The 72089-nt window shown below is 40.2% G+C and overlaps 1 long non-coding RNA gene across 1 annotated transcript; it reads left to right on the forward strand.

Moving 5' to 3' along the window:
* The first annotated feature begins 15615 nt into the window (after window positions 1-15615).
* On the forward strand, window positions 15616-33692 carry LOC135303934 (uncharacterized). Its single transcript, XR_010365356.1, has 3 exons — window positions 15616-15825; window positions 22254-22319; window positions 32482-33692. It is a non-coding gene; the product is annotated as an uncharacterized LOC135303934 (long non-coding RNA).
* Window positions 33693-72089: the final 38397 nt, after the last annotated feature.

A 72089-nucleotide genomic window follows, 5' to 3' on the forward strand; every position in this document is an offset into this window, starting at 1 on the left:
CTTAAGTAAGATGAAAGCAGGAGGACCTGAAGAAGAGGAAGGGATGAGTGATGTCTCTGTTATCAAATGAGTTGATGTAATACAAAGCAAGTATTTTCAGAATACAAAGGTAAAGAAATAGAAAACAGGTAAACAAAATAAAATGTTTCAAATTGCACTGAAGTTCATAAATGAATTAAATGTCAGACTTAATTCAGCTGTTCATAAAAGTGGTTCATTGTACATTGTCTCTGGGTTTAATTTTCTAAGGCTAAATCATCACTTCTGAGCTCTTGCAAAAAGCAAACCAGTGCCAGCACTGCTCCATGTGTCCAATTTAACTTTCTGATGGTATTATTCCTTTTATTCAGATTCTCCTGCTGAAAGTTTTGTGCTTCACAGTCCAATCACTTCATGGCCACAGGACACCTCATCCTTTTTATTCTGTACCCCTGCAGCCTCCCAGGCCTAACCTTCATAACTCTGTGTTTTGGTTAGTACTCCATCTTCCACGTGACCCAGCCTAGTTTTGCTCCCATCTCAGTCCGCACTCCACACCTGTCAGAACAATTGCTTTGGCCCATGGCATGCTCACCTAACACCCCTCATCTGGCACACACAACCTGCTTGCCTTGACCCTTAACTTAGAATATCCATGCCAAATTAAGTTTATGCTGTCTATTCCATGAAAACCTTTTTGTACACTTGCGCTGCCACCCCCTTGTCACTTTCCTCCTAGCACTGATATGCACAATGCCTCTGTGCAGCTCATTACAGAAAATCCCTAAATCTACCACTTCCTCTTTCTTCAGAGCTTACTTCACAGAGAATGGGAAGGGCAGCTGCTATAAGATAGGATCTCAGTTAATAATCTGCTGTCATTTTTGTAAGTGTCTGCACGTACGTGATGTTCACATCACAAACTCAGGAGAATATATTCTCATGTCTTCACCGATGGATTAATTCCAAACACATCAAAGACCTTCTGTATCAGAACAACAACAACTGAGCTGCTCTGGGACAACCAGGAATCAAAAGCCAAGTGTAAAATATGCAAGAACTGTATGCAAATTCTCTTGAGAGAAGCATGAGCAACAGAGACAGTCTTCTAGAGACGATTAGACAGTTTCTTAAGATTGATTATTTTAGGTATACCCATAAAGCCGCTGCTTTGAGAGACATCTGGCACAGTTCCCTTTTTGGTCAGAACAGCAAACAGAAATGCTTCAATTAGCTGAAATTGAGTTCAGTACAGGCTATGACATCAATACCATTTTTTATATAGGTGACATACAGTCTCCATGATCAGCAGAATAAAAAAAGAGAAGAAAATCTTAATAATAAAAGGGCATGAACTTAACATTACAAACTTTTAGTTTTACTGTCTCTTCAAATGGCTCAAAAATAAGAAATTTCACATAGTCCTGTAGGATTGGAGCAGTAGGCCATAAAAAATGCAGAAAACATCTTCAAGATTTTTGCTATAGAAATTTTGAGCTAGGGTAGCTGCGATGCTAGAACTGCCCCTGTAAGTAAATAAATAGCAAGGACAAGAATTTACACAATTTAAAAACCCCAAAAACCTAAACAACACCACCATCACCACCAAAATTATGCCTGTTATTTGCAGATTAATCTATGCAAGGTTTCCCTAAGTTCTAGGTAATGAAGCAAATTCACATTTATATGATCTAGAAATAAATGAGATCACTGGTTTCAAACCCCTAAAGTGACTTGAAAAGAACAAATTTTATGTGGCAGCTAAATGTGGTAATAAGTTAGAATAGGAGAAGAAATGGAATTCTGCCCTAAAAGAGGGGACAGATTGTGCATTGAAATTTCCTTCCAATCATACTTCTTGTCCTGCATACTATAAAACTGAGGCAGGGAGGGAGACATAGATAAACAGGAGCTAGACACAGAGATCTAAGAGTAGCTGAAAGTGGAAATAATTCCTGATGTAGGATTTGGTTTTCTTAATTTTGCCAACCAAATCCTGCCTCGGGAATCAGGCAAGTTTGATCTTGTTGGGTGTATGGGCAAAATCTCTTCTCTGTGTTCACAAAAAAGGTCACCTGCACACAGCTGAGATGGACTTGTTTCTCAAGCAGAGAAACTGCCCACATTTTGCAGGTAATTTCACATGAAGTAGTTTAGCAGCAAAGGAGCTGACTTTCATTTTTCCCCTTTTTCACACACCGTAAATGCCTGACTCCTGCTTTTGGACAGGATGAAATGCAAAGTTGCTAAAATAAATAAATAAACAATTAAATAAATAACTAAATAAAGTTGTCCCCATCTCCCACCACCCACCCATTCCTGCGGGATGACTGGCGGTTTCATAATCAGGAAATGTGTGAACACTTGGGGGGTGGGGAAAAAACAACATCTCATGAGGTTGCAAACCTTTTCCAAAGACTTAAATACTCTTCAGATAAGAATCTAAAGAGACAGGAGAGTTCCAGACATCTTGAGCTTTACCCTTCACTAGTTTCTGACTCAACTGATTCAGGTGCTCTCTTCAGAAAGACGAAGAGAATGCACCCATGTGGACAACTCTGTTCCATTATGTGCCATGTTTCAGCTTGAAAATGATTTATTTTTTTGCTGCAGAACATCTCAGTTGGCATTTCCCTGCTTCACAAATCTAATTAAAACAACCCTATAGCAAACTACATTTAAGCCAACCCAACTATGTGGGTTTAGAGTTCTGTTAGTATTATTATTTTTCCTCTAAACACACATTTACTTCTTTCATTATTCTGTGCTCTCAGTATCATCTTCTACCTCTTTTTACTGAGTCAGACCCTTCTGCCCTTACTCCAGCAAAACTTTCCTCCATTCCACAGAGAAGAACACTGTTAGAAACTTCTTTCAGAGGTAATTCATTTATATCTCTTTTTGGACAAACTTGAGGTATTCTTTTTTTTTGCTCACACCCCTTGATTGTCTATGTACTGAGGAGTTGTTAGCACAATCCCCACACCAAACTAACATGTATGGACGCTCAATTCTCCCATTTGTCTCCCAACTTGAAGCCCAAGTAATTAAAAAATTAGCATTCTGTTTGCATCATCAAGGAGCAGAAATACTAAGGGGCTACAGCAGCTGGAAAAAAACTGAGCAAATGCAAGAACACAGAGCAAGAGATTTTCCACAAAAGAACTTGCCCAGTAACAAACAGCTGGAAAGGGAGTAATTCAGCTGGGGACCACATGAGATGCATTACCCACCCTTTCTTCCTGACATTTCACGCTCCTAGTATCTGAGCAAGATGCTCATTAATCCGCAGGATCCTGAGTCTGGCAATTTTAGCTGATGGGTGAGTTGCCGTGAAGTTTCCTGTCAGCTGCTGTTTGCAGTGATTGTGCTGTGAGCTTGACATGCATTGCATTGTTCAGGCTGGTTTTGTTCTTTTATTTTGCTTGGGCTGGCTGCCTCCTGGAACCTCCACTCTGCCTACTTCCTGAGGATTAAAGCATGTCTTCTGGGCAAGGAGACGCAGGGACCACCTGCAGATTCTGTTTATATATCCAGCCTTGTAGTCTGATTGATCTCACAATAGGACTGCATAATGTAAACACTTCATTATTCCACCAAAGGATATGTACTCTACCACCTATGGTCCCTCCAACCAAGAGTCAATTTTAGATGGTTAAAATTTGTTAAGCCACACCAAAAGAAGCTAAACAGAGGAAAATCTATGCTAGCAACATGTTTAAGTTTTTAAGTTAGACTAATTAAATGCAATTAAGTTGGAAACTTTAGCCTACCACTTTACTGCAGGATTTTGCCACCAAGCCCCAGCAGTGCTCAGGTCTGATGCACTATTTCAGTGCATCTAAAAACAACCAAAATTCAGGTTATCAACAGGGTTTATTCCCACTCTGGACTTAAGACACCACAAGTTCAGCCTAGGGAACTTCTTTCTTGACCCAGGGGGCTCATGGGAGGCACAGATCCAGCTACAGAGAAATGGGAGCCTGAGGACTCACCTTTCTTTGGCTGTTTTCAACATGGCACCTACTCACTGTGCCGCCTCCAAACCTGACACAGCAGAGGGGCAAGGTGAGAAGGTGGGGAGGACACTTTTCTGTTCATTCCAAAACACAGAAATGAAGAGCATTGATGCTTCTAAGTATTTCTCACAGGAATTTTGTAACAGTATTTCCTTTTGCCAGGTGAGAAACTGAGAAAAAGAGGCCAATGCCCACCTGAAGATTTTGAGAGGGCAGTCATGATCTGTACCAGAACATCGAGCAGGCCTTACTACTTCCTGCACTGAAACTTACACCACTGTGTCCTCTTTGCTCAGGAACAAACACCTCCCCTTTCTTAGAGCCAAAGGACAAGTCAAGGGCAGAGCCATGACCATAACACTGCAGCTCCTGAGCTCGGAGTTCAGCTCTTATGAGCATTTCAACATCGTTCTTGTGGTTTACTTCCCTTTGGGAATTGTTTGTTGGTTGTTTTGTTTATTTAACAGCGTTAATTAAAAACTGAAGGCACACCCAGCTAAAGCAAGGCACAGCAATCTGAGGAACTGCCCAAGTTCCTCAAGAGGGAGGAGAAGTTTACCCTGAATTTATCTAGGTAGATAGAAATAATACAAGAAAAGAGAAATACTGAGTACGTCAAAGTCTGTAATGCACTCTACACGTATCTCAGATTGCTCCCGAAAGCATAAACCAAACTGATACTATTTAATTCAGCTTTAAATAGAACATTTTGATTAGTAAGCAAGGCATGAACACACACAGATTGTCAGGGTGTCTGCTGAACAGGGCATTCACAGCTTCAGCACACAAAACAACCAGAAGGTCTTGACTAAATAACAGACACAAGCAAGGCATGTAACCACTTACTAAGGTCATTTAAAACACATCCACACTTACTTGCTTTACAGAACTAGATCTTAATTGTTCAGCAAATTACAATAGTTTGGTGTTTACATCAGGCACTTTATCAACTTAATTACTTTTTTTTTTATTATTACTTTTCTGTTTTGGATCGCATTGTAAACTTTTAACAAGACCCTCTGTGCAACTTCAGAGAGCTTGAGTCTGGCTGAAAAATTAGTGCCATTACCCTATTGGCTAGTGCTGACCCCTATATTTTATGATGGGCACCTGAATTCACATAGAGATTAGTAAGTAAGAACAGTTTGAACTCTGACAGTTCTCTGAATCCCTGAAATAATCCTAAGAGCATTCCAGACCTAAAAGTAGGTTCTGGTCATTCTAATCTATATTCCTAAGACGAAAAATAAAAGAAACTTAAGAATTGGAGTGGAGACAAGCATAGAACCTTTATAAAAGAACCTATATTTAAGAAGAAAAAATTTTTTTAGATTTGACAGGGAACAGATAAAGCCAAGATTTTAACACTAGCATTGGTCCAGGAAGGATTACTGCTTATAGGCTTTGATAGATAAAGCAGCTTTAAAAAATGCCCTGGGCTAGATTTTTCTCTGAATTTTTCTTAGTAGACTTCATCCTTGGAGGTTTCTTTTCATATTCAAAACTATACAGTTTATCCTATCTTTACCAGCAACTTACTGGAGGAACAACTTCTTGCTGTGCAAATTGTTCCATGATTTCATTTAAGAAAGTCCTTACATAATGAAAAAGAAAGGAAATTGAAGCTGACTCTAAATCCTTCCATATACTGTGCTGCCTTTCCAGTCTTCAAATCAACGGAAGATAAAAACTACTTGAATCAAGAGTAGGATCAATCCCCTATTTTGTAAAAACTCACCATAAAGGGAAAGCTCAACTTCTTCCCAGCTGACAAGCCTTCACACCTGGCCAGGCCAGCTCCTGCCATTGCACACAACTACGCATGCACCCAGCTGTTACTCACCTCTCTTGCTGCAGGAGCAAGCCATTCTCCCCTGAACGTGCCAGCACTGTTCCATCCCAGAGCCAAGAGAGCAGCTCTCCTTGAAAACTTTGCTATCACCACCCTCACACAGCAGAACACGCTTGATGTTTGAAAAGGAGTCTGTGCTGACCCCAAGGAGGAAAGTTGCTGTACAGAGGCCTCAGAGCATTCTGCAGGAGAAGCAGGCTCTCCCCTCCCACCCCAGCAGGGCTCAGCAGATGAACATCATCAAGTTGTTTGAGCTCCCCAGGCCTTGAGCTCTTCATCTGACAGCAGATGGGTAAAGGCCTCAGCACCTGAGAGGAGACTGACAAGACTTTACAAACTTCCTAACACAATGCAAAAATCTCCTGCAAAACAGAAATTCTACTTAGGGAATATGTCTGTAGAGCTTAATATTTATTTTTTTAAGGGTGGCATAGCTATAATTCAATTCATTCTGACTAATGTGTCCAGACTTGTTCCTCGTGGCCTTTTCTTATGCCCAATAGATTTTCTTTTAACTTGCTTTCCCTTTAAAAACTTTCCCACCATTTTAGGACCTGTCTTGCACTCCCTAAGTAGATAAGTTTTGATTTATATTCTCTCCTGAGTTAGGAGTAGCAGAGAGTAAAAAAACGTATTTTCTCTATCAGACAAAGAAATCCTCGTTTATCTCTTTCCCCCCATTTCCCCCAACAGGGAGGGCTGGCAGAGCTGGTCAGCAGAGCTGCTGTTCTCAGCCCACGTGCAACACACAGCAGAAAGAGCAGAGCTGCCAGGTTGGCAGCCTCTGCTGGAACAGCATCTGTCTTACAACAGGCATCTGGAGAAATGGCTGGAAACCCAAATCTGTGGAACATCACTTTTATTAGAGATGAAGCTAAGCTACAGGTTTGGAATCCGAATCTCAATTTGTTTGCAAATTGAAGAACCGGGGACTTGCTTCAATGCTTTATAGAAACAAAAAGCCATGAGGTTTTGATCTGAACCAGAAAAGTCAGGCCTGTTCAGAGCCTGGCTTTTTCTTTGGGACCTGTGCCTAATCACAGCTGAGTGATTACTCAGCACTGCTTGTCCAGTTCGTTCACATCTGTGCTGTTATGTACACTTGGCGTTCTTTAACAGTTATGTCTGTGATCAGGTAAATCAAAATGGTTTTTTGCTTTTGCAGAAAGGAAAAATAATGTTGGAGGGGGAGTTTAGGGGATCACCTGAAACATTTCAGTTTCTGATTTCTGACCTCTACAAAGAGCCACAAGATGTGGGTGTTTTGTGCAAAAGCAGAGGTCTTAAGTTACTTGAAGTGAGCTGCTACTGGTATGTACTATGCAGTTCTCCTTTGTTGGTGCTACCGCTTTATAGTGTTCAAAAATAACCCAAACAGGTTAGGTAGTAACCAAGATATTATCTGAGTAAATTTCACCTCAGGGGATTCATTCAGAGTCAAAAATGTTTTAGTCTGTCTGCACGAATGTGGCTCCAAGGAAGATTTTACAAGCAAACAAGTTGAACGGCATAAAAAAGCAGGCAAATGTAGAAAAGGGGGAAACAAACTGAAAGAATTGCAACACATTTTTTGTACCTATGTTTTTTAATACCTTATTTGTCTGTCTTTGCAAAAAGTAAAAGTACATCTGGGCTTTTGTAAAAATGACAGCTTGCTTGTTTTGGTTTTGTAAGAGGCACAGGCAGGTCCAAACAAAAATCCCAGAACCAAACACCACTTGTGGTAGGAAGAATCAAACTCCCAGAATATAAGCACTCCTTTAATTTGAGTACTTTATAATCCAAATCCTCTTGTGTCTCAGGATTACACTGCTGGGCATTGTCTGACCAAAAGCCAATTTAATTTTCTAGGGCACGGATGATATTTCAGTGCTTTTGAGTCGATCTAGAGAATTTTACATCACTTATTTCTTCGACTGCCAGTTTAATAAGGAAAATAACTTAGGCCAGAGGTGTCTATGTCCCTCGGTAACCTTGATCTGCATATACAGCCTCTTGCGTTTACAGCAGCCTGGTTTAAGTTAGAACAGAGAGATGGAGCTCACTTTCTTCCTGCATTCTGACCCATTCCCTTTCCACATCTGCAGATTCCACCTTCTTCCCATGCCATATGCAAGACCAAAACCTCAGGACACACGCACACATTATATCAGTACTTATTATGTACTTTAGTGTTTGAAATCCAAAGAGACATTATGGAGAATTACCCAGACATGTCTCTTTAAAATAGCAGAACTGAGCAAGAGACCCACCTATAAACCCAGATCCAGTGTCACACCAGCAGATTTGGATTATATACAGGCTATCTAATATGTGCATGGTAGCTACTATTTTCCAGATAGCACAAAATAAAAATTAATAAATATGAACCACATTTTGGCATGATACCCCTCATATCTTCTTTTTTGCATGCATGCTGATATTAATATTCTTTTCTTTACCTGTAACTTTGCACAGGTGATGTAAAGCATACAGGAAGAATAAGAAAATACAAGAAAAATATACAGCTAAAATTTGCACCTGTACATTTGCTCATATACAGGCAGGCAAATAAGTAAGCGCGTGTGTGTCTTTGGTTATAATTACTACCTTGGATTGCATATATATTTTAAATGCCTTCAATATAGGTGTAACATATTTTTATGTAGTTTTCCACAAAAGAATATATGTTTTACTATGTTCAGGCACATGTAAATATGTCATGCTAAAAATATTTTTCCTACTATCTCTTGTACATTACAGAATGTATCAAATCAAAGGGGGAAATGACAGGAAAAGAGTTTTAGCATAAATTCTTCAAAAGTTTTCTAGCCAACCAGGGCAGATGAACAAAGCCGTGGGATTTAAATTACCAGCTATACAGCTCTGGCTGCATTGTTTTCACTGTAAGCTGATGTTGCCAAAAAACTTGCAGTCTCTCCACTAAGTTTAGTATAGTGGATAAGATACACTGTATTTTACAAGCAACTTCTTAACTGAATATGCCATCAACATTAGAGAGACAGCAAGAAAAATCCAGAATATAGTACTATTGGAACTATTTGTGGTTAGGCATTTGCAGATAAAAATTGATTTAAGATATTTGTCATGGTAAGCATTGGGCAGCATGACAAGGCAACCTGCTAGAAATTTTGTTAACTGCATTTCTCCAAATCAGTGATTTCAGCAGGCCCGCACTAAAGCTGGACTGGATTAACATACCTGTGGGTCAAGCTCAAATGAGTTCAGTGAGAGAGTGATAAGTGGCAATGAAGTCAGGGCTGTAGTCAGGGACCAGTCCCAGAGGGTTCTTGAGGGCTGGTGTGAGCCCAAATGAAGCCCAGGAGCAGGTGAAGAGGGGAGCAGCAGGAGTGAGCAGCATCCCAGAGCTCCCTCCCTGACCCCGCTTTGGCCAGCGGCAGTCCCAGCCTGTGAGCAGCACCCTGATCCCTGCACAGCTGGGACATTGGCGCTCTTCTAGGACGCCAGTCCAGGATGTTTGGGGAAGTGCTGTAAATATCCCCATTGCAGAGATGAGGAAATAAAGTCTGCAAGAACAAAATGCTTTGCCATGAGGACAGGAGATGTAAAGATTAAAAAAAAAAGGCCACTTTGTTACCTTAGGTCAAGATTTTCAGGTACTAAGATGATCACTGGGTGACTGATATTAGCAGGAAAGGAATGGACCTTCAGAAGTCTATTAGAAATCATACATGTCAGGTAAGTACTCCATGGTGAGGTAATTTACTGGGTGTACTTCTCTGTACCTGTTCCTAAAGGCCTCAGAATATCTCCCATTGCCAAACCTGTTCAAGGGCATCAGTTCAGTTCTTTTTGGTAGGTGCATTTGCAAATTCTGCATTTACGTCAGTTCCCAGCTTTCTTTCAAAAGGGATATCTCCCTCCAGGGTTTGGTTTTGTATCCCTTCAGAACACAAAAAATAATGAACTTACGAGCAGAAGTAAGAGGGGCCAAAAAGAAGAAAAAAAACTCAGCTGTCTTGAACTACACAAATTAATTTCTTCATTGCCTAAAATGTGCTTGCCCTCTTAATCTTCAATTGCACCCATCAGTCATTCATGTCCCTGAAGAATAATTAGGCTGGGAATTTCTGTATATCAAGGAGAACATGCTTTTGTTGCTTTTCATGATACCTAAAAGGATGGTGAATTCGTGGTTGTTTATCCGAACAGAAATAGAATAGCAAGATCAGAGCAACGAGTGCAGAAAGCAATGTATATGGACCACTATCTATATATTCATTACCCTGCCCTTTTTCAGAGGCAAATATTCTGAGACAAAGCCATTTACCCGAATATGAGTTGCAGACTCATTCCCCAGCAGAACTGAAGCTGCTGTAGGTCTTCATTCAGGGGAACAACGTAAGTTTACAGAAAAGAGGACTCTGATTTCTACCTCCCTTCATCCATGCTACCTGCAAAAGAAACAATGCTAAAACAGAACCATGCTTCCCAGTGTAGGGAGTTCCTTGGTGTGAACTGGAGCTATGCACTCCCAAGGGAAGCAGCCTCACCTGAAAATTAGAGCAGGGCATTGAAATCTGCTGCAAAGCAAAATACCATTGCTCCATCAGAGTGGGAAACTCCAGTGGTGGCTCTACCCTGTTAAGAGAGAAAATGTACAGACATTTTCACTGTCCTGGGCCTTCTCCTTAGAACTGAAGGACCCAGAAAGGATATCTGCATTCCTACTTTGTTCTTCTGTAACAAAGAAACAGCACCTAAAAGTGATTCTAAACCTGGAAAGGCTTCAGGTCCCCTAGGCAGCCCTTGGGAGATGCTCAAATAGAGTTACAACAAAGTTGGCTCCTTTCTTCTTACAAAGACTATCTGTCTGTCAAAAACCTCTTACTTCTGCCTCTCAATTCAAACAAAGCTTTCAGGGACACTGATAGAGGAGCTCCAGTGGCACAGATCCTTCCAGCACCTGCACTGGCCCTCAGACAACAGCGTGCAGAGGCAGCGATGCTCTCAAAATCTCTCTCCCAACTGAGGCTCAACAACAGCCTTCACAGAGACAGAACTTCCTCTGTGATTTGAAATGATCCTCACAATGATTTGAAAAAACACTGGTTTGTTGTCAAGCAGAGCTGTCAGGCAGGAAAATCTGTAGGTGACTGTAGCAAACCCAGGGCCTGCAAGACCTCCTTGGATGCCAGAAGCCTGAGCTAGGAAATGCCAAGTCATGATGACAGGGCCTTGGCAGCCCCTCTTTTCCACCTCTCGGACCCTGCTTATCTCTCTGTAAGCCTATAGGTCACTTTCTCCTGACCCTTTCTATTGGACAATTTCCAAAACCCCTGTAGGGTATAAAAACCCCTAATTCTGCCTGGTTCGGGAGAAGAGCTGTCACTGAGAACCTTCGTGGGGGACACCAATAAAGAATCCTGCGGAACCTCACACAGTTTTTTCTCCTCTCTCTCCCTGCGTCTTCTGCTGCGGCACCTAGCAAGCTAAAGAGCTGAATTCACTGAGAGCTGGTAATCACTGAGAGCTGAAATCACTATAGTTTGCTGAGGCTGCCTGCAGCTGGGAACTGCTTGGGAGTTTGGCTGCTGTGCTGAGCCTCCACTGACTTATCTTGGCCATGGCACCCACTGGGCATAGCCCGGCTGGAAACCGCCGCGATAGGTGACTACTGTATTTTCTGTACTTACAAAGCCTCCTGTGTGAACAGCTTCAATATCCTAAGATAAAGTTAAATAGGTGCTGGCTTCTGTTTGTAAATATGTCCAAGGTGGTTTACCTGAACAGTATTCATGCCAACAGAGTTTGATCACCTTTAAATTGTTTTTGGTTTCATTTGTCAACTCATGAGCCATTCCAGGGAATGTTTATGGTTTACTTAAAGCCCAGTAGTAGTGGGACAAGTGGTATAGCATTGCTCTTTCACATTTCCTTGATCAACTTTATCTATGGCACAGAACCAGGCAGATCTGCCTAGCTTTGAGCAATAGCAAGAGAAAACTCTTTCTCCAGTGTCTGACTGAGACAGCTACAAGGCCAGTAAACACAGCCTTATGCAGTTATTTGAAAATACTTCCAGGTTACTTTTGCAAAAGATGCATCCTGAAAATGTTAGCCTAAATAAATTTACTAGCTCCATCTACAGAGCTGATGTATTTTTGAGCCAAAAATATTTATTGCAAATGGCATTTTGTAGAAAAGATTGAGGAGTTTTTCTCTGTTGTTACTGGACTAAGCTTAAATGTTGTGTTCAACTACAAAATATCTCTGGGAAAGAGCTGATCTCCTGGTCTTCATTTGGCCATCTCTGAAGAGTTCAGCAATGCTCTGAACATTTTTGATTACTAGATAACCTCAACTACAGAGAAATATGAAAATAATATTTCCCAAATATTTCCTACTTCCCCATCCCAACAGGTCTTTTCTTAGTCTTCTCTGCCCCATCCTGTTTTTCAACTTTGTTTGGATGTGAGCTGCAGCAGAAGAAATCCCATTCCATGTGTTCTGCACCAGTAAAGCACTCTTCACCTAGGTAAAAACAAGACTTGGGCCTCTCTTTAGTGCTCCTACCTGTTTTTTATATTCAAAGGCCACCTTAATCCTTCTGGCCATAACACCAGCCTAGGAAGGTCTCTGAAGTCAGCTGCCTGCTGATCTGAAATCCTTGTCTTCCAGACTCTTCATGCCACCCCAAGCCCCCTTTCACATTCCTGGCACAGCACTTCTCTTTCCCAGGTGCATCCATTTCCACTTGTACTCAAGTGCAAGGCTGTTTCACAAGGGGTCTTGGCAACTCTACACACCTTGTCCTCCTCAAAATAAAGCCAAAGTTTCCTGTGTTACACTACACGCTTGCAGATCACACAACAGCTGTCTCATCTTTTTGGAAACAATTAGTTTGTTTTGAATTTAGACTAAATATCTAAGCCAGAATAAGTCACTGGAGCAACAGCTATGATGTACCAAAGAAATCAAGCTGTAGCCTACAATTGTTCTGACTCAGTGAGCAGTAAACACTGGAGTGAATGTTTGTGTGCAGGGAAATGTGTTTGCTACAAATGCAGCCTCTTTTGTACGTCAGGCATATTTTACTAACACATCACTGTGGAACTTGATAGTCTCACACAGTCATTCCCAGTAAACACTGCTCTTTTCTCTCTGGCTTATCTGCACACTCATCTTTTTCTTTTTTTCTTTTTTTTTTTTCAGAGTTTCATTAATAACAGAGAAGGAAGTTTTGGAACACTTCATGTCACAGTGAAAATAAAATTACCTGTTCCTGAACCAAAATTCTGAAATTTTCCAGAATAGTTTAAATAAACACCCTTTCATTTTGAGTAATTTTTCCCCTCTCTTGGAAAATTCCTTGCAAGCTACACCAATTTGGAGGTTACCAGAAAGAAAACATTTCAGTGAGCTTTCTAGTATCTTCTCACTGAAGTATAGGCCAGGCACACTCCAGTTATGGTTAGTGCTTCTCTGTGACAATTGTTCCACACAACAGATCTTAGACAATCCCTTCTTTCTTTGCAGAGCATCTACTTACATCCTTAGGCTGAAAAAAAAACAGATTAAAAGGGATTAGAAAAAGGTTACATGAAGACAAATTTTAGGAATCTCACAAGATTTTTTTTCATAATAGTCTAACTCCATTAAGAAAAAAAAATCCATTTGTAAGTGGTTTTGTCAATGGTGGGAGTTGGCAAGGAAGAAGAGGAGCTCAGCTTTAGCCAGGTTACACAATAACTTGCTACTATTTGTGGCTGGCTCCCAAAGGGCCAAAGAAATTAACTCGTGGTTAGTTAAATAATAGTTTTATTAAAACAATGATCAGATCAAATAACTGGCATGTATGTGCAGGAAGTCTTTCAAAATACTCAGGTCCTGCAAAAGAGTCAGATCAAGAAAATATCTTTTAAATATCTGATCCCTGAAGTAACCGAAACCTGTAAAAACTGGATGCCTTAAGAAGAAAAAGGTTTTTTTAAACCTTAATCCCAACATTCTCTACAAAGAATAACACAGTTCTCTACTTTCAGTGTTTTCTCTTCAGGCAGATGTTTTCATTCCCTTGTTACAGCAGAGAATTTTTTTTTTTCTGTGACCACAGCTCTCTCTTAACATTTTATTTTTAAAAAGAGAAATAAATGAAAGAGATCTAAAGCTGTGTTGTTTCACATCTCCCAGTTGATTTGCCCACTGAAAGGAGCAAGTAACTGGAAAAGAGGCATGCTGACTGAAGAACAAGCCCTCCAGATACCCCACAAGTTGCAGAGAACTGCAGCAGCAGATGAGCAGGTGAGCACCACAGCTCCTGAGGGTACTCAGTCCCATTTTTATGTGAGTTCAGGAGTTGCCTTTGCATATTCCCATCTTTTCAGACCAGAAGAGCAAGTTCAGTTCCAAGATATTGTGCCGCATCTGGATGGTGGGACAGGACAGAGAGCACTGTGGCTCCCTCATACCACGCCTGCTGCAAGAAGCACTGCCCTGGGCTCAGTGGCTGCAGAGTCAAGTCGAGGGTGAAATTGCTCTGAGTGAAGTTACCAGCTCTGGTATGAGAGGATCGCGGCACATGGAGCAGACTGCTCCTGAAAAGGGCCAAATTATCTCACAGGGTTCAAATGGAGTGTGCAAAGGCAGGGTGCCTGCAGGCAGCTTTTGGCCCTATTCTCCGTGCTTCTGATCCATAAGATTACTTTCCCAGTGGAGGCTTTGTGAATTTTGGGGTTTAAGAGAGCAGCTTGAGGTACTGAGAGTGGTTTAAACGATGCACAACACAAATAGATGCTGTCAGCAACGTAACATGTGTTCAAAGAGAACAGCAACAGAGTGTCTGACTTCTTCTGAGTTCTCTTAAGTGTAAACAATGCACACTTTTGTGGCAGATATCCATCTGAAGGTGAATTGCTGCCCCTAATCTGTGCTTGCATCTATCAGTTTGCATTATATTCAGGTAGCGGTGAGCACTGCCTTTTGGGTGGGTGTAGAGTATTTGGTGAGCTTTTTGGATGAAGGGCAGGTAAAAACTTGCTACGTCTTGTATCCAAGATTCGAGTATTTACCTGTTGGAGCCCTGCATATTAAGGCCCACGCGTTTACATTGCAACTCAACATGGAATTTTAATGAATTCACGGACTCTGAAGGCCCCCACCCACCTCTTCTCAAACAACTGAAATCCTCTGCATTCCTCTTAGCTGTACCTGCTCGGCATGCAATGGCAGCCGATCACACTGGGAACAAACAGGCCTGCTACTGAACACCGAGGAGGTGACAGACATTTTCAAGTGCCAACTCAGCCATCTCTCAAAGCACAAAATGTCCCTCCTCTCCCAAAGCACAAGAAGATCAGAAATTAACTCAGAATTCTCCCCTTCCATCATAGGCCTTTTATGGCAGCAAATTATACAGCACCACAAGCCAGACTTGATCCCTTTCATCTTCCTGTTGAAGAAACCACTCTTGCTCAAACACAGTGTTTGTGGTGAACATAATCAATCGCTCACCTAAATTAAAACCAGCAATGGGGCAGATCTTTGCAGAGCCTTGACCAGATTTACCATGCTGCACATCATCCACGTCCAAGGGAAGAAGGGTGCACATGGAAGCTAATTCCCAACATGTGGCAGAATCTGATTTTGCAACTGATCTTGTAAATCTTGAAGTATAAAAGCACTGTTTTAGCCCATGAAAAGGGGCTATGCTGCCAGCAGTTAGAGAGATAGAGGTAGAAAGAATTTCTCTTCCATTATCTCAAAATGTGATGAAACACTCAAAAGATAAACCCTAGATGTGATCAGTCTCTTATTTATCTTGATAGCCATTACTGGAAAGGAAAAAAATTCTGTCCTATGAAGGAGAGAGGAGGAATAGCTACAGAACTAGAGCTGACTTAACTTTATCTACCTCTAACTGGAGCCCAAGGAACTCCCCTCCAATGGCAACAATAGTACATCTTCTCATGCCAAGACATCCTGAGTGAATTGGTCTCACAAATCCCATAACAGGTAAGCGGATTTCAATTAGGATAAGATCTGACATTTCAAAGCAGGCTTCTTAAAAATACAACCTGCCAATGACAGTCTATACCAAATTTTGGATTAAGAAACATTGGACAGGTCTGTGCTCTCCTAAATCCCAGGATCAGCCACAAAGGAGAAGGAAGGGGGTGAGTAATGCATGCAAATGACTGCATTCACATTTGAACACTAATCAGAAATGCCTGTCATTAAAGAAATCCCTCAGCTTGTACCTACCTTAGGATTCAGACTGGATAACACAGTATAACATAGCATAGCAACATTTATACCTGCCAAAATCGAAAATAACCTGCTTGCCACATTCCAGGACCTGAATGGCTGTTGCACTGACACACACAGAGCACTGGAGACATTCACTTGTAGTAGCATTTTCTTCCTCTTCAGGCTATTCCAGACTCGATAACCCCACAGTTACAGACAAAATTCTTTTAACAAGGGCCATGCATTTACTTTTACTTATTATAACTAATCTCAAACCTATTTCTCTCTGCATCTTTCATTTTATGCCTTTTGTTCTCCAGTTATTTAGGCCTTCAACCACATCCCAACTCTGTTGCAACTAGTTTCACTAGCACACTTCTATTTTCTAGGCAGCAGTCTGTAGTAAAATTAGCAAGAAGGACAGAAGACTGGTCCCAAAATCAATCATTAGGAGGAGCTTTCAATAATAACTTCTCTCCAGTCAGAAAGGTCTCTTTTCACTGAAATCTGCCCTTTAGCTTACCTATTAGTCACAATTTTACTGGCATTACTCAGCATCTCTCTCAGTTTCACATACCACACCACACCAGGAGTTAAGCAAGGAGGACTGCATTTCCATTACTAGCAACACCAGTGCTTTTATCAGTGACTAGGTTTACCTAGATCATGCTTGATCTGGCCTCCTGCATTTTCTTTCCTTTTTCTGCTACCTTATGTCCTCTTCTTACTTTTAAAAGAATAGAAGAGTTGCTATGAATAGCCTGCTCTCCAGCAGGGCTGTCCTTGCTTGTCTGTCAAAGACAGACTCACATTCTGCACATGAACAGGGTCTTTTTTCCTCTGTTAAATCTTATTGAAAATAGTCTTCTTAAGCCTACAATTATATGGGTCTTTCCAGATGCCAAGTGGTTTAATCCATCCATTCTCCAATATTTGACTTGAGTTGTTTCTCCTACTTCAGCAGAAGCCATTTCAATTTCCAGGTTTTCATAGCCACTAAAAATCTGCAATGCCTGAATATTCAGAATCAGCATCCTGACTGAAACAGAAACCAAGTATCTGATAAATTGTTGGGCAAACTACTTTTTTCCCCCTTTTATTTATGTGGCTGAAGAACCTTTTGCTATTTGTTTTAATTTCTTTTGCAGAGTCAAACTCAGCTTGTCTCATGCCAATCCTCATTTTACCCATACATTTCCTAACCTCTTACATGAGGCTTTCTTTGCTGACCTGTTCTTTTTTCTATTCCTTATTCAGTCATATCTGATAACTTTTCTTCCATGTTTTTCACTTCACAAGATATGCCATCCATCTGGAGCAGAAAAGTTAAGCTATAGATCCGTACTCTTCATTTTAATTGAAATTGAAATCTCTCAAAGCAAGGTTATTTTCTACTTCATTCTACAACTTAGTGGCAGATCTAAAAAAGTATTACTTCTTGCTGTTTCAGTGACTGCTAAGGAATCCAGAAATATCTGAATTTAGCTATTTGTTCCCCTCTATAATCCAGGAAGTCAAAGCCTCCCATAATGACAGACCTCTAACGAGCAAGATCGGTATCTACCAAATCCAGTTCTTGAGGTCATTGGCAGATATACCACACTTCCTCAGCAATCAGACTTCCCCAGAATGTCTTTGGTTCTATTAGGTTGGTTATTTAACTCATTATCTCTTCTTATTTACCTCATTAAAGGCTTACAGTAACATCAGACTGTTTACTCCTGTCTTTCACAAGTCAGGTATGCTCCAGTACCTGCACTCTAGATATTCCTCCTCTTCCTTGCCTTCTCCTCTGTTTCCAGATATACAAACACACACATAGCCTCCTGCCCTCCTTTGCCATGCCCTTAAACACTCACTTGCACTCCTTCTACCATTTCCAGGTGAAACTGCAGTCCAGTGGTTTACTCTTACGGCACATACTCTCAGTGATACGTCATAGCCAAAAATTTACGTGAAACACCTCCTCAACCAGCAACCATCTTAGCTATATCCACAATTGTTTTGCCCTCTCTGTTGCACTTCAGTACTTATCCTCATCTATTGTTCCTTGACAGAGGTTTTACTAAAAATAATTTTTAAAAAGGAATCCTTCTCCTACCCCTGCCCCACCCCCTTCCAAACTTTTATTCTGGATGCATAGAATCTCTTTCTATTGCTGGCTCTTGGCTATTCAAGCTCATTTCTGATCTAGTATCTCTCTTATTTCTTATCCTTAGCATTCATTTAAGTGTGATGCTGTCCACAGATTGATTCTGCCACAGCAAACTGCAATGAATTTTGGTCAGATTTTATTTCTATTCAATCTACTTATTTTTCACAAAAATATAGGGTACTAGCTATTCATATTGTGTTTGATCTCTGCCTTGGTGCTTTATTGTCCTCCTCCATACTCCCAGGTATTAGCAAAATGAAAAACAAACTGCCCAGAAAAAGAACTTTTGTATTATGACCCAGTAGATGCAGTCCAGGTTGATTGGGATACCTTCCCAGAGGGATAATTTTTTTTACATAATATCCTTAAGAGACAAACTTCCTTATTCCTACTTTAAATCAAATATAAAAGTACTCAACTTTCTTTCTTTAACACAAATAAAATAACTGTGTTTGGCAAGCAGGTTGTCTACTCTCATTCTCTCTGCTGGAATTTCACCTTGCCGGAGCTCATGCAAGCCATTTTTTATTTGCTTTGGTTAATGTAAGTTCAAATAAACTCAACACTTAAAGCCAAACTTTCAAAAGGTGTCATATATTTTGCCTGCTTTGAACTCAAGGATTTTGCAGGCTTTCCCTGTAGATCTGCCAAGGTTAGCAGAGTTCAGAGAACCTAGCCCAAATTGCAAGGCTGCAATAAAACCTGACATGGAGATTCATCTAGTTTGAATGTTTATGACAATTGCTTTGAACAATTACCTCCTTGGTCATTCTGACACCCTGAAGAAAAGCAATGGATTTTCCAGAAATGGATTTTCCAATAATGTCATCTGCAGAAAACTGTGTTGGGACTTTTAAAGAGCTGCATATTACCAACCTGTTGGTGCTGTAGCCATCCCTATTTCTTTTTTACAAGGAACTGCTGCTGTTCAAAATAAGCCACAAGTCAGATTCTGAATTTCAGCTTTTTTAATTCCCATGTGAGTCAGTTTTCATACCTGCTCTAACAATATTGTTTCCAACATAGGTCTGACCACTCCCTCAACTTCCAATGCCATATTGGAACATGGGATTTTGCTCATGTGGCTGGCCTCATGGCATGCTGACATCATCCAGCAGATCAGTCACCTCATATAATCAAATGCTGATCAAATTTTTTCCCCAAACAAGTCTAAATTAATTACACTATTCCTGGACTGCCTGCAGGCTGGAGGTTAAGAAGTGACACATGCTATACACATACACACAAAGAAGAGATTCCCTCAAAGCTCTATACTGAAAAGAGAGTGAAAGATGGAGTTCATTTATAGGTTACATCCCACATCTGACTTAAAGCAAAGAGGAATACAAACCAGAAGGGTTGCTAAGGATGCATGCACACATACAATTGGAATTTCTTCCTTATCCTCACCTTCTTGTATTCTGTACTGGCCATCTTTGCCTACATATTCACGTGGTCTACATCTGCACTGGCTATATTATGTACTTTCATAAATAACAAATTATAAAAGGGCAGAATGAAGAATAAAGTTATTTTATCACTTACTACAAAAATATTACTCCTGGAAATATTAAAAAAAAAAAAGCGGAACCTGAAAGGGTCATAACGTGTGACTGCCTAGATGATTCTGCGAAATACGTGTAGGCATTTCAAACATGCTGTTTCAGGCGTTTAGTCAGAATCACAGAGATTTCCTCTTTACCTTTTGTCTGTTTCCACAAAGTACAGACAGTACAGGCTGACTCTATAAAGTAACATCTTAGCCTCTCAGTCTGCGTATTGTATCCTCAGTAAAACTGAGGCTAGACAGCCTTAAAATTCCCTACGCTATGCTGAGATATCTGTTTCCAGGTGGCATCCCTGCCAGGTTCACTTTGCCCTCTGCACCATTTAACAAGAACAAAACAATGTAAAGAGGACAGGAAACCACCAAGATACTTGGCTGATCAAATGATGGGTCACTGCCACCAATACATTTACTGATCTCTTTAAAACTGAGGTGGGTGAGCAGCAAAAGAAAACAAGGAATAAAGTCTCCTGCTGGAAAGTTGGAACACAGTTTTAGCTTGTTAGCTGCTGTGTGTTGGGAGGAGTCGAGACCCTTAGCTTGGTTCTTAGGTATGGACATATGTGAATTGAGAAAGCATGTAGAAATCCTCTGTTAAGGGTGCACTGACTTTGCCAACCTGCTGACCTCCCGAGTCTTTCTGTAAGACCTACTTGCTCACTCTCGCTTCTCCTCGCAGATTAGCTCTGTCTGCTCCCAGGCGCCTACTCTCTCTTTCTCTAATGTGATTAAATAAGCTCCCTGTCTCTCCAGGCTTGTGCAACCACCTCTCGCTTAGTCACCTAAGCGCTCCACAACACCCCAAAGGAGTGGAGTCAGCTGAAACAGGAGCGTTCCCAGCTCTGACATGTAAAGTACTTGCACTCAGTGCTAAATAAACTTGGAAAAATGTTCACAATGCAGCTGTGTGCACAAGATGCTGCAACCTCAGGGCAAGAATAATTATACACAAACAAGATACTTAGGATTTATGTTCCCCTCAACTAAAAATGTGCACTGCTCATGCCAATCTCAGCACTTCATGGTATGCCTGCAATCCGAGGCAGACGAACAGATTCTCTGTTAGGGTTAAGATATTAGATACCATCGTTGCTTTATTTTCCTATAAACTTTAGAGGCATTGTGGGTGCACATTGATATGCTTCTCACCATATAAGGATGAGGATTCATGGGAGGTCTTTTAAATGCCCTGTTGTGTTAATAGCATTTATTCAGGCAATTTTCTATTGGCATATGTTGATGATTCCTTTTCAGAAGTTACAGGGTTAAAGCTGAAGCCCACAGGAATACCAGACCAAAACAAAACTGAGGAAGTTTCAGAAAAAGAAACAAGTACTCCTAGGCCATTCCAAGCAAAGGTTTATCTAACTTGGTCCTTAAATTCTCTCACGAGGGAGAGCGCCAACCACTTGTGCAAGTAGCCTGTTGCAATGCTTATGCATCTCTCGGTAGATGACTACTTCTCCTCACAACCAATGTCAATTAAATCTGTTGCTAATGAAGTCACTCTCTCCTCTTCTCAGTGAACACGGTAAAAGATTGATCACCGTCTTCTTCATAACGACTTTTTAATCATGGTCATATTTATCTTCTCTTCCTGAGGGGAAAAAAAACCCTAAAGCAAATTCTCTGATATTTTTTTTTTTTTTAAACCTCTCAACACACTCCTTGTCTTTGGATCTGTAACTTTGAATATACCGCATCCATGGGCAATGCCAAAAATAAAATCAAAGAAACCTGTGCTAAGAAGTCTTGTCTGCAATGGGCCTGAGATCTTTCAGGAGTCATTCTCTTGAACCAGACTCAGCAGTGAACACAGGCAGTGATATTTCATTATACTCCCATGCTCTAACAAATCCCACTCTAAAAATCAAGGGAGACTCCCTTGAAGCTGCTGTCATACCTGCTTAGTTCTGCAGTGGAACCTGAAATGGTATGACTTAGAGTTGAAAGGAGACTTTGCAAGCTTTGTTAAAGTTGCTGCAGACAAGGAAAACTCAACAAACAACTTCAGGAGTACTTTAGTAAGCAATTGCTCGTTGGTTGGAATGCAAGTTACACCATGTTAGACCCACTTCATATTTTGCCCCAAGGAACCAGCAAGCTGGGTGGGAGACCAACGGGCATTCCCAGCAGCCTGTCAGGCTGGACAAGCTGCAAGAACAAGCAGTCAGTCTGATATATTTGCTTTCCTTTCTTGACCTCAACTATAGAGAAAAAAAAGTTAATGCAGGCTTCAACCTTTGTATTTAGGTCAAGTTCTGTTAAAATTGCAAGGGAAAAAGGTTCAGGAGTTCACAATTTTCATAGCCAAATGAGTACAGAATTTACATTCCACTGCTTAAAAGACTTACACAAGGCTACGCAAGTGATACGTGAACAGTAACTGGCTCTTTGCAGGAATACTCTGGAATCAAAGGAGAGAAGCATATCACTAACAGTTCTATCTCATTTTTAATATTCTGTCTGCAGGTGGCCACTATTTCCATGATCCAGCCCTGTTCCTCTGCTACTTAAAAAAATACAAAGAAAAAATAGGTAAGAAGAATAAGTAAGAAGAAAGAAAAAAATAAGTATATTAAAGTTTATTAACCAGGCATGAAAAAAAGATGGTAGCCCCAAAACCCATGGCATGGAAGAAAATGTTATTTTTTGCTGCTGGCAATTTTCTTTGGGTTGGCAGAACATGTCATTTTGACTATGAAAAGGAGCACATGTACTGAGCTCTGTGAGCTCATCATGGTATCCTTGCCAGTGCCAACTAGTAGCAATTCAGAGCTCAACTAGCTATTGAAAATGAATCCATTACAGTTTTCAAGTACCAGTCAATTTAAACCCTACTGAGAACTGGTCAGAAATTGAGTGACTTTAGACACTAAAACATTTTTGCTTGTTTCAGAGGCTCAAATGGGCACGTGGAAAAGATACCGTCTTTCAGTAGCCCATTTTGCAATTGATTAGAAATTAGATCCTTTGTGCTTGAAACAGGGTGGGGAAAATATTTTGAGACTGCAGTTTGATCTGAGTGTTGCTTTTACTTGTGGTTTGGCAAAAGACTCTGAAATGCTGTTAAATCAAAAAGGCAAAGAAAACCTGCAATTGCCGTGTCTCTGCTTATAAAAAAACATTTTAAAATAACCACATGCATCATTCACTATACAGATGCCACATTCTTCCCTACCCTTATTTAATAGCTAGCTGTCAATCTACGTTGAAGAGCAGTTACCTGACATTACCATAATAATGCTTCAAAGCTTCATATTAAAGATGGGTATCTTCCTAGGCAAGCCCATAGGGGTAAAGGAAAAAAAAAAGACCTTTTCTCTCTGGAGTTGCAAAAATGCAGTTCTCTAAGACATGATAGAGTGCAACCAGGCAGGAACGACAATCACAGACACTCCTGACTTCTCTTTAGTGTAATTAAGCTGAGCGAGATCAACAAATTTGTATCTGCATAAGACAGGTTTCTCATCTCTATTTCTATTAACTGTGGTAGAGAGGAAAGTAAATGTGAACTGAGGCCTCTGGCCATTAGCATAACATAAACACTTCTTCCATCTTCCAGGATAAGCATTACACTTCTCAGGACAGCTCATGTGCAACCACTTTGATGTTTAGTCATTCTCAAAACGCGCTCCTTTCACATGCTCCTGCTGTGAGCAAACACTGCAATGAAAACTTGCCTGTGCCACAGGTTTGGGAGATGGTGCCATGTGTATGAGCCAAAAAACCTCAAAATCTTTTAAGCTGAGTTAATTTGATATTGAGTAGGGGGAACTGGAGGTGACATTTAAATTCACTGTTTTCTGAGCAGGATTAGAGGGAGGTGGCAGGAGCCAAAGACTGGCTGAACATCTGAGACACACAGCTGACTCCTTTAAGTGTGAGGAATGGTGAGAAATCAAAGCATAGAAATCCTGTGAAAAAGGGCCCAGATGCTTAGGTGAAAGAAAAGTACAATTAAGTGAGGGCTTACGAATATATATAGAACCTTTCATTCCCTCTGCAAGAGAGTAGGGAAGCTCAGGACCTGACAGTAGTTAGAAAGCACAAGGCAACAGCTGCTTCACAGGAGAATTTCCAACACCAAACATACAGCAAGGACTGGGCATATCCTCTCTTCTTCCAGCATGTATTGAGACTCCAGTGGATGAGTCCCAGAGCACAGACTTTCCTTAGAAGCTACTGTCAATAAATCGATTGACGCCCCCATCCATGCTCTGCAGATCCTTTATGCAGCTGCCTGTTGACTAGGCCTTCCACATCTCAGCTTTCCACTTACCAGAAGCTAAATGTTGCAGGAATCTAGCTGTGCCAGTCTTCCATGTTGTGAGAGAAGGTTGCACAGACCTCTGACACATGAGATTACAAAAAGGGAAGCCATTAGGAAATGGTACAAAACCCCAAGTGCCCATAAGAGAAAAATGAAGGGTAAAGGGTAAATTTCCTTCATGAACTCCCTCCCTCCCAAGAGAGAGAAAAACTCTGCCACTTGCACTGTTCATCGTGAGACGAATACACTCCTGTGAACCATCTTCCAGTAGCACTCCGGGCTAGAATTTGTCACCCCTAGTGAATATCCTTCAAATTTAATTCTCTGACCTCAGACATAATATCACCCAAGGATGGACAGAAGGGATATTTCTCAGCACCTTCCCCCCATAGCTTACACTGCTGGCAAAACCACCTACATGAGAGCCGTGGCACCAACTCAGTACTCTGAGACACAGCATCCATTCAAGGCAGGGAAGATCCTTATTCAAGCACAGTGCTGTTGTGGGCAAGGCAGAGTATTTATAAATTTGTATGCAATGATGTTTACTCTGATACTATTGGATTGCTTCATACCAGCGTTTTGACTGAAACAAGATGAGATAATGGGAACCCTGACTGTTGGAAGCCAGCTTGGTTTCAGTTTAAATGTATGTATTTATTTAAGCTTTCACAAGGTTCCCTATTGACTCTGCACATAAAAGAAGATAAGTCAATGAAGAAAGAGAGCCTCAAGAGCTCAAAATGGTATTTGTGAGCTCATGCCATGTCAGGAGAAAAAACAAACACCACAATGGTTTTGGATACCATGGGCTTCTTTCACAGCATTTCACTCTACATCCCTGTTCCCCTCTTACTCTGAAAGAGAGTTTCCCTGAAGAAGAAGAATGGGGAGGAGGGAGCAAAACAGTTTAATAATGCAGAGACTGTTTTTCAGTTCTTCACACTGAGTGTTCTGTTAGCATACAGAAAAGCTTCTACATCTGGAAAACCTAAAAGCATACATCTTTTGCTGTGAACCAAAACAAGACCCATCACACAAAAGCAATGTGTGTTCACATGCATGCATGAACATGTATACAAACACACATACTTGTTCACGTATGCACACGCCCAGAGGCAGTGACTACCACTCTTTCTAGGGGAGTTTCATCTGTGCTTTTGAGAACACCACTTTTCAGTAAGAATATCTACTTCTGAATCAGTTTTCAAGTACTGGATCTGAAATACTAACAAGCCTCAGCAGCAAATCTGAATTCTGTTTCAGTCCTCTCCTGGCCCTGACCACAAAAGGTACTCTCTGGGCTTTTCTGCAATCTGTCATAGATCAAATTGTGTCAATATTAACTCACTAAGCTTGTGGACCAAAACAGTAACACAGCTATGTAGAACTAAGCTCTTCAGTCACAAAAAATATAAATGAGTATTTGATGTATTGCAACAGTGCTTTTCATTAAATGCTTGCACGAAGTATAGCAACCATGACAAAATAATTTGTGGTTTAGCCAGGTATATAGCCACATTAGACCTCACAGACCATTTAAATAGTGCATTATGCTGGCAATCATTGTTACTAACCCCACGTTAAGAACTGTGGGCAGACACTTCATTAATGCACACTCTGCAATGGCCAGGATATTGTGCTGTCTCCATGCTGCATAAGTGTAGAATATAGAAGCAAGATTGAGTGGGATGATGAAGTCATCTGGCAAATCTCCACAGGGTGATGCGCCCAGGAGCAAATGACATAGCATCTTCACACCACCCACTGGATACACCACTGGACTGGAATTCAAGTGCAGACAGACATTTCAATGATCCCCATTGCCCAAGCATGGACGAGCCACCAATCAAACCTAACGTGCTGCATCTGTGGAGGAGGAAACATTATTGTTAGCTTTCTTAACTTTAAATTCTAGCAGAAAAAAAGTACTGGTAAACCTATGGAAAGATAGGATTATCAATATTTCCCATTCTAAGTAGTTCCTTTTTGGTTAACTTTACATTGGCTAAAGCTAAGGTGTCAGGTATGACATTTCCATAGCAGGATCTTCTTCTAACATTCTTTTTTCTTTTGAAATTAAGATGATAAAACCAAATTATCTCCTAATCTTGGGAAATGGAGATACCCACTTTGAGAAAAAATCCGTGTTAGCTAATGAAACATTGGCTGCTTTGGCTCTTAGCTCCCAATCTACAGATACAAAAATGTTAAATTCACTAATAATTGAATAACTCATATTATACCAAGAAAATGTGAAGGTAGATACGAGAACTCTTGCTTTTAGGGTCATGTAATCTAAACATTGTTCAACACCTATTACTGGTTAAGGCTAACAACAAAACGTGTCACAGAAACAATCCTAAAAGTTATTAAAGAACACTGAGCTGAGGACTTGAGCTTCAACAAAAAAGAACCAGTTTCAAGCAGGAAGAAAGAAAAGGTTAATAACACACTAACCTACAATGCCTACTCAGAAAGCGCTTTTGTTAAGAGGCAAGTATCAACAGAAGTGAGCAGGAGTTTCTCAGAAAGACATGTTTCCTGTCTCCTTTCTAATGCATTTATCAGATTGTGGAGGACAAAACTCCCCATCTTTTCAACCAGAAGGTTAATTTTTATAGCTACATTATGTGGACAAAAATAAAGCCTTATGATGCATTGAGGACAAAAGAAGATATTCAATAACAAGCTAGAACAGAAAAGGAGCATGAAAACGAAGTATTTATTTTACCAGCTACTTTTTTTTTCCAAATACTTTTTTTTTTCCCTAAGAGAACACTGGTTTAGTGCTTTTTCTGGATTTACTTTTAAGATCAATATTTTCCTGGCTGTATTCCCTCTGTCACCTTCCCCAGATCTATCCCCCCTGCCACAAGGAGAGGCAAAGTCCTACCACATTTGAGTGGAATGTTGACGCCCACGTGGGTGGGTGCAGAATTAGCCAAAACAAGTCTCTGCATTCCTTTGGATGTCAGCACCTTCTGCTGGCTCTTTCCTAATATCTTATTAATAGGTAAAATGTCTTTTCCAAATCAACCTTCCCCCATTCTTCTATGGTATAAAAAACAGAAATAAAAAACTTCCTTAAAAACAGAAAACCTTCCTTAAGCAGGTGTCCAGGCTTATTTATAGCAAAGAATTATGCTAGTTAGACAATTACAGTTTTTCAGTTGCCCAATTTAAATTCCTATAGGTACCTAATAAACCATCAAATGAAGAAGAATTACCAGTAAATAGCAATTACCTTGAAAGAACAGTACTTTAAATATTAAAGTGACACTTCATTAGTTATGCTGGCAAACAGGTCAGTTTGAATCAAATGGCTATTTTAAATTAGTGGTCCTATTGCAGACATGGGGTGTAATTTTTATTACCAAATACCCAGCCAAGCTAGTGACCTTAAAAACATTACTCAAGAAATGGTTGAGAGTTAATTAGAATACTGTGCCAAGGAAAAAAAAAAAAAAAAGAATAGGCTTGAACATCTCTGAATTCTTTCCAGGAAGGTGTTTTTAATAATGGTAGTAGTTCACTCCATTTAGAGGTCCATATCCTCAAGTCAAAATGTAGGCTTTTATGAAAGCAACAAAATATAAGACTAGAAAAATATTTCCATCCCTTTTTTTCCAACAGCAGCAATTTTTTTTTTCTCAAGAAACAACATGAAGAGTCTTCAAAGCATTTATGACTGTAGAACTGTATCCCTACCACAACAGTGACTCTAAGTTTCTGCTGATATTACCTTTTGCTTCACATGCTGAAATGAAAGTACAGAGAAAACCAACACATAAATTTCCTTTAACAATGCTTTTTATTTTTAGTAGTCTGTTAGAACTCATAACAAAATCACATGGCTGGTTTATATATTCTTTGTTGCCATCTCTATTTTCTATAGTGTATTCCAGAATGATAACTCAAACAACTGCTATCTGTGACACCACTGCAAAGAGTCTCATCACACAGAGAATTTCCTGTATTTTCATCACTCCTGAAAATTGTATCTCTAAACTTTTACAGCAGACATTAAAAAGAAGCTGTCACAGTGCAAAAGGAATAGGACTCCCAGCATGACTTGTTTCTTTTAGGTTCCTGTACAGATATATTCATTCACATTCACCTTTTCATCCTTTCTCTTCATTTACTTTCATCTTAGTTTGTATCCAAGACTGCCATCAGATCCTTTACACAGTCTCATCCAGTGAATTCTGTGATGGCAGTGACTTAAGTAACAAGCAGCTGTGGATTCAAAATTCTGCCCAGCTTAAGTAGAGCATTTAACGTTTTTAATGCCATAACTGGGCAGAATTTGCCAACTGCTTGCCAGACACAAAAGAAAGAACATAATACTATGAGTCATGATGGAGGATCCATGAGAACTGCCATAACTACACTAAAGTTCAACATAGCAGTTAATGCCCACTGAGGCGAATGACTTCACAAAGAACTCAAAGGAAGATTCAAAAGTTCAAATTTGGTAGAAAAATTTAGGTAGTCTTTCTGTCCAAAGATAAAGTCCATTCATTTCCAGGACATACACCTGCCAGAGGTACAGGGGAGATCCAGAGCCTTGTGCGAAATCTTTGAATTCCAAAACTGTTAGAGCTCTGATAATGTATTTGGGTACCAAAGGTGGGACTTGGAATGAATTTACCATCCTGAGATGGTGAGTCCTGAGATGGGGCCTTTGCACCTGAGCATTACATTAAACAATATAAAGTACGCTGTCCCAGAAACAGGGGTCAAAATCCTATATTCCATCTTGTGTGAATTCCTTAAGCAGGAGACTACACAAACTTCACCACATACCCTCAATGACTCCCTTGAATTATTGCCTGACTGGTGGAATAGTTTTTGCAAGGGCAGTGGAGAATGTTCCCACACTTCCCTTGAAGATGGGAGATGACAGTAAGAACACCTCAAGCAAAGCAGGAAACTGGACTTGGATCTGACAGATCTTGGATGATGTATAGCCACTAAAGTGTTACATAAAACATGAGAAAAAATTGACAAAAAGAGAGAGGAATGAGTCTTGTTGGGCAATTTCAGACCAAAACTGTGAATACCCATCAGCAGGAGAGGCTTCAGGCCCCCAGACCTATTTCTTCAGGATATCAGGTGTGTGAATGGAGGTATGTTTGATCAGAGCAAATGTGTCTCATGCACTAGCCCAAGAGCATGGTGACATTTCAGACATCTTGTTCTCAGTATGTCTTTTAGCTGGTGCCTGGCACATCCAGAGCCTGCTGTCTGTTTTGGATCTCATTCTGAAGAGTGTAATGGTCCTTAGTTACTATACAGGGTTCTGAAGCACCATAAACCAAAGCTCTTGGTTGCACTCAAGGTGATTCTGTGCCTGATCCTGCACTCCACTGAGAGCTTTGCCATAGGTTTGAATAGGCCTGGAACAAAACTCACTCCAGCCTCAATGAAGTTCTTAGTATGCTCCACAGAGGTCAACACAACAACCAGCTGAGGACTTGTGTCTGACTGTGTATGATTATTTTTCATTGTATTCATACCCACTGAAAGCTGTCCAGTAGTAGCTGAGATGGGTTAAAAGATACACCGTAGACAAAGCAGCAAATCCTGGAATGCTTTTGAGCATTCAGGTCTCAGCCTTATCCTAGGCCCATCTAGGAATTACAGGAACACCTAACAGCATCATGATTGCTTCAAAGAGGAAAAAACTTATTTCACAAGCTAGACAGTCAGGACAGAGTAACAGAGCATGGCATGCTGTGCACTCAGCTTCATCTTTTCCAGAAAGAGTAATATGATATCAGGCAACACCCCATTCCAAGAGGCTCTCACCCTACCCTGCACAGACCCAGTGACACAGACCCATTAGCACGGTCCTCAGGAAAACCAGGCAGCAGAGTCAACAAGCAATACTGCTCAGTTCTCCCACTGCACAGGTCACTTAGGGAAAAAATGAAAAGCCAATTATTTCAGATTAACTGTGGATTTAACAGCCTAATTTAAGCATTCACGCTGGAAAATGAACTACAAAGTACACCTGTAGGAAACAAGGCCCTTATAATCAAAGAAATTAATTTGTTCATTTCAGCTGCGTATTCATTGAAATGCCTATCTCGTACAAATATTTGTCTGATATATTGATATACAAATATAATTTCAGTATACTGGCTGAAACTCTAATTAGAGTAATAGCTATATTTGCTTTGTAAAGGTCTTCCTTGCTGAAATCAATTAAGAGTGCACAATGAAATTTCATTAAGCTCTACAATATGTTTTTCTACCAAGTGCAAAATTACTATCTTCCCACTATCTTATTACCACCAAGCATGATAGGACTCCTAAGCAGATACAGAAATCATTGTGCCAACAACATCCTGTGCTTCTTTATCAGTAAGCATGGATTTTTGTCCCCCCACCTCCTGAAGGAACATATTTGCCGTGCATGTAAACAGCACTGAATTGATGAATACAGAATTAAATTTACTGAGGGATACACCTGTAGTCACATCAGCCTCCTGCTGCCTAGGAGGGTTCCCTCATACAAGGTGGCACAACTTTCATTCTGTGTGACCTGGGTTACAGGCCCTCCCTCCATCAAGCTTGCTGTAATGGGTGATAGCCACCATCCCCTTCACATCCCCTTGTACCCCCATTTTACACTATAAACTGAGGCAGGGAATCGGGACCTTTACAAATGTGTAGGTATTTACATGTTGCTCAGAAAGTGCTATGACAAGGCAAAGGAGCACCAGAAGTGATGGACAGAGACCTGATCTAACCTGAAAGGTTCAGAAGACAACATGTATCTCTCCTTCCCAAGAACAATCACTAAATTTATGGCTGGGCAGAAGAAAATTGTGGAAGAAGGCAAACAGGTACATGAAAAGCAAAGAAATTTAAAAGTCACTCTTAGATTCAAAGATGGTGCCAGACAGACAATGATCTTTGTTCTTCCCAGAACCCTCTCAGTTCTCACTTCTGCCAGCCTCAGCCTAAACAACCCAACAGGTTTGTCACAACCACATGATTTGGGAAACTACGTCAGTTCTTCAGAGCTTCCTCTGTGTCTCATCCCTCTCTTTATCCAGATTGCTAACACAGGGATATTGAAGTGGTGAGTACAGAAGAAATACCTCTCATAGGCTAGACCAGACCATTTGAACAGTAACAGGTTTTTTATTCTAGGCTTGTACACCTGGGGAAATGAGGTCCTAATCCCACTTCCCTAATAATTTTTCCTGGTATTACACTGGCTGTCTTCAATGCCTGAGATCCAGAAGGATAACAACTGGGTAGGGAAAGAAGACACAAAAGGAGTGCCAGAAGAGATGTGGCCCAGAGATATGGAAAGAAGGTAGACCTGTGCTACAGATGTATGCTGCTGCTAGAAAGAGGGACCTGGAAAGCACCTGGTAAAAGTAGGATCCCCACAAACATAAAGGGGCCAAAGTGAGGTAACACAGCTGAATAGTTCTGGAGTCAAGAGTGATCTCACAACACTGAAATCTCAGAAGCCTCTCTGCATCACAAAAATTAAACAGGTGCCTTAGTACTTACTCTGGAAAATTGAGTCATGTTGCAGGTTTGCAGTTCTTAGTTCCTAAGTGGAACAGAAACACTCTCTTCACTGAGAGACCCCAGAAAGGAGCAAAGAATTGTGTATTTTGATGAGGGCATAAAAATGTATTTAACATGACCCTGACATTAGCTCTGTTGGCTGGAGCATGATGCTAATGATGCCAAGGATATGGGTTCAATCCCTGTATGGGCCATTCACTTAAGAGCTGGACTTGATCATCCTTCTGGGTCCCTTCCAACTCAGAATATTCTGAGATTCTATTCCTAATATAAATAAGGACTGGCTCTTTTATAGAGCCAGACAAATATAAGTTAGGTTTCTCAGATATTGTATTTAGGACCAGTGAGAAAAACTTCACCATTTGGGAGGAGTTTTATTCCACCAGCAGCACTACCACCCACCTAAGTCTGTCCATGTGTTTGTGTGGAAGTGTCGTGTCTTCCGGCAGCACTCATGTCAGAATTAAAATGCCTTGCATTGTAGACGCATTAGGAGTGCTTTATCATGCTCAACTCTTGCACACAGTGGCTCATTATGATTGGGTAACTCAGCCATTAAGCTCCACAATAAGCCCACGCTGAATCCTAAAAAGGGAGCCATATATAGGCTATGGAGGTGTTGAGTAAGAGAAGATTTACTGTGCTCTACATAATTAATTTTGCCTTCTATTTTTCCTGTATTTTTAGCAAGCTGCTAGCTGAACACACTGAATAATTATATTATTCAGGTGCAGTTTCATCAAGCATCTTCCAACCTAATGGAGCCCTATTGTGTTTAGACTGTTCATGATCCTGTCACAGAGAACAACTGAAAATCTTTCTTCATAAAATACAGATTATTTTTTTCTTGTTCCTTTTTCTTTGCAGCTGAAAGTTCTGGTTACTTTGGAACATGGATAGGCATTGCATCAGACCCAGCATCATTCATTATCCACGTTAGCAGCTGCTAATTGCCAGGCAGCCTTTGGAAGAAGCATCTTTTGGACAAGAACAAGGGGAGGGTGGGAAGCACCCAAATAATTTTATAGGGGAGGAAAACAAACAGAGAAGAGTGAGAGAAAGGGAAATTGAGAGCATTTGGGCAAAGAAACTGGAGCTGTAATGCAGTAAAGTAATAGGCCTGACTAGAATCAGGTTAGTTGGTAGAAGGAATATGCTACACCAAACACAAGGGAAGAAGAAAGATCAGAGCTCAGGTGGGGAGCCAGGCAGTGGTGGACAAAAGGTGGAGATGGAGAACACCAGTCTAACAGTACCAGGAGATGAGATGCATGTGATGGCAAAGGCCAGGATAGGAGATACCCATGATAAGCTACATGGGAGTATCATTTTAATGTCACATTACAACATTTTTGTACCTTTTCTACTTTAAAATACAAGCCAAATTGTTACTGTAATTCTCAATGTTAAAAACAAGTAAGTATTTTCAGCTGGTAAAGTCAAGACTTAGGGTCTTAAAAAAACAGCTGTGCAATGCTAATGTGTACCTCTTGTACACCAACATGTTAATACAGCCTATATTAACAGGACTACCTGCTGCTCTTTCCCTCTACTTATTTCTCTTGTGCATTTTCTTTCATGGCTGAGGTATGAATCGTTCCAGCACGTGCCTTTAATTCATAAATATTAGGTAGGCTGTTTCTTCCCCCACTGAGTATGACTGCAATTAAATGTATTTTTTCAAATGAAGCTGTTAATATTCATTAACAACATCTTTCAGAGCTCTAGACTGCGGCTCAGATTCATAGGTACACCTGCTAACTATAGTTCAGTTGAGAACGCTTTTTAATGGAATTCTCCCTCCTTAAATATCACAAGAAGCAAATCCATTTAAACCTCATCATATTGAAGGATACATTTAATGATCCAGCTGGACACCGGACCATTAAATGTCAAAATTATTCAAGAAAGAGTATGTTCTCTTTCCAGGATAGCAGAGCTATTCCTGTGCTTTTTGTAGTTTGCAGTGGGTACTCACAGCTCTGTTGTTTCCTACAACTAAAAGCAAAATCAAATATAAACCTGTATAAACAGAGAATCGTATGAGTTTCATAGGCTTAAGCCTAACTAACCAAAAAGCAAACAAATTCATAGCTTCACTGGAAAGAAAGAGATGACAATGCTAGGAAGTGAAGCATGAAGCCCAGTATAAACTGTGTGACTGCATGCATTTTATAAGCAAAAATAATACTCTACTAGAGAGAAAGTATCGTTTTTATAAAGGACAGGGATTCTGTCTGATCAAACCAGATACACACATTATCAAGACAGCTATGCAGACAAGTAGGTTCCATGGACCTGATTAAATAAAACACTGATATATAGTAATCTATACTATTTTCATTGCCAAAACATAGCAGGGAAAAAAACAATTCCAAAAAAAGAAACAAAATCCCAAACAAACAGTCCCTTGAGGCCTGTGATGTTCCACTGATTTTACCAAGGGGGTAAAAAATAATGGTGATCACCAGAAATCCAATGGATACTGACCAAGGGAGTTACCTGGGCAGGTTTAAGCTGAATTTATCACCAAAATATATCTTCTACAGGGATTAAGCAAGTAAATAAATTAATCAGGTCTTGGATAAATAAACAGCTCATCATTTATCATCTCTATTTGTCAGCAGATTGCATTGTGATTCTCTCACATGCTTTCACATAACTCAGGTAACCAAAACAGGAGGGTTGAATGTGCTCTAGACCCATGACCCATTTATTTATTTTCTAGGCATTAATTTCCCAAGTACACCTCAAATGGAACAGCTCCCTGGCAGCCTCTGAATAGATTTTGTTTCAGCATCTGATTACAAAAGGGCAAAGATGGAACTTGACTTCAGGAGGAACCAGGAAGATGAAATTCCCTTTACTAGATTATTTGGAATGGAGGCATGTGTATAAAAAATGCAGGGAGAGAAAATACATCTCCTAGGGCATGGTTTCCCAGAGCTCAGAGTAGGTGCAATGAAAAAAAAAAAAAAAAAAAAGTGTGATAAATCAGTGACAGCTTTTAAAAAAAAACAACCTGTAGTGCTCCACTTCTTGGAAAGATGAAGAGCCTTCATCCTCATTTATGTTGCAGATCAATCCTGATTTAGGCAGCTGATAACTAGCAACTGTTTTGCTCCTCTGTGGCCTCAACAACAAGGAAGCAAAACCTCTAGGGAGCTTCCAAGATGAGTTCCACACCAAGAAGAAAAGGGGATGATTCCCCCTCCACACACACTTCTATTCTAACAGCTCTGGCATTGCATGCATCAAGGACAAAAGCAAGGGGACACAGCAGTCCTCCAGCAACCTGGTTCAACCCAGGAAAAATAAGGATCAGTAAAAGCAATCCTGGGAGACATACCTGGGGGAAAAACTGATTAGATCCATTCAGCCTAACAGACTATGTAAAAACTGATCAGAGCAACAATACTCAGGCAGTGATAATTGTCATCACAAGTTATCAGCAGCCATTGCATTTCAGGAATTTTCTCCACAATCAATTTCAGACACCCTCTAAATAGATTTTTCCTGGCACATCCTCAAATGTTCTATTTAAAAGCATACCAGCTGTTCAAAAAAAAAAAAATATAGAAGTATTTTATCTGGGCCAAGCAAAAGTACATCCATATAGATAACTTGTCTGGGATGGTGGTCAGCAGGTACAAGATGAAGAAAAAGCCCCAGCAATACCGCTGAAGAACTGTCACTGCTGATCTGATCCAACTAATGTGATCGAGCAAGTAGGGCTCTGTCTCATTGGGTGAAATGCCTGAAGCACAACAGGCAAGATGTGTTTCATCCTCAAATTCCAGGAAAGCATTGTGCAAATGCTCTGCGTGGGAAGGCTGTCTTTGCATGGCTCATGTGACTGAGTACAGTTAAAATGTCCCAAATCTCTTCCTGGTTTAACTGCATCGTTACACCAGAGGCAATCTGCCTTACAAACCTAATGATCTCTCATGAAGGAATGCTCAACGGGCCAGTAGCAAGAAAGAGAATGGGAGAGAAGAGTTCACTCCTGAAACTCAAATGATGCTTTTTGTGACCCAATCTTTGCAAATTTAAAGCAACATTAAGAAGCCAAATAGCATAAAGGGCATAGCTGCCAGTGTCTTGCAAGATGGTATTTCAAGATAGCAGAGAGGTTTTATACACTCAATCTTTTCACAAACCTGATGGATTATCTATCTTTCTATGATGTTCCAAAACACTGCTTCTAATACCTGTGAGTAACCATGCCACTGATGAAAAAGCACTTTTTTGGGGATGAAAAAAAAAATCCATTTAACACCTCTGTGTTTCATATAATACCCCCCCCCCCCAGCAAATATTCAGAGATGAGCAGTTAGGTCAGGTGTTCTGTCTTTTCCTCCCCAAAAAAATACATAGTCAGTTGCAAACTACTACTATCATAATTTCTCAAAAACCATCATATAACTCTTCTCAATCAATTTTTTCAATTGAAAAAGGAGTTGAAAGCACAGTTAAACACTGCTAATAGTTTCAAAACTTCCTTGGCTTTTGCTCATCTTTGAGGTTTTGCCACAGAATAGTCAGGATTTGTTTACTAGTCTCTTCTTAGATCTGGATGAGATGTTGGCACTCAACAAACAAAATGAGAATGACACAAACAATTAAGCAAAATAGAAGTATTTCTTCCAAAAAGCTTTTCAAATATAATCCACTGAAAAAAAGCTGAGTGAGAAGTCAACAATGTAGTTCATTCATACACTCCTCCAAAGACAAACATGTAGAACAGAACTGAGGGGGTTTGGTGGCATTTGTTTTGGCTGTTGTGTTTTGTCCAATTTGGCACCTGACTCTGTATTCCTTCTCTGTCAGCTGGATGTGGGAATAACAATGATAAATGAAGAAAACAAGCAGTTCTCTTACTTCTGCAAGTCCTGCTGCAGAAAGAGACAAAAATGATGCTCCAGTGAACTTCGGGCTCTAAGGTTCTTACAGCTGTTATGTAAAAAAAAAAATCAAAGGAATCCAAGCTTACCCAGTTCTTCGACTGTGACAGCTGTCTGGCAATGCTGCATCACCTGACACAGGATTTTGTCCCAAATATATCAGTGAAAGGTGAAGCTTCTGGGTACCCCAGAAAGCAGTTGCACCTAAAGGGCACGTAAAAGCTACAAGTTTGTAAGTAAGCCAAGGCACAAACTATGCTTCTCTTCTCTGGTATGTTATCTCAAACATACACAGTAAACAAACACCAGCACATCTTGAAATCTCTAACCCCATGCCAAAGGCAGTCACAAAGACATGTAAGACATGACTTAATGAAGTGGCCAGTTGGAAGTGGAAGATGAAGTCTAAATTTCCCATCAGGCTAACATCTGCACATCTACTGGGCATGTTGATGGTAAACAAAAGCTTCTTAGCATTAATACTGATTATATCCTTTATTTCCACTAAATCAACAAAGATCCCTGACATGGTTGAATAGTAGACGCACCAGACAAGTATAATAGATATGCTGCAGGGGTAAGATGAAGGACTAATTATCCTAATTTGGTCAAGTTTATTTGAATATCTTGCCTTCAGAGAGTAAAGAAGCCTAAGGAAGTACGGTCCCAAATCCCACATCCAAATTCTTTAGACTTATTTAAAAATCTAGTTCATGAACCTTGGAGTAATTCTCCCAAATGTCTTTTGAGGCACCTGTCTGAGTGTCTGAGGGCTTAGTACCTGGCCACTTTATGGATGTTCAGCATACCTGAGAAAAATGGCTGCCCAAATAAGGGAAATGTGGAGGACACAGTCAACAGTGATTCACTAGGATGATATTCTCCCTATTGTTCCCTGAGCCCTCACAGAAGCGGGTGGAGAACTAGGGAACTAATAGGCATAAGGTCAATGAGCTGTTCTATGAGCAACACAATTGATGCAGCTGAGTCCCCTGCAGATGTATGACCCACACCCCCACTAAAGACAGCGTTGCTTGGCAATCCTAGAACCCCCCTGTTCCCTTCCCAATGCTCATCTGTTTGCCTGCAGAAGCAGCAGCGCATGTTCCATCCAATTTGGAACTGCACAAGCTGACTGGTCAGTGGGCTGTGGTCTCAGGCTGGGTAAGAGATTGATGATTAATGCTAGTCCTTCACTTCTACAGGAGGAAACAGAGCATTCTAGAAGGAATAAGGCGTTAATAGGAGTCCCTCTTTTCCAACTATCTATTGGAATTGATTAAAATTATAGACACCTACAATCTCTTTGCCCATTGCCCCAAGACTTTATCCCCTATCTAATTCAACCAAGAAATTTAAAAATTGTATAGAAGGAATAGAGATATGCCTTTTGTCATAAAGTCTTGATTCATAGGAACCAGCCATTATGTATGCTGAAGAAGACTTACTGTGGAATGGACAAATTAATCTCTTTGTAAAACCAAAGTCTAACAGCCATTCAGAGCAGCTCATTTTCCTGTTCTTAGAGCTAATTAGTTTAGTTGTCCTAGAGGTAGGGTTATTTACTTGCCATCAATAAAAAGTATCACAAATACTCTTCATTTTTAACAGTATCTGAGTTAATTCAGTGCCATCTGAGCCACCCCCACAGTGAACACTGATTCTGGCAACAAAAGTTTCTTGTTGCCAGCTCCCTGCCAAGTGTTAGAGAAAAAAGTGCTTTTTCTTCTGACTGAGCATCATCATGCACAGCACCTTCCAGATGGCAAGGGAAAAAATGGAGAAGACCTAGTCAGCAAGGATTTAACTGAGGAAGGTGTTTTGCACCCACAAATTTGACAGGATCCAACAGGAACAGCACCACCCATCAGAAACTCCACAGATCAAGTTTCTTTAAAAGAAAACTGTGAATTTCTTGCTAGAATGTCTCCTATAGAAAGTATAAAAAAGGAAGGTGACAAACCAGAATTCTAGCAGTCTATCAATCAGCAGCTGAAAGACACTTTAAGGTTTCAATTTATTACCTTCTGGTGTTGGGTTGGGGCTTTTTTTGCTTTCTATACAGTATCCAGCACAGTGAGATCTGGAAGACTGTTCAGTGTTTCTAGGTACTACTGTATTACACCATTTGCATACACCATATGCATCATCAGAAAAGGGCACAGAATGGCTGCAAGCTAAAATCAAAGTTTACAGCCATCTCTATCAGAATAAGAGGTTCTTCAGCTTGTCAAATGAAGGACATTTGTGTTACACTCTATATTCTTTGTGGAAATAAATGTTACCTGGCAATGCTGTTAAAATGGCAAGTCTTGACTTAATCATGTCCTTAGTGCCCATAAACTAAGGGAGAATCTCTCAAGGCTGAAACATGCCTAGCCTGTTTTCAAGCACCTATTCCACCACTTTGGATGCTTTATCTATGTTACCTGCTGCTTGTCCTAATAAGCAGTAATGCAGGGTTGACTAGATGGCTTCCACAAATCCAATGGGGTTTCATTAAATGTCAGCAATGAAATGCAGACACAACCTCAAGAAATGTCAACCCAATGATAGTTTTGATTCTTAGATGCAGAATATAGGTAAGAGGATAGAAAGGCCTTTATATTTCCATTGTAGCTATTGAATTTTGTGGTTTGAGTCACAACGCAGGATTAAGTAACTTGAACAGCTGGTAAAGTTACTGCTACTCCAGCATCTGAGCAGCACTGTGGTGTCAGGCTATGACTATCTTCTCTGTGTCTCCTGAAATGCTCCAGAGAAATGGAATATATAGCTACATCCATCTATGCAGGAATAACTTTCCATTAGTCAATATCATATTGTCTTTCACAGTGCCACAAGGTGACAAAACTGGAAGACAGAACAGTGCCTAGTATGTTAATAGTAAAAGCATCAAGATGCAAAACTCCGATCAGCCTGTTATATTACACAGCTTAACAATAAGATGAATTCAGTGACAGGGTTGGGAAACACAAGACAGTAAGACGCGATAGATTGTTTATTTATCCCAGGGTTTGTCAGGGTGCTCACTAAAATCATGTAGGTGAAGATAAATGTAGGTAAATATACTGATGGATTTAAGAAAGGAAGGAATCATTCTATGCATGGGATCTGCAGGGAGAATTTAGGCTTCTTATTCAAGGGTGTAAAGCAATCCACCCCCAAAAAGCTTGGAAAGGGCTGTTCCTCCTGTCCATGATCATGAACAATTTTAAGTTGCACATCCTTCCCCTTACACCCAGCAACACTTGAGTGAGCATCCCCTGCACATTCAGTGATCGGGGAGGAGTGGGGAACACAGGTCACAGCATTGGTAAAGTTAACTACAGCAAAGGTCGAGGTGTGGAAGATTGAACCAGACGGACTTCAGCTGTGTCTGAACCACAGCATTTACATTTATCTACAGGCAGGATACCAGGAATGAAATCTTAATGAGCTGCACTGACGTGGCAGATTTCACATTTCTAGGGAAAACAAACAGCAGAGCAGGGACCCTTGAGGCAATAATGGAAATTCTCAAGAACAGCAAATCAACTTTCATCCCAAGGAATATTTCTGTGTTATATGGAGCTTTCACCTTTCCCAGCAGCAGCTGGCCATTCAGCTGGGGACCTTAGGAGACAAGAACATTGCACATTGTGTAACTGTTGAAATTTCATTATACCATTAGAGCTGATGACAGAATTCACAATTTATTATAGGGCTAGGACACCAATGCAAACTTTCTGTTATGAGAAAAGCTAAAATCAGACTGGAACTTTTCCCAGAGTATGGGATGAACAAGAGGAGCCTGAAGCTGAGTTGTCACCACCTTCAAATACAGATGACTTAATTAAAACAAAAAAGAACGTATCTGATTTGACTTTTTTCCCCTTTACCCCGAAGTCAGCACATTGGAAAGTGAGCATAATTTATCTTACTGAAGAAGCACATGTCCAGGTGAATCCAAGGGAGGGGCTGGAGAGACTTGGCAATGAGCTGGAGAGGCTTGGTAATGAACACTTTGCACAAGTTGGGAGCCTTGTTCCTCCTTCCGCTCTGACTGCTCTCTGCTGTGTTAGGATTAAAGAGAAGCCTTCAGTGGTGTGTAAACAGCATTTATTCCCTCACTGTGGTTCCTCTATGCTGCCACAGCTGTGCAAGTCTCTTTACTGTTGGTCAGTACCAGAAAACCAGCAGCAAAGCACACCAATCCCAGCAAGGGTACAGTTACACCAGTATCAGGGCATCTCACACATGTAGAACTTAATTCCACTCCCTCAAACAGAATAAGATATCCCTGGAGAAGCACTTTCATCTCTGGACAGATCTGTCCACCACGTGTATACAATCCACGCCACAGAGGGTGACCTCAAAGCCCTCTTCAAAACCAGCTGCATGACCATACAAGCAGCAGAGCAGCACGCAGAGGTGCTGACACAGCTGAAACATGCAGACCTGAGCGTGCCTGGACACATGGAGGAGGCTAGCGGACCGCCAAACATGTCTGACAGGCTGTCCACAAACCAGTCCTGTGGACACAAGACGAGCAGGAGACACGTGCTGCTACGGTTAAGATGGTGTGCGGGCAAACGGAGACAAAACAGCAAAAATCAATTGGGATTGGGCAATATACATCATGGATTAGCCCCATATATTTTAAGTGATTTGCAAACAACCTTGAACAACACCTCCTCACGGGAAATACCATTACCCAACACAGAGAACCTATTTATTTAGAGTACCCAAAATTACCAAAGTCCCTCTTTGAGCCATCAGTCATGCCTAAGAGATTCCCACTGGCCCCAAGCAGAGCAAAAGAGTCATACTCCATTACGAAAGATCCTTTTAATTTTCTCCTTAACATTCTACACCTGGATCTAGCACAAGCCAGTTTTGTAATAAACAAGTTAATGTGCCTGTGCAAAGTACACAGACTTAAAAAAAAGAACCAAACTAAACATACTTCTATTTATACAGTGTAGAGTTGCCATATGAACTGACAGTTAAGACAATACCACTGAGCAAGTTAATGATTTTTTATCCCTTCTGTGAAGCATCTACAAGATGAAACCCCAACTGAATCTTGCTTTTGCAGCCTTGCCTTATTTAAACAATTCATCTCCTTTTGTCTCTCATTTGTACTGCACTTTGTGCGTCATTCTGGGTTGTTTCACTGCATATTGCACAATTACAAGTATTCAACCGTACAGGAGGCAAGAATAGCTTAGCTTGTTTCGGTTGCCTTACAATCAATACCTTTGCCTCAGGCACCAAAGAACATATGAGAAAATGAGTTTTCTGTTTTTATAAACTTTGTCTATCTTCAAGCACACTTTGATCCATTCTTCTACAGAAATGAATAGGGTGGGGCCATTACAGAACAAGTAGAGGCAACAACAACCTTCTCTTAGACTGAATCTTAACAGAGGTGACCACACCAAAGGCCACCCTCATTAATGATCATGCTTTTCTTCTCCAATTCATTTGGAATCTTTATTCTCCCTTCCTGAATTGAACAAATACAAGCTTTGTGATATCTGTTCCTTTTTATTTCATGCATCAATGGGTTTTTTCAGCTTTGATCTGATCTAGTATGCAATGTTGTGAAGGTACTGTCTGCCAAAATAGGAAAAGCTATGCAGTTTATGATTGCTGGAAGTGAAAGTTATTTGTGGGGGTGTTTTTGATAACATGGTAATTCAGACCATATCCTTACCCAAAACAACTGAGAGAGAAACAGCATATTACAAAGCTGAAAAACTCTGTTAGAGAACAGTTTCACCACAAAAGACTGTGGTTTACATAAATGAGGATTTACAAGCCTGAGGAAGAATTGCAGGCATTTTAAAAGTAACACAACATTTTTTGAGCAGTTTAGCTCCCTTTTAATCCACCCCAAAAGGTAGTTACATCTTCACCATGCCAATCCAGCACTTTTATCAACTCGGCAGATTTTAAAAGAACTCCCTTTAAAAAAAATCAGAGCTTATTTTGATCACCTTTTGGCTGAGATAAGAAGAGTTTGCCAGAATATGTACAAAGAGGAGAACATCAAGGAAAACCATAAAGAAATGGTACAGAATTCTTTTACACCACAAGATATTTCAAATACAGATATCAGTATTCAGCCTAGGTCTAAACATCAACACAGAGGGCTCCCATCTCGTCATCCTTCTCCAGCAAAAGGAAGTTTCAATTCTAAAAGATGGCAATATCATTATTCCAGTTACTGTTAGCTCAGAGAAAGGCATCTTTTAGTTCAATCTGTGCAAGCACAGCTGAGAGCACTGCTGCCCTTATTCTCTCACTAAGACCTTTCCTACAGTTCATTTTGAGCTTGATCTTTCTCCCACTGATGTTGTGAAAAATCTCACTCTGATGTCAGGAGGGGTTGGCATGTAGAGAAGTCTAATGAATTGTGGGTGATTGCTCTATCTTTTGTGCTTTGCTAGCTGTTTAGTAGGCATTTTTTGCTCTCCTGCCAGTTTCCAATTTCAATAGGATATTTTGCAGTTTTTAATGGGAACCAAAATTCTTGGTTTTGGTTGTATTTTGTGAAATGCCCAAAGGCTTTCCCACACAAGAATCCTATAAAAATGCATTTGTGTTTTATTATTTTTAATAATGATGTACTTGATTAAGAGTAGTCTACATATGTCCCTGGCCAACTTGAACTACCCAGTTTGGATGGGTTTTGCCTCTTTGTTTAGGATGCCAGGAGGTGGTAGTCTCTCCACTGCTAAATTTGTACCTAAATATTCCTGACTATGTAGTCTGGACAAGAAGCATTACTGTAATTGCCTGTATATTATCAGTGTGGAGATCAATATAATATTTAATCATATTCCAATGTCTCAATTCAAGTGAACATAAAGCTTCCATTCCAAGGATGTAAGGTGTAATCATAAACTTATTACTGCCCAACATGCATTCACACTCACCTATAAGCTCACAAACAAAATTATATTAACAAAGGTCCAACCATCAAAAGCAATTCTTGGGTTAAAAGGAGATAACAAAACTAGTAGGATATTTGTTGATGAAGTTATCCTATATTTCAAATATATTTGTTAACTATAGTTATCAAAGACTCATGCAAACACAAGCACGTGCCTGAAAGCTGTTTACAAACTCAGAAATATAAGAATCACTAGAAAGAGGTGAGTTTGAGCCTTTACCACAAGAGGAAGGAGGGTAGTGTATATCTAATAATTTTGGTGTGAATCAAAAAATTTCAAGTCCAGAATGCTGGCTTCATCTGAACAATGATTTGTGAGATTACATTACCCCTTTTCTTCTTCTCTTCCTAACAGTATGTGGACAACTGCCAAGTATTTTTAAAAGGTTTCATGAATTTTAGCATGAATGACAGTTTCTCAGAAAATTTCCATCAGAACATCTCATTTGATATTTGCTGTTACTCTTTAAAAAGAAGAGGGGGAAAAATTGTTGTCACCCAGCAGGGAATGCAAAGCGCAACAGTTTGAACAGAATCTTCATTAGTGGTCTGTAGTCTGATAATTGGTATGGTAAGTTGATGAGGCGGGCAGCCTCGTGGTGGTTTTAGGAGTGTTTTGCCAAGAGAAGAAGACTTTGTAGTTACAATCTCATCTGTAACTGCAGTTATCTGCAATTTTGGTCAGTGAACACTTCCAACTAGGAAACATAGTCCCTCCCTCTGACTGAGCTTTTGGAGCCATAACAGCACCTATACCACAGGACAGGTACTTCTCCTTGGCTGTGGGATAACAGCAAATATGTATGGGGTAGGACCCATCTCAGATCCCTTTGGACAGCTACACTTCTAGAGTGTGACCTATTTAAAAGCTTGCTTTACAGAAAATGAATGTCATTGTAGAAATGTGTGTTTCTGTACAGTGAGTAAAAGGGATCCTGGAGTGACATACTGTTACAGTTTAGGAATGATACTCCCTAGTTTAGTGTTCCCACTGAGACTGCCCAAACCAAGTGTCTCCATACTCACATGCTTCCCCTTCCCCCTCTGCTTGCTGCTAGGGTAGGATGGAGAGAAGAACTGGAGGCACAAAAGGTAAAGATTGTGGGTTAAGATAAGAACAATTCACTGGAGACAGCAATGACAGGAAAATGAACAGCAATAGCAACAATATCAATGACAGAGAGTACCAAAAATTAACAATCCACACAGAAACTCCCCAAAAATTGAATAATATCCAACCGCTCCCTCCACCATGCTATGCCAATTGGAAAAGACTCCTTTCCCTATCCCTGGAAAATGCTGTGAGGTGGTACAAGACAACCTCTGGGTCCTAGACATGCAAAAATTAACCCTATCCTGGCCAGAACCAGGACACATACTCAGGTGAGGTTGTCTATGTCAGAAGACCAGAAATTAAGTCAGTTGAATTCCACACAGATTAATGAGCTACAGCTTCCTTGTGTCATTTCAGAACCTCAGAAATTGTAGTTTCTTTACCAGCAACATAACATTGTGAACTGACATTTCCTGGATCTTTTTGTTCCTTGAGAACTAAATACTTTTATTGCCCCAGCTCTGACTAAATGTAAATTTTCACAAGGAGAAACCATTCTTATTTCTGCTTAGCACCACTTGTAAAGGTCTGTTCATCAGCTATGCTTTAGAGGCTGTTTAAAGGCTTCATCTTATCAAATCAGTACAAATTGCTGCAAATGAAAAAATATTTCTTCCAGACAGCAATGATATTTGGAACGTGATCTAAATTTCTCCACTTCCCAAAATCTTACTGCACTAGGATGTAAAATGCCTGATGACATAATGACAAACAAGGCCAAAGGTGTGGATTTAGCTATTTGGTTCTATGTATAACACCATTCAATATTAAATAGAGTGCCCAGCCCATTCTCTTCTGAGATGTCATTGCCTTCACTCGGGTTGCATTCAGATACTGGATTGAAAGAAGTGGCAATGCCCTAACACAGCCAGGTGATGAGGGCAGAATGCTACATTCATAGCATCAGCTTGGTACAGCTTTCAGTGGACTTTGAGCTGAAAGTTTGTGAACTGACTGAACTGCAGACAAACATAATCTTCCTGCTTGGACTGCCCAAAGACATGTCCATCTAGTAACACTTGTGTTCATATTTACCACTGTCAATGCTGGCTGCTCTGAGTGTGTGTAGAAATGCATCATGAGCAAATGTTAGTTTACACTGCTTTACGTGCCCCAAATATTATGGTACAAATTCACTCATGACATGATGGTTTTGTTTATACAGTAGTAAAAGTAACTAAAATGACCAGATGCAGGACAAGAATAGAGATCGAAAAAGGACCAAAATGCCCGAGTTCCACCCATTCAAGTGGATCCACAACTTCCAATTCAGCTGCTACCCTTAGCTCTGCTTTTCCATGTGCCACAAAGCACTCCAACCTCAACAGCACTAAGTATCTCTCACCTACCCAAGCAAAATCCAAGAGTTGATCATTCTTCTGTTCCTCATTCCTTGCTGTTTTGATCCATCAAGAGTCTGTAGGGGATCCATACACACCAGGCACCACCTAATACACAACAGAAGCTACTGTTTTCTTTCTAGATACAGCCACCAGCATGGAAGAAACATTGCATTCTTGCCAGCATGCAAGAAGCTTGCCTGCCACCACCATGCCCTAGAGAGTTCAAATGCACATTAAGCATCTGCTTTAAAAGCCCCCCAGCCTTTGAAGTATATGCTACTCTCCTTTATTTCCCACTGGAGTTGTTTGACTGGGAAGGGAAAGTCCTTGCTTTTCACTTAACAGGGAGAAGAAGTTTTTGAAGTCAACATTCTCCTTTCTGCATGGCAAAGGCGTTTTGATTGAAATGGCCCTTGGAGAGAGAAGTCACTGTGCTCCTTGCAAGCACTGTCTTATTTTTGGTTTCTAGCCTAGTTCACTTTCAGTTCTCTTTCATCCCACAGCAGGGTCAGTATCTGCACTGCAGAGAGCAGATAGACACACTATTTAGGAAACTCTCTGGGAGGCGAGTTTGAGTTCCCTCAGGCGAAAGCAATAACTGAGAGAGATTTCCCACAACCTGGGGGAGTGCTTTAATCACTAGGCTCCTGTTCAAAAGGCCACCCCCACCTACTCTTCTGCCATGTTTTAGAAGAAGAGAGAGACAAGCTCTGTTTTTGGAATAAAGGGTGTAACAGGTAGCTACGTGCTGGTGAAGATCCCACAGTATCCTCAGCATTTCCTAATAGAAAGCTCGATCCTGATGCACCTCACTCTTCCCACATACCTGTATGGGGCCAAGGCACTCAAGAGAGGTGTCTGCTTACCTTGGGCCAGCCACATAAAAGCTCAGCAATATAACACTCAGTGTTGCAGCATCAAAGTCCCACTTTGGATCGAGCCTGAGGCTGCTACCAGAGGTAATTTATAATGTCAGGATTTAAAACCGTATGTGATGCTCATTACTGTAACAACTGACTCTAGCCTAACAAAAGCAGCAATGCCACAATAGTTATTGTTAAGCAATTTAATTGATCCAGACATTTATGCAGAGCCATTTACCTGTCGGGGCTCTAGGCAGAGGCTAGGCTACCCTTCTTTTCATTCCCACATTAGATGACTTATAATTTCTTAACTCAACCTGAAGGGGTGTCCTCAGGTTTCAGGGCCTTCAGCAACTGTTCTGGTTGCTCACCTCCAAAACTGACTCTGCATGTATATTGGTATATTGTGCTAGTCACCACAGATGACACCCTTTATTTTTGGCTGCAGACACTTTACCTTAATTGTGTATGCAAGTCATTGGTCTGTGAGGTTCACCTTACTTCACCTCCAAAGACTTAGTGAGGTAATACTGCACAGTGCACTGCAAAGAGTTTTGTAGGGTACTGAGAAATAGTACAGTCTTCTGCCTTCTTGCTTCTTGTAGATTCCACAGATCTATGAGCAAAACCAGTGAATTCACAAGACTAATAGGGACCACTAACAATAATCACCACTGAAGTTGTTTAACTCGCATTTTCCTCAGGGAAAATAGATGACAAACAGTAAACTGATCTATGGGCCAGGTAGGAAAACCTCTTGACCTTCTCAAATAAACCCAAATAAAATTTAGTTTTTACAAAACTATTCAAATCCCTAAATTTGCTTCCTAATATAGTCCCCCAGACTAACTTCCATTAGAGTTAATAGGCAGAGCAGGTATGCAGCACCAGGAAAGGCTGCTGCATTTCCAGGTAGAAATCTGGCCGAGATAAAGAGATCTTAGCCTGTCTAACACTGATTTTGCAAACACTCATCCCTACTGTACATAAAGGAGAATAGCCACTGAATGCACTGCTCCTGTGAGCTAACTAGGTGAATTAATGAATTTTCAAAATGTAGGTAAAAATCATAAGCTAGTGACTTCAGAAGAGACTCAAAGTGTGAGACAAAAGTCTTGATTGCTTGATCTATGCACTGAGCAAGGGCTAGCAGAGCTGACTGCCCAAGGAAGCAACAGGCATGGCTGCACATCCCAACTGTTCATAGAGCTCACACACTCATTTGATTACACTTATTTTCCCCTTCTGGGCAGCATGGGATTCTACACAAGTACTATTTTGTACATGGAAATAATAAAAAGATAATATCTAATGTGGTAATATTAATCAAATCATCTCTATGATGTTCTAACATCAGTTGAAGTTTCTGTTGTACCTAGCACCTTACTAGGTATAAATAAATGTCTTTAGACCTGTTCTTCATATATGGGCTATTAATATCTCATGAAGCAAGTTACACTTCTTTTCTTTCCTTCTAAAATGAAATAGGACTTCTAGGTAGTTTTGTGGCTAAGGCAAAACTCATCTCTTTTGATGACCTAGTTAAATTATATTAATATCTTGGTACATTTCTATGTTCTTTCCTGCTTTTAATAGCTGCTTACACAGACATACTAATCAAAAAATACATATAGCTGAAAATCTGAAGTCATTTCCTCCCCTTGTCTGTTGATGTAGTGGCAGAAGAACAGATGGTTGAAATTAAAGAGCTGCTTAGAGATGGAGCAGAGCACATTAGAGAAGGAAAGCAGACAGCACGTCTTTTTGAAAAAAACTTTGAGCAAACCAATGAACAAACCTAGGTTACCAAGGAATTTCTTCCTCTAAGAAATTAAATTCAAGTTAGTACCCACTAAAACCAAACCAGGCATTTGACTTATGTGGGTAGAGAATCGTGCTTTCTCTCCCCCTGTCAGGATCAGGTCATTGCATTTTTTAGAAAAATAAGTTTAAAATAAACAAATCATTTCCTTCCAGTAGCTATATTGAATCAAGAACACCCATGTTGTAAATCACTTAATGCCAACCAGATTTATAGTTGGGGTGAATCGGATTCAGAATATTTCATTCCCCATGTTCCAACAAAATAAGCCATATGTAAAGACGCGTTGGTGGAAAGCATGGTGAGCAAAAAAAAACCCTTCCAACCCTGCTGACTGATACCACGTTCATCCTATTGTTAGCAATGACGTATCTGAAGATAAAAACAAAGACACATTATATGTATTATTAGGGAAAGCAGGAAATCATGCTGTGGATGGACAAATTCATAACTCCCCTGCCTCTTCTCTCTTGCACCTCTCATATGAGGTGCCTCCTTCCATCCTTCTATTTAGCTCTGTTCTCAGCTCTTTAACTTTCTTTTCAACTATGACTGCTCCAGTTGATTCTAACTCAAAATAATATCCTGGTTATACCTGCCATGGAAATGTGACAAATTTGTCCAGTTTGATACATTTTTTTAAATTGATACTAAAGATTGTGCATCTGGAGTTCAGTGCATTAATTTAAAAGCATCAGAAATTTAACAAAGAAATTATGCTTTCTCACTTTCCATTCTCTGACATTACAATTAATTAAATTACATTTTAAATTTTTTTAAAAAACAGGCCTAATTTTGATCAAATGTCCTTCCCTCCTTTACCCTTTTCTGTTTCAGCCTCAAACAGGAGCACAAACATATTTGCTTCAGCTCTTCTCCCACAACCACTTTAACAGGTAATTTCTGCAGTGCTCCAGAAGTTAGGGTGTATGTCAATTCATGAAAGAACGTGCTAAAGGAACAAATGCATACTTGTACAACAGAACCCAGGTCAGGGATAGAAAGCACTGAAGAAGGCGGAAGGGAAGTCTGGCCGTCTTCTACACAAAATTTTTGAGACTGCTTATGAAACAATTAATCCATGTGCTCAGTTTCACTCTTCGAGCCCCCAGGCCCACACACATTGGATTGAGAGTGATGACTTTTGGCAGCTCTGGTCATTCTGGTCACAGGCAGATGGGTGGTACAAGACACTTACAGCAGCTCTAATGCTTTCTTTGCTCAAGACAGTGTATGGGACACAGAAGTAAATGAAATACAAACTTTTCCAGAGCACCTGTGTGTGTGGAAGTCATGAGATTGGCCACTGATTTCTGCAGAACAGAAGCAGGACCAACTTAATTTATTATATTTACAAATACCTGCCATTCTCTGTGGTGCATAAGATGATGATGACCTCAGAATTATATAGAATCTAAATCACTTTGACATTGGTAAGTGATGAGTACCTAATACCTGACATGGGCCTGATTCACTCACGCTATTCAAAACAGAAGAACAGTAAAGGAAGAGCTGGGGCCATAGAAAAAGGCCTGAGACTCCAAACAAACCATGTGGCTCAGGGCCAACTGCTAAAGCTAATGCTCATTGAAATTATTTAGAATACTTACAACTACTTCAGAGGAGACAGAGCAGGTGATTAGTCAAAAAAAATAAATTCATCATCACTTGAGACAATGACCAAAGAGACTTTTCTGTCTGAAGGATAATCACATTAAAACCATACAGAGGAATTGAAAATGTACTCAGGAGGCAAAAGAGATACTGCAAAAGAATGCACTTAGAACATATGAATCTTTCACAGTTCCAGGTTTTGCAAGCTTCTGAGTAATGTCTGTGTCTGCAAAACTTGTTTGACTACAATAGACCTTATTTTTGTAACTTAATCCTGTATTTTTTGCAAAGGTGGTTCAATTAAAAGGGGACGAATCTACACTTTTCTACATGACTGAAAGACATCAAAGTAAATAAAATGAAATGTTCTACCTCTGTTACCTCCAGAAGCTAATCTTCCACAAAACATGGTACTCTTTGAAGATCTGACATACTCCTTTTTCTCATAGCACCTTCCCCATTATCTATGTTTGTTCCTTTTTCATATATTTTCTTTTTTTTCTTCCTGCTTGCCACCTTTTTGTAAACACTTCTTCATTCCTCTTGGAACACAAATCAGTGGTGCACTGCCCAAAACCAACAGTGTTCAATGTCTGTCATATCTCTGCTCCTTAAAAAGAGTGCCACTATTAGATGTTTTACACCAGCAGAAGGATTTCTCCTGCTACAGCAAGATCACGTAATTCCAAAATTAAATGGAAAAGAAGCTATTTCTCTCAGAAACCTCAGCTATTTCACGGTGCAAGCTATGAGCAGAATATGAAATCTTCACCAGAGGTTTCTCATCATCCTCATGCAGAAGGACTCTGCCTGCCACTAACCCAGGAGGCCAGATTCCATCATTGTACTCAGTAAGTTTTCAAATCAGTAATTTAGGGCTTTCTCACACTGCTGCACTTTTCTACGAGGATCCCTTATGTTTGCAATGGCTACCTCATTGTCCTTCTCCACAGCTGTCCTCTGTTCTTCACTTGCTGATCTGTGTCCACTGTTGTCCTTTATCTTTTGTTTCTACTGCAATATCTTTGAGAGAAGGACTGACTTGCACTATTTTTCTACTGTGCACAGCACAAGCCATCGGAGCAAGATGCAGTAATAAAGTCAAGGAATAAAGAGACACCCTTAGGGTGGCTTTCCTAAGCTTTTGGTGAGGCTTTTTGTTGGTCCCACATACACAGATGGGAATCCAATACTGGGTGCATTACAACCAAATAAGCATCTGATATGTGGCACAGTGTAACACAAAACCACTGCATGAAACAGGTGGGACCAGTAGAGTCACTCGAAAAATCCACTCCCTACCTCCCAATCACATGCAATTGAAACTGAAGTTTAACCAGAGCTGGATCCCTTGCAGACTGAAAAGCCACACTTGAAGCTATATTAACATTATTCTACTAACCCTAACCATGAAGAGAACTCCTTGAGTTTTATTCAATTGTACAGCATCATGTTGAAATCTTCTCATAACCTCCCTACCATGGGCAATAAAATGGATTAAAGAAAATATGAAGGTGCAAAAATGAATGGGATTGAGAACATCAGGCTTAATGATTCCTTGTGCAAAATCATGTCAGCTTTCCTTGCACATCTGCATTCTTCAGTGACATGATAGCTGATTTTCCCAAGGACCTCTGATTCATGCCAGCACAACCTCTTAGAACAACACTAAACCAACATCCATGAATGGACTCACAGGCTCTTGTATCATATTGTCATTAGAGCACCTAAGAGGAGAAAAGAAGAAAAGCAGCAACCAAATGTTGATGGATTTATAATCACAAAGCACCTTTCCTTTGAGAAAGGAAGAGTTGTCCTATATCCATCATATAGATCAGAGCTGAAATACTGGTGCATCTGAAAATTGTCCCCTAATGTTACACTCTCTGCTCATAAACACTTTTTCCCCATGTTTTTGCAAGGTTTCCTATATTTAAAGCTTAACTGCCACTGACCTATGGGCTACTCCAGGGCAGCATTCAATTCCATGGACCTCTACACACCTTGTCTCATGTGACAGACACTCACTAGAAGAGAGCAGCAGGCAGATCTGATATTACTTCAGAACACACCTATGCCACAGTACTGCCGTAGTACTGCACTGATTACCCTTACTCAAACCTGCCCTTGCAGCCCTCCATCCTTTCAACTCAACTTTCATTTTTTTTGGTACATTCCTCTCTTTGTACAGGCTGTGCTTCTGGAGACATAATAAGAACTTCAACACTTTTACCCCACAGATCTCTTCTGTAGAAACCCTCTTCTGCAGATCCAACCCTTTCAATTTCAGCAGGGAGTTATGGATAACTGGTAGCTGGTTGCTGTCTTTGGTATGAGCTGACCAAGGCATCTCACTGCAGGCACATCATACAGCTGCTAAAGGATAACAGAGCACTATGATAAGTTTGGCTCTATCAAATTTTTAAAAACTTTTCTTTCCATTTTTTGTATTCAGGCTTTCCAACCTTCATGTCCATCTCTATTCTTCTCTCTGGTCTTTTTACAAGGTCAATTAAATGCATAAGTCTCAGACAGTTTTCCAAGTTAAGATTTAAGTCCTTGCTCAAAAGCAGTGAATTTTCCTCCTTACTCCATTCTCAGAAATTGTTGAATCATTTTTTTACTATGTTACAAAAATTACAACAAAAATCTATCTTAGCCAAAGCACTGGCACAGAAAATTTGAGTCCCAGTGGTTTAAATCTTTGGCAATCTTATCAGCAATTGCAAGAAAAATCACATAATGAATAAAGTTAGTCAGTCTTAATTATCTGTGTCATTACCAGGTCTGCCTGTAATAACATGGTAGCTCAGTCTCCTGGCCTCTTCTAGATGACACTTGACTTACAATTCTGTGGGAATTTTTAATGTGTTGCTATATGTTTATGTCTATCTGTCATCATTTCATTATGAGATTAAAATTATATCCCCATTCATGCTTCCATCAGAAATAATGGCCTGAGAACACCCATTGTTGTTGCTGCAAATTGTAAATCATGCAAAGAAAAAAAAAAGAGACCAATTATCAACCTGAAGTTGCTCTAAAAGAAGGATCCCATTTTGTCACATAGGTGAGTACAGTCTTCAAATATTTCCACTGTTTATGTATCTATGTGTAATGTAGCAGTTTGAGAGGGACAAGTGAGATTTGCTAGTCATCACCCCATGAAACACTCAGGTAATGATGAATGTGAGGAAACAAAGCTCTTATCCCATCTACGGATTGAGCATGGAGGCACAGGAAAATTGAATTCCTGACAAAGCTCACAGGAGAAGCCTGTGGCAGAGCAGAGACTGAAGTCCTGCCATTAGCTCCTTAAGTATCCACCAGCCTTCTTTTTTTCCGCTCTCTATGTCTAAGTCTCAGATTTTATTTCAAAATTTCTTATTTTCTAATTGGTTTTCAAAAAGTCTAGACAAAAGCTAAAATATATTCTTTACCTTCACAGAAAGGTTAGGAGAAAAATACATTTGAAATGCTCTGATGTTTTGCCAAAACCTGTCTTTTGGGGAAAATATGGCTTTTTCTGCTGATATATGGGAAAATATGATAAATTGGTTCATCTCAGCCCCGTAGTGAAATTGTTTTAGAGAGGCTAAAACAGTAACAAAACAGTAAATCCTTAGCACCATAGACACTTAATTATAGAGGATAGCATTATGACATTGCTGGTGTTTAATGCTGAATTCAACTCCATTCTGCTATAGGAGTGGAAGCATACACACATCACCTTCCCTGGAATGCTTTTGCTTCCCTTTGTATAATTGTATTTCATCATGTTCAGAGCTCAAGCAATTTGAAAAGCTAGCAGGTTGCTACAGAAATTGAGGTTAAAAATAAGCTCCTTTCTCCTTTTGCATGCAGAGAATTGCAAGACAAACTGTTTCATTATTTAAAAAATAAAAAATAAAAAAAAACCTGACCAAATATCTTAATTTTAAAAAGTTATTCTAATCTCCACAGAAACCAAGAGTGTTCCAATATCTGGCATTTCCCAGCTGTTTATTTAAAGGACAAGTTCTGCAGCAAGTTTTCTTTTGTCTCTGTAATTTCATCATATCTGGAGCTTCCTGAAAATGCATTTTGTATATACAACTCTTAGGGAATAGATCTTCAGTGCACATTCAAGGCCTCTCCACCCACACTTCATCAAAAAAAAGCCAAAAAAAAAAAAAAAAAAAAAAAAAAAAACCACCAAACCAAACAAAAAAAAACCACCCAAATCTAAAAGGTGTAAATATGATACCAAAGAACTGAAACATTGAGTCAAACACTGCAAGGACCAGTGTTCTTCTTCAGATCCATTCTGGTTCTGGCTGGGATGGAGTTAACTTCCTTCACAGCTCTTCCTGTGGTGCCATGCTCTGCCACCTGCACCGGTGTGTTGGCCGTGCTTACAGCATCAAAGCTTTCTCTCTTCCCCACAAAGCAAGCAGGCTGTGAGTGGGCAGAAGGTTGGGAGGGGATGTAGACAGGACACCAAATGAACAAAGGGATACTCCCTACATCTAACACCGTGGTCAGCATGTAAAAGTTCAGGGAAAAAGAGGAGGAAGGAGGTCTTTGGCTATCACAGCACTTACCTTCTCAAGCAACTGTTACTTGTGCTGAGACACTGCTTTCCAGGAAGAAAGTGGATGGGAAGTAATGAATTAATTCCTCTGCCTCCTTTGATTGCACACTCACTTTTGCTTTCCATATTAATCTATCATTATCTCCATCTACAAGGCTCTTCAACTTCTTTCTTTTTTCTTCCTATTATACAGAAGAGAAGAAGGAGCAAGAGGCAGGGTAAGTGTTGGGCCGCTGGCCAGGGTTAGCCTTCCACAGGTTCCCATGTGATGGGTGTGATCTATCTGGCACTTTCTGTTAGGCCAGGCAAATGCATCTCTTCAGCACAACAGAGGCCTAAAGGTGATACGTAGTTATTTCCACTCTCAGGAGTGTATGATATGGAATGATTTAGAAATTTGAAAAGATTAGCAGCTCACTCTCATTGTATGTTTTTCCAGACAAACAGAACAGTTGACAACTGCTGTGCAGCACTGCACCCATTTTACTGCCCCCCAAAGAAAAGCAACTGCTCAGACATGCAGGAGAAGCCTTTCACCCTACAAACCAGCCATATTAGCTTGACTTTTTCTTATCCATTAGAGCTGGCCACAGAATCATTTTCCTTGCAGGAAATAATATCTTTCAAAAACTCCCAACTTCTGTCTGAACACTAAAGATTTTGACTTCTTGACTTAGAGTTCAATGGTTATACTTCCTGGTACGGGTATGCATTCTCCTTTATCAATGAGACTGGCGTGCCAGGCTCCCTCTCTGGTAACACCTGATGGTCTCACTTTCTGTTGGCACACAGTAGCTCATCATGGGGCAGAAACATTTGTCCAAAAACTTGAACTCAAGTGTATAATAGAGTACATAGGAGTACCTACCCCTGCAGTTCCTGAGGACTATGACATAGCATTTTCCATTTACGTTGATTTGCTATTGTTATCTGAAAATGAAAACACTATTAGGTTTCTATTAAAACTTTTTTTACAGTAAATTTTCAATTCTTCCTGTTTTAATCAAAACCTGACTTTTATCACATTTTTCTTCCTCTCCTTAGCCCTAATATTGCAATAAAAAAGAAGTGAAGGTAAGTTTCTAGGGCTGTTTAGTTTCAGGTTCTGCATTTCCTTTATTTGCTGACACTAAGCAGTAATTTGATGGTTCTATGCATTTCACACAAGTTCCTAGTAGCACTTGCAAGTAGCATTTCATGCACAACATATGGCCAGTATCTAGTCAATCTCTTCTCCACCAGTTTCAATCAAATCCTTATCGATTTTCTTACAAGAAAAAGAAATTCCCTTAAATTACACCACATGGAGATGATCTAGACAAAACTGGCTGAGCTACAACATACTGAGACTAACCCAAACCACATCTTCTGTGCTGTGCCAGGCACCACCCTGTGATACTCCTCCTTCACCAGCCCCTACAGACTGCTGGGTGTATCAGAGAGAGAGGTCTGTGTGGATTGCCATCCTGTAATGTGATGAAGAAGCTGTCTGTAAACATGGCACTGGATTAGAAACGCATCTTAAAATTTGCACAATCATCATAAGCCTTTAGCAGTCCTGTTATTGTTGCTGGTGTTTCGCTTTCCCAAAAAATAATAGCAAAATCAGCACTAAAACCAGTCTAATAAATGTCTTCATGTTGGTGCTCCAAGGCAAAAGCATCTGCTCTTACATCCTTCTTCAAAGATATTTACCCACCTTTTCTAAACTATTTCTTTTCTTACAGAATCTCTGCTACTACTCCAGGCAATCACTATCCTGATTGCTACAAAGTATTCCTAAATATCTACTCTACCATTCAACAAAAAAGAGCTTGATATGAACAATAACAGCATAGGATTATACTAGAAAAAATTATATTCTAATTAGTCCCTACTTTGCCAGTGCTTTTCATATATTAGAGGACCCTTATTAAACTCTCTCTCCCTTTGAGATCCTCCATTCATTGGGCAGAAATCCCAATTCATTCAATCTCTTCTTACCATTGGGTTTTGCAGATTTTTGATAAACCCCTTGTTCACTTTGGATTCTCTCCAATTAGCTCACATCCTCTTAGGAAGGCACAGCCCAAAATCAGTTCCAGTGCTCCAGCTGATGCCTTATCAGCATTGAGTGAAGCAGGATTACTTCATGTGTCTTGTCAGCTGTATTCCTGTTTGTATGTCCCAGGTTGGCAATTATTTTTATTTTTCCTTTTTAAACTGCATTCCCAACTCATGTTCACACATGTGATCCAATACAAGCTGCAAGATTTTATTCTGAAGTAGTATTTCCCAGACACTTACTTACATCAGCTGATGACTTGGTGGTGTTCTTCACTAACAAACACTGCTAAAGCAACTAAAGGACAAACTACCCCTCATCAAAACCTTGATGCAGAGATCTAACATGTTACTTCTGTGTGTCCTGGGAGGTTTCTTTGTTTGCTTTTTTCATTTTGCTTTGTTTTAGTTTTATTGGGGTCTTTTTGTTAATTTTGAACAAAGCTGTTGGGCAGGGAGAAGATACACACAGAAGAAGGACCATGCCATAAGTGCTCTTGCTGACTACACATATTTGCATAGCTGCTATGTGCTTAGTCACAAACTCTCTCACGGGGCCATGAGGACTCTGTCCCTCAGCTCATCTTTAGTGGCTGTTCCCTCTGCCCTTACAGAGTCACTTTTTGCTGGCCATTTGCATACAAATTGCTCCTCCTTTGTACAATCAGTGTACTTGCACTGGGCATGAATGTATGACCCAACAGAATAATTACACATGATTTTAAAGTGATAGTCCTGTGGTGACTGGCTTCCTAGATCTGAAGAGAATGTCCTTTTTTTCCTAGACTGACCAACATGATCTTAGGTGATAGCCCTCTTCATTTATAGCAACTGACCAACATAGATACTGTACATTTGTACTAACAGGTTCATTGTTTAAGAATTCCATGGGTTGATGACCCAGAGATTTAAGATAAAATTTGGGTTCCATGAACATTCCTGAATTTCAATGCACAGGGCCACTGAATAGGAGAGAGAGAAGCCTAGGGAGAGAGGCCTTATGCTTGCAAGCAGAAAGAAGTATTCTACAAAACCAATTTCGACTCATAATCAAAGCTGCTGGACTGACTAAAGTTAACACCTGGGTCTTAGGTAGAGTCTTCACACCATTTTTCATTTAGAGAAGTTTAAGGTCTTTAGGATTTATGAAGCTGGTATTTGCCTGGTGGATACCTTTGGATATTATTGAAGAGTCTTGAGAGACAACAAATGGCTTCAAGGAATTTTCAGTGGCCCTGCTCTGTAGTAGAGTTACAGAAGATGAAACCATGATTTATAACCAAGAAGATGAGGGGAAAAAAAAAAACCTTTTTCATAACAGGAAAATCTTCTCAGTCTTAGGTGGCCTTCCTGTGTCAGAATGAATACCAAGAAGTTTTCTCTTTTTAAGAGAACTGTGCCATGAAACCAAAAGAATCCTCCCTGTTTATCAAGCAGCAAAAAAATAACCAATGACTTCAAATAGTTCTTTAATCTCTACCATCCCTACAAAAGACTTTTCTTTTTACACATTTCAGCTGGTTTATTGCATAAATATTATGTTAGCAGTCATTCTTCAGTGTGTAGGTGGGATTGCCAGTAGGCAGAGACAGTGATAAATGAGTCTCCAGGTGTTGCTGCTCTTTTTAGAAAATCCTTTAACAAGATTGAGGTCATTTTGCAAACTTGTAAGAGTTACAGTAAGTTGTTTCACAGACACTTCTTTAAGAAGTGCTGTCAGAGTTGGTGAACCCAAAGTGGGCTGTATCTTTCTGCTTAGTTATGTTTACAAAACCCAGGTGATTATTTATACGCATTGAGTTTTGAGGATGCATTAAAGAGGTCAGGGATGAGGATTATTTGAGCGATGTTTTCATTAATTTCTTTCCTGGCTGCAAGAAAGCAAATCTTGCAGTCCTGAACTCTCCAACAAATATTTTGTGCACTTGATAACAGCACAGAGATGATGGTCTGTGTCATTAAGGTAATTATTGTAAACACCAAGAAGCCAGGAGAGAAGCTGCGCAGCTCAAAAGATGAGAATCTAAAGCCTTCCAACTTCAGACTGCAGATCCCACCAACAACCAGGCTGAACAGGTTCGTTCAAGTATCAAACCTACACTGAGGTGTCCCTCACCCTCAGCATGCATCAAACCCAGTAGCAACTCACTGGCTCACACAGGAAGGGAAGGACCACACAGGGCGGAGCACTGGGATCCATCGATCCCAACATAGGCACTGTGCTGGGCTGAAACTTTTCTTGCTGCAATGGTTCTTCAGACAAGATTGCTGGCAGACTTCCTGAGGATGAAATTGATACAAACTATTCTCTGAAGCACACCAAAGGGAGATGAGGAAAAACAACATTTCAAAGCACCATGCCACTGTCCTTATCAACACCATCCTCTGGCATGGGGAAAGGCATTCAGAGTGGATAATTACAGGCAAAGATCACCCAAAATACCACTCTAAATGCCCCCGTGCCAGTATTTGATATCAGGTAGCAAAGAGAAAGGTTTGCAGAGAGGATTAGCGCTGAAGGCCTCAGCTCTAAGGATGCAATAAACACCACATGGAGGGAGCACAGCCATGGAAAACCGTTTGGCATTTCATAATCAAGTCCCCCACCTTCACACTTAAGTAATATTTTATCGTCTAGCATCGTGTCTTGGCACAGAATTCCACAGGCTGGGACTCTTTTGTAATTCTGTACTCTACAATGTTGTTCCCCCCCTGCCACAAGGAGACCTCTGTCCAAAGGTGGAACACAAACAAGCTCCATTCTGAGTCATAAAAACATAACACATGCGTAAGTGCATGCAATAATCTTTGTATAATTTGCCCCTTAGTCATTGTCTAGTCCTATTATGTAAATCTGAAGCATGCATTTTTGAAAATAAAGGGTTTCAGTAAAATAATTACTGTTGTAATCCTGGAACCACACCCAATAAACAGTTTAGCAATCAACTGGCTCCATATATTTGAAAGCTATAAACAGATTAGTATGAAATTAAACGAGTAAGGGCCAAAATCTCAGTTGCTGGTGTAAATTAGTACTGTTTGACTAAATCAAATTAGCTGCTTGATTGACTTCAATTAAGCTACACTAATTTACAGAAAGCCATCATCTCTTCTTTCTTTATGCATATTCATCTCAGAGTATGTGTATGTGTGTAAGATATCTTTGTGTTCTATGGAGACAGTGATCCGTAGCACAATAATCTCATTTCTCTCTCTGCATATGTAGATTCATGAAATTTAAGTATGGCTTCAGGCACTGTGGGGAGAGGTATTGGAGGACTACCAGAGAAGACCTGATGACTCCAATCTAATAATTTCAATAAACTCCTATTCATTTTCTTAATAAGAAATTTGCTTGCCTACAGAAGACAGCCTGAGACTGCCCTTAGCAAGCTTCATTCCAAAGAACTCTAGAAAGGATCCATTAACAGTTTTTCCACAATTTGGAATAATAGCCATTTTTTTATAGAAACAATATTGTTAACTTCACAGTATTCCAGGGCAAGAGCTGCACCTGACTTTTCATACATCTCCCTGCAATTCATGATGTGACTTTGATCTCATAGTAAAAATGAACCTAATTTCAATGGTTTTTAATGTCACAAAATTGGCCACAGTAGGAGCTAAAATTGACCATAGAAGGATCAGATGGCTGTGATCTCCTTCTCATTTGGAAAGGGAGCCATTTATATTGCACTTTCGTTCTAAGCCATGTGAAACATGTGAGTCCTTACGACAATGCTCAGGCTGCATGTTGGAAAAGTGGGGCACAGAGTCAAGCTCTGTGCTCAGCTCACGGAGTGGGAGAAACAAGAAGTTTAAGAAACAGTTCAAGATTCTTGTGCCTTAGTCACGTTCCAAAGCCATGCCTTTCCCTTAGATCATCTGTACACCATCACACTGCCAAACTAAAAATTGTATCACCACTACAATTCTGGTGCTCTGTCTGAACAATCCCTTTTATCATAGGGGCAGGAACACACGGGGAGAGGAGAACTGTGGAAAAAGATTCTGGTCCCTTAAACACACATTGTATCTGGGTGACAGGAGTGAGATTGTCCTCCTAAATACCCTTCAAGAAAAAGTAACAACATGCTGATGGAGAAAACACATAAGGAAAAGGAACAAATCCCACACAGCTAAAAAAAGGCAGAATGGAGGACTGAGGAAATGAAATCTTGATTCAATTTATTCCCAAGCCAATGAGACAAAAATGCTTAAACAGATATAAGCTACAAGGAAAGAATACAAGGGTGCCTGGAGAAATTTGGGAATCAAGAGGACCCAAAGGATTAGGCAGTATCTCCTCTCCAGGGCTGAGAAAAACTAGAATAGGGATACAAGTGTCAATATAGCCATAAAACTGCCAGCAAAGTGGCAAACCATAGCTGCCACCTTTCTATCACACACAAAATAAAACATCTTCCATCTTGAATTTCCACTGAATAGTCTCCTCTGGAACACGAACCAAGAAAGAGGAACATCATAGCCAAAAGTAGAAGCAAACAGGGAAAGCAGCTGCTCTGGAGAGCAAGCAGACATCCTGGTGAGGAGATACAGGTCCTCCTCTGTTTCCATGCTGAGGGCTGGTGGAAGTGGCCACACAGATCCTGGGTCTAATTCAGATTCCTTTTTTAGTATATATAGCTAACCAGAATTCATCTCTAAATTGGAGAGAGATGGATTCAACAGGTGGACTGTTAGATGGATAAGCAATTGGTTTCCCAGTTGCATCCAGAGGGTTGTGATCAATGGCCAAGAGTCGCAAAGGACATCAGTGACAAGTGGTGTCCCTTAGGGGGTCTGTATTGGGACCACTACTGTTCAATATATTTACTGAGGACATCATCAGTGGGATCAAGTGCACCCTCAGCAAGCTCACAGGTAACACCAAGCTGGGTGGTGCAACTGACACATCTGAAGAATGGAACGCCAACCCAGAGGGACTTGGAGAAGCTCAAGAAGAGAGCCCATGGGAACGTCATGGTTTAACAAGACCAGGTGCAACGTGCTGCACCGGTGTCAGGGCAACCCTGGTAGTGACACAGGCTGGGAGAGGAACTGAGTGAGAGCAGCCCTGCTGAGAGGGACTTGGGGGGTGAGGGGCTGGACATGACCCAGCCACGGGCACTCCCAGCCCAGAGAGCCAAACATGTCCTGGGCTGCATCCAAAGCAGCGTGGGCAGCAGGGGAGGGAGGGGATTCTGCCCCTCTGCTCTGTCCTGGTGAGACCCCACCTGGAACCCTGCACCCAGCTCTGGGGCTCCAACATAGAAAGGACATGGACCTGCTGGAGTAAGTCCAAAGGAGAGCCATGAAGATGACCACAGGGAAGGAGCTATGAGTAAAGCCTAAGAGAACTTGTCCAGAGAAGCTGTGGATGCCTCATCCCTGGAAGAGCTCAAGGCCAGGTTGGATGGAGCTTTGAGCTACCTGGTTTAGTGGAAAGTGTCCCTGCCCATGGCAGCAGGGTTGAAACTAGACTATATTTAAAGTCCCTTCCAACAAAAGCCATTCTATGATTCCATTATATTCTATTCTAAGCTTCACAAGGACAGAAAGTAATAGCCCCTCACATGCTGAAGGTTACCTGAAAACAGAAGCTGAGCACTACAGCTACCATGCTGCTGCAATAGCATTGATCCCACACTGGTGAGTGTAACACATGCAGCCAAGGAGCCAGCAGCAGGTGGGGGTTTGGTTCAGCAGCCTTCATCTCTGGCTCATTTCACCTCTTTGATCTGCTGTAAACACACCGGATTGACTGCAGTGCCCCAATAATATCTGACACCTTGAGGCACGTGGAGGAACACGACTCTCTTTCTCATCATTTACAGAAATAAGTCTAAGGAGGGGTCTCCCTTACAGCATCTGTCATTTCCCAATTGCTGCTGAGTAGGAAGTTAACATGAAAATATGAAAAGCTTTGTTTGGGAGCACAGCATAGGGCTTGCATCCAGAGAGAGGAGTGTTCTGTATGTTCTTGTTACTGTGATATTTTCCATATACTGAGATGTTCCTAGCTGGGAAGGCAGGCAAAAGAAGCATGTATTTAGCAGCATGTGGCAGGACAATGTAGAAAATGCTGTCTGTGCTGCTTTCCCACTCTAAGCTCATCTTTCAAAGCTTGGGCTATACTATACTACTAAGTACTAGGATCAAGTAAATGCTAACATCAAAAGGAATTCAATAATATATCTTGTAAAAGCACATTTTCCATATGGTTTTACTCATTTTATGCTATCTCTCACAAATTCTACTAAGTTTAAGGGCATGAACATTTGCAGAAACAAATCATTCTTATGTAAAGCATCATAAATGCTCAAAGAATAAAAACTCTGAATTAATAGACGTGAGAATATGATCCTGAATTTGTGAAGGGTTATTTCCATCTTTCAAGGAACACAACTGAACCATAAGATTGCCTATAACTGGTCAAACTTGGACTAGATATGTCATATTTAGGTGACATTACAGAGCTGCTGGCCATGTCATTATCCTTAATTTCTATGATTTTCAGCTTTACATTGAAGTTAAGATTTGTTTCTCTTCCTTTTCACTTCTTCACAGAACTTCAGGTTTTGAAATGCAATATAAAAAAAAAAAAAAACATTGTTGAGTTTTAGAGTTTTCAGGAAAAGGTCAACAGACATATCTATCTAAGTTTTAACTCCCACATAGCACTGAAGTGTAGAGATAGATTTTTTTAAGTCATCTGGATGTCTGAATAGACTGAGAAATACATGTTGAGACTGTCAAAATACCTACTTCTTCCAAAAATCAACAGGTGATGTTTGCTTAGGAACACATGAAAAATCTCATTATTTTATAATCAATATTTTCAAGCTTTTATATTATTTTCCTAGAAAACAGAGCCCACATGGAGTCTCACCTCCAAGACTCACTCACTGGGTGCTGAGCAAACCTCATCACTTTTGGTGCTTGTTTGTCCCTATAATCACAGTAAGGGTTCTGACAGCCAGAGAAGATGTGCTTTTCATGACAACCCATCTCAAAGTGTACCAAACTAGCTGGGTAATATTTAGAAGCTGGCTTCTGCAGGGTAATTCAATTAGGCAGCAAGGGAACTCTGTGAAGCTGATAGAATGATTTCCATTGGCACCACTGGACACCAAATCAGGTCTAACAAGTAGACAGACTTGAAACTATATGTGCCTTTGAAATGCCTATATATAAATACACACAGGGACATAAACAGCCCATCTGTGTCTGAATTTCCTCATCTCAGAAATATGGATAACAACAGCTATTTACTCTTTATTATAAAAGGCTGATAGTATTTAAAGCAATTGGTGTGGTGACTAATTAGCTAATATTTGAAATTTTAAAGCTCTACATAGCTGCTAAGTACTACTACTAAATTAAGCCAACTCTCAGTAAAGGCAGACAGCCTGATCTTTGCTGCTTGTTGACACAAGACTAATTATAAATAACAAGTTCCATAAATTCTAAAATATGTCATACATGGAGAAAATAATGAAAATTAAGATTAATAAAATGGTACATTATCACCATTCAATATTAATATTTATTGGATTTCAGACTTTTAATCAGCAATGTCTACAGTAATTTCCCGTTCTATATGCACTATCCAGCTAATAAAGCACACGTACCTTTTTCATTGAAAATAAGGCCTGTGTTAGCCTTGTGCCATCATACTAATGTTGATATTGCTAACTCCTGAATCAAGAGCCCTGTTCATCAGCTTATGAAGATCCAGTTAGGTTTGCTGCTTTTCCTACTCCAGCTGTAAGATTGTAACAGAATCTCATTTTTAGTCACCTCCTAACTGCAAACCTAATCCATTAATGACCACTCTGTTTCCATTTGGCTCTTCCCAGATTGCACCAGAAGCTCACAGTTATTCTGTAGTCAATTAGCATATGCAAATCTTTCTCTGCCACTTTCTTTCCCACCTTGTGCTGCATTTTTCCCTAGGGAACAACCATTTCCACTAAAGGCAGAAATCTTCAGCTATTAAACATTTAGTCTGTTTTTATTGTCCCTGCCCTCACACTCCCTGTATGGGAAGAATTGGACATTATCTCTATCTTGACAATGCCTCCCTGTCTTGTGTCAGCAGAGAATTTCATAAGTCAGCTCCAACCTTCTACACCCAAGGCATTAAGGAAAATGTTAAGAAAGATCAGTCCCAAGCTGGTCTGTTAGGATTTCCACCAACAAGCTTCCACCAAACTGGCAGAACCTGTGCCATCTCCCTGGTCCCTGCCCACCTTCCTCAGCTTAAGGAAGGTGTAGTCTATCTTTGCTATTCTAGCATTTCACTCCTGCCAGAGCAGTTTAGCAGATGAAATCTGAACATTTAAAGTTAGTCTACTTTATGCAGACATTTCTTGTCATGATCAGGGATATAGCCCAGTTTTTCCAATTCCAGAATCATACAAAACAAGTATAGTACTCTATGCCCAGCTTCAGAAACGTAGAGGTAAGTATAGGTTCTTCATATACATTCAACCAAAACATTACCTAGTGTGTTTCAAAAAACGTGGGGAATTATTCCTTTTCAACTGACTAAACAATTACTGGTATTTATTGTCTCTATTTTGACAGAACTGGTTTAACACATTCTTAAAAAAATACACAACTTATTCTTTTTGATCATCACAAGTGTCATCAGCCTACCACAAATATTGTATTAAATAACTCCGCACCACAAAGAAACATAATCCTCTAAACATTGAATCAATGTATTTGCTAAGGAGGTGTGTATCCAGTCAAGCCATCTCAACATATAACTGATCCCCCAGTGGGAAGCAAATAAACAAACAAGAAAACAGAATATCTCGCCTTTGAAATGCCAGTTAACACAGCTCCACAGGCACAGTTTTTCTCTAGAATTTACCCCCCAAGAGGCAGCTGCTGCAGACACAGGGCTGCTCTTGCAAACAGCCTGGTCTACAGCTCTAAGCAAGGGTGTTTGCTGGTCACACTGTCACCAAGGACCACACAACGCTCCCCACCAAGACAGGAACAACGAGGCACTTCCTCCTCTCCTTTTCATTCTTGTTTCCAAGGCCACATGCAGCCCCCTCCTCTCCCTCTGGGAAGCTGGATTATTTTGTGATGGCAGCTGGTCATTCCGTCCCTGATCCTCCCTGACATCGACAGCACACAGAGCCCCATGTCTCAGAGGAATGTGGGTAAAACTGCTCTGTTGGGGCAAATTCTCTCCCTTGTAAGAAAAATTCCCTCCCTTAAGACCAAGAATTTTGATTGAAAATCATATTTTGCCTGAAGGCATCCTGTTTTTTAAGTCTTATCCTTTTCTTCCCAGAAAAACATTAAATCAGCTGAATGGTTCTAGCTGCCCCTCCACTGGAAGGAAGGAAAGTAACACCCAGAGGATAAAATACAGAAGGAAAAGCATGACTGGTGAAAAAAGAAGTAGTACCACTGACCTCTTGACTCAAGGGCAGTGTGGGGAGGAAGGCAGCTCAGAGTAGGAGGGAAGTGGCAGAGGGAAAATAGTTTGCATATGTGCGGACACACTTGCAGATACTGATTTACCAAAGCCTAGTGAGGAGGCGTCAGCCTCCCTGTTGGCACCAGTTTGTGCAGCCTGCCTTCCTGCATCTTGTGGAACAGCCACACTGCAGCATGGCTCAGCAGCCTCCCACCCAGTTTGGGAAAGGGCATCGCCTGTCCTCAACAAATGCATCAGCATCTACATCTTCCCATGGGAAGGGGCAGTACTGTTGGAGAACACTGCACTGCATGTGCTATTTCCAGTGGAGGTGCAACACTGCTTATAAGCTTACATAAGGAACATGAGCTCATCCTGCATTTGCTCCACCTCTGGAGCTCCTGAAGACTTGTATGCAGACCGACTCTAAAGCTACAAGCTTGTTTTCCCCGCAAAAGGGAAAAACAATTAGAAAACTTTTGCATTCTTTGCACTTAAAAGGGCAGGTCCCCTTACACCAGATACTGCTCTTTCAGCAGATCTTTGTGGGTGGAGATTTCATATCAGCATGTCTGCCAATTCCTGCCAGAGTTTCATCCAAGCCACAATATATAGAGTCAACATTAATTAGCATTAATTATTATTTATAAGAAGCAATATTATCTGCATTGCTATCATTCACACTTATTTTTATGCCTTACATAGGGTAGATATACATGGTATCTCATTGTTCAAATAGAACGAGGTCCCATGAAATCTGCAGACTAATGCACACTATCGCCATCCTTAAACCATTTTGAAGAGGTCATTATAAAAGCTAGGAGATCCCCTTTTCTGTGCTCCCATCAATTTGCCTTCTACTTTCTGTTTACAGCTAGGTCAAGATTTTTCTTCTCTTCCCCCCCCCCACAAGCAGGAAAGAATAATAAAAAAACCCAAACAACTGCCTAGAGATCATAAAATCATTTTCTTTCTAACCAGAAAAACAGAAAAGAACCAACACAAGAAGAGCATTCCCCCCCACCATTTGGAACATCTAAACACACAGTGTTTACAGCACAAAACTTTTAAGTGAGCCTTCTGCACTTCACCAGAATGAACTGGTTTCATACTAACAGAGAAAACATGCTCAATGAATTTATGTTGAATTTACTCCTCTGTTTTGTTGGCACAAGCAGGAACTTTCTTAAGCACCACTTAATTCTGCTTCAAATCGTGTCTCCAAAACCAGAACTGTCCTGTATGAAACGGACTTGTGTTAAGCAATGGAGGTGATTTTATTTAGTTCCCATAAAAGTGAGAAAAATTGCAAATATTACAAAATTCAATTTAAAACAGTTAATTAGCCCAGATAGCTATTATTAATACTACAGAAGTTATTAGTATTGTTGATAATAACTGCTCATAAATAATGATTTGCATACATTAAATTTAGTTAGAAGAACTTACGAGCATTAGCAAATCCTATAATGAGCATGGTCCATATTCTCCTTCTAATGAATTCTGCCTTACTTCCAGTCTAAATAATATTTTTTACCACTTTGTTTCTTGCTTATTTTGTTGCTTGATGCAATACACAATAGCAAAGGCACCAAGATTAGTTCAGTAAATTCAATTTAGAAAGCCACTTTTACATAGGCCAAGTTTAATGAAAATACTCTTCAGTATGTTAAAGTGAATTCCCTTAGCCAATCCAAGCTGGTTGGAGAAACTACTAATAATCAGCTGGAACTGCTGAGTCAAAATTATGAATGAGATGGAAACACTGAACACATTTTATGCGCTCCCATTGCTTATACTCTATTTGAGATTGTTGCAATCACAAATTATGCCCTGCTCTGAAACACTGCATACTTTGACCAATATGAATTGCAACATTTTGCTGAGGAGTCACAACATGTTGTGTCACACTGTATACACCTTTCAGCCAGAAGTATGAACTGAAAAGAGCAGGAAAACTTTGCACTGCCCCTTGCTGTTGAAAGCCAACTTCCATCTGAAAACATTTATAAGCAGTTTGATTTCTACTGAAATGTACATTTTATTTGCTTTACTAAGAAATCAGACTAGCCTTATTTAAATTTCCAGATACATGAGAAAAACAACTTTAAAACTAGATAGTGTTGGCATATTTCTAATTTTCCCTATTATTCACATATGTGTCAGATTAATTTTGTCCATAAGTTATCTAATCAGAGGAAAGAAACCACACCATTTTGCTTACACAAATAGCAAGTATGCACATAATAAAGGGTTCTTTGGTTGTTGTTGATTTTTAGCTAAAATAAGTCATGAACAATTTGTATAGAAGGGCACCTGAGAATACTGTTTACAGCACATTGGCAATTAATACATAGAAAAATATTTGCAGAAATTATCTTGATTTTCTTGTTTCACTCAGTTTTCTAACTCTAAAACATTGTACTCTTGGTTATTTATACGAAAAGACAGGAAGAATGCTTCCAGGATAATAAAAGTATTCAGGATGGGGGGGGAGGGGGGGGGAAGTTTGATCTTCATTGTATCTCTAACCAGTAATTACCATGCCATTATATTTATACCAACAGTCAAGCACTTTGCTGGCATAAACAGACACACCTCTTTCAGCAGCAGGGTTGCAATCACACATGCTAGTAGCTATCTTCATCCAAAATGCACTGACAGTTAAATGTGAAGAATGTATAAATTATTGTCCAGATCTTTAGCTGGTTCATCACACAACACTTCACTGAAGTTAATAATGCTGTACCATCTGATAACACATCCCATTATTCACAGCTTAATTAAATTGTGCATGGAAAGTTAACAGAAGGAGGTAACCAACCAATGCAACACAAACAACACAAAACTCAGAGCAGCAAGATTAAGCTGGCTCTGTTAAGCAACACATCAGTAATGGTGGAAAGAACACTTCTGGAAAGCACTGGGTGTCAATAAAGACATCCTTTTTAGTATTGATGAAGCAAGGCAGCTATCAGGACACACGAAAGCACATCTTAACTCACCTTTTCCTGGAGCAAGCACTAATGTTCGAGCACTTCGCAGAAGGATGTTACAAAATAGCCTGATGGGAAACATTCTTCTGCACAAGTCATAGCAGAAAGGACTATAAACCAGTGGCAGCCAGGTAAAGGAAGAAAATATCTGCAATGTTTGCGGTGGAACACAGTGTGCAGCTTTTGGGCAGCAAATAAATTTTGAGGGGTAATCCCTCTCACCTTACACAATGTTTTTGTCTTGCTCAGTATGTTAAATCCTATCGTAACATCAGGATGAAGTGTGATTTAATGGTGAAAGTAGCTTTCATTTTCACAATCAATGACCTTACATAAATAATCTCTTCATAAATAATTTTAATAAATGAGCAGAGTATCTCAAGCATTAAAAGCTGAAGAACCTCCATTCTAGGTGCTTCATAAGAGAAGACAGACCAACTGGAACTGATGTTAAATGCTTTTCAGAGCTCTGTAATACATCCCAGGTGGTCACCTGGGAAGCCTTAGACTTCCTTTCAGCTAACAGAAATACTACAGGGTGAAAATCACTTCATGTACTACAGTCACCTGTTTTGGGATGAGATTATAACAATTCCCTGGTGTGACAACATGTGCAGGCATTTAAAATTTCAGGCAGCAGCACTGAGAACCCACTATCTGCAAAGCAGAATCTACATACTTAGAAATCTTTAAAGGTACAAATTTTCAGTTCAATCTGACTATTACTATTTGGTTCCTTGGCTTAACTTTCTTGTTGCCTGTGAAATTGTCAGTGTTTCTCCACTGTTTAAAATAAAACCACTCTTTCTTGTGCTATGACTTTTGAACACTTTAGTAACTTAGCCAATAGTTTCCTTGTAACAAACTGAAATGGTGTTTATAAAAATAATTTTAAGAAAAATTTAGGCTGCATCAAATCTTACCTCTGAAAAGCAAGGCTCACAACATGCAGAAAAAGCCTGTTTCCCTGAAATGTTCTTGGGCAAAACTCTTCAGCTTCACTGGGACAGAAACCCAGCCAATACACCCCCAAAAATACACTGCTAAAGGGAGCAACAGTGCTGCTCTTTCCTGTCAAGAGCAGATGGGAGCAATAATACCTTATCAAAGCTTCAAGGTATGAAATGAACACAAATATTCATTTAAGTTACATTTTGCACTTGCAAATTAAAAAGAGCCAGGTCATGCCCTCAAGAAGCTGGTGTGTGATTGTCCATGCTATTTAACTAGCAACAAGCCTCCTACAAGGGCTGTCCCTCTAACCCAGCACTTTCCCATGCCACACAGAGGCCTCTGGTCAGGAGATAACACGGACAAAGGACAGTTCCCTCTAGACAGCACAGATGAGGCCACTTCTTTGTAAGGAAGAGAATTTAGCCATGCTAAAGCCCTCAGGGGAAGGACTGGGTGCTGGCCTGTTTTTATTAGAGCTAAGGTAGCCCTAAAGACCGGATGGGACATTGTGGGCACCTTAAAGTGCAAGATCAAGATTGTATCTGGAAGACTCACCATACCGTGGTGTTTCAAATACTAATGAATACATTCATGCACAAGAGCAATTTTCCCAAATTAATTAGGATTACTCCTATGTATAAAAGTATGCCAGCGTAGGTGTGCGCAGAAGAGGTTCTGGAATGTCAGTCATCATATACCCATCAGTTAAAGCACACTCATAAATGTTTTTGTTTGAAAGATTGTACTAACCTTAATATAAAATACATGTTTTCTGGATCTGATGACTCAAGAAGAACTTGCAAGTCTATACTTTAACTTACTCATCTTATATAAATAAACTTTCCCCTTGTGGAAGGGAGTCCTATGGCATTAATAAATAGGGATCTTTCTCAACCAGACTCAGATTCTGTAAGAGTCACTTAGGAACATTTAGACTAATTATTTGTTGCGAATTATTCACTTGACTCTGTCTCTTCAATCAAGAAGCACGGCACTATTTCTTTCAGCAGCACAAGCCAGTATAATAGAATACTCTCATATCCAACACCATTTAATTAAAGTCTCAACTGGGAATAGTCATGAGTCTCGACAGAGTTTTAAAGGTTTGAATGCAGGCCCACTGGAGTGAGAGCCCCACCTACTCAGTTTGCCTCTGCACCTGACTGCACCTATTTTCTTCATGGGGCCAAACTTTAATGATAGCTCGTTTAAAGGCCAAACTAGGGGTAAGAGGGTACTGGGTGTTGCATCCTGCCTTCAAAATAAACTCTATCCAAGTCACCGAGATTTACTCACAGAGATGGCTATTTTTTAAAGTAGTGTTGGAGGAGGCCATTTTCCCCACACCACTTAGATAACTCTTAAATTTTTTTTTTAATTTGTGTTGGGCCTTGTGGAGTTTCTTGGCACTGACCATGTGTCAGATGGAAAAGGTAAAAACGGACTGCCTTCCAAACCCTTATGGCGTAAATAAATCAAGCTATGAATAAGAACTCTCATAAGTGATGAGTAAATATCTCCATTGCCTGATCCATCAATGTCAGGTGCCAGAGCTTACATTTCTCATATATGAATACTGAAGTCTACAAATATTTGAATCCCTTTGTGTATCAGTCATGCTCTATTTCTCATTCATAATCTCCTTTTCTTAACAGTTGCTAGAGATTTTCACTAGGAAAAAAAAATAAAAGGAGGAAATATTTTGTACAGAAACTGCAAGTAGAAAGAATTTTCAAACTGATGCACCCCAGCCCTTTTAGAAATTACATACTGATGTTCAACCTTTTTTCTTTTTTTTTTGTAATTTTTATTCTATGTAAAACAAAACAAAACTAAAATCAACCACAAAAAAAAACCCTCC

This window comes from Passer domesticus, chromosome 1, assembly GCF_036417665.1.
Source record: "Passer domesticus isolate bPasDom1 chromosome 1, bPasDom1.hap1, whole genome shotgun sequence".
NCBI classification, from domain to species: Eukaryota; Metazoa; Chordata; class Aves; order Passeriformes; family Passeridae; genus Passer; species Passer domesticus.